The 62,126-nt window shown below is 33.7% G+C and overlaps 6 protein-coding genes and 1 long non-coding RNA gene across 23 annotated transcripts; 4 read left to right on the top strand and 3 right to left on the bottom strand.

Annotated features, from left to right (window-relative positions):
• Window positions 1-7,736: 7,736 nt before the first annotated feature.
• On the top strand, window positions 7,737-20,463 carry LOC102582884 (MADS-box transcription factor 23-like). 6 transcript variants are annotated; one of them, XM_006351643.2, is made up of 9 exons: window positions 7,737-7,832; window positions 8,352-8,550; window positions 9,989-10,064; window positions 17,411-17,472; window positions 19,312-19,411; window positions 19,542-19,583; window positions 19,660-19,740; window positions 19,876-20,030; window positions 20,163-20,463. In XM_006351643.2, exons 2-9 carry the CDS (start codon window positions 8,369-8,371, stop codon window positions 20,188-20,190), a joined length of 726 nt encoding a protein of 241 aa, XP_006351705.1. In that variant the 5' UTR covers window positions 7,737-7,832; window positions 8,352-8,368; the 3' UTR covers window positions 20,191-20,463. The 6 variants fall into 6 exon arrangements, with proteins under 6 accessions (XP_006351705.1, XP_015166107.1, XP_006351706.1 ...); XM_015310621.1 differs by having other exon boundaries at window positions 8,349-8,550; window positions 19,548-19,583; XM_006351644.2 differs by having other exon boundaries at window positions 8,349-8,550; window positions 19,660-19,701.
• Window positions 12,035-24,626, bottom strand: LOC102583868 (uncharacterized). Of its 9 annotated transcripts, none has more exons than XR_001473958.1 (7): window positions 22,136-24,471; window positions 21,313-21,370; window positions 20,467-20,746; window positions 19,294-19,363; window positions 19,029-19,095; window positions 16,389-16,494; window positions 12,035-12,965 (listed from the first exon to the last, which is right to left on the bottom strand). It is a non-coding gene; the product is annotated as an uncharacterized lncRNA (long non-coding RNA). The 9 variants fall into 9 exon arrangements; XR_001473963.1 differs by having other exon boundaries at window positions 20,467-20,739; XR_001473956.1 differs by lacking the exons at window positions 21,313-21,370; window positions 22,136-24,471 and adding an exon at window positions 24,478-24,626 and having other exon boundaries at window positions 19,029-19,105.
• A 939-nt stretch (window positions 24,627-25,565) lies between these two features.
• On the top strand, window positions 25,566-31,439 carry LOC102582536 (uncharacterized). 4 transcript variants are annotated; one of them, XM_015310619.1, is made up of 9 exons: window positions 25,566-25,902; window positions 26,198-26,299; window positions 26,432-26,591; window positions 26,698-26,877; window positions 27,123-27,257; window positions 27,559-27,641; window positions 27,859-27,952; window positions 28,152-28,246; window positions 31,413-31,439. In XM_015310619.1, exons 1-8 carry the CDS (start codon window positions 25,661-25,663, stop codon window positions 28,239-28,241), a joined length of 1,086 nt encoding a protein of 361 aa, XP_015166105.1. In that variant the 5' UTR covers window positions 25,566-25,660; the 3' UTR covers window positions 28,242-28,246; window positions 31,413-31,439. The 4 variants fall into 4 exon arrangements, with proteins under 4 accessions (XP_015166105.1, XP_015166104.1, XP_015166106.1 ...); XM_015310618.1 differs by lacking the exon at window positions 31,413-31,439 and adding an exon at window positions 30,965-31,050; XM_015310620.1 differs by lacking the exons at window positions 28,152-28,246; window positions 31,413-31,439 and adding an exon at window positions 30,965-31,050.
• Window positions 28,842-36,626, bottom strand: LOC102599719 (oligopeptide transporter 4). The gene is made up of 6 exons (XM_006351776.2): window positions 36,080-36,626; window positions 35,276-35,373; window positions 32,081-32,644; window positions 31,501-31,753; window positions 30,985-31,167; window positions 28,842-30,291 (listed from the first exon to the last, which is right to left on the bottom strand). The coding sequence occupies exons 1-6, from the start codon at window positions 36,581-36,583 to the stop codon at window positions 29,677-29,679; spliced, it is 2,217 nt and encodes a 738-aa protein (XP_006351838.1). The 5' UTR covers window positions 36,584-36,626; the 3' UTR covers window positions 28,842-29,676.
• Window positions 36,627-39,142: 2,516 nt separating this feature from the next.
• LOC102582209 (heat shock 70 kDa protein, mitochondrial) lies at window positions 39,143-42,908 on the top strand. Its single transcript, NM_001318560.1, is given in 10 exon segments — window positions 39,143-39,309; window positions 39,975-40,051; window positions 40,134-40,212; window positions 40,332-40,898; window positions 40,985-41,605; window positions 42,001-42,123; window positions 42,126-42,134; window positions 42,136-42,299; window positions 42,301-42,345; window positions 42,348-42,908. Coding segments are annotated over 10 exon segments (2,028 nt in total). The 5' UTR covers window positions 39,143-39,234; the 3' UTR covers window positions 42,616-42,908.
• A 2,693-nt stretch (window positions 42,909-45,601) lies between these two features.
• On the top strand, window positions 45,602-55,669 carry LOC102581880 (DNA polymerase V). The gene is made up of 9 exons (XM_006351639.2): window positions 45,602-45,755; window positions 46,671-47,204; window positions 47,715-47,840; window positions 47,988-48,185; window positions 48,646-48,873; window positions 48,948-50,072; window positions 50,447-50,734; window positions 52,608-53,052; window positions 54,589-55,669. The coding sequence occupies exons 2-9, from the start codon at window positions 46,686-46,688 to the stop codon at window positions 55,416-55,418; spliced, it is 3,759 nt and encodes a 1,252-aa protein (XP_006351701.1). The 5' UTR covers window positions 45,602-45,755; window positions 46,671-46,685; the 3' UTR covers window positions 55,419-55,669.
• A 153-nt stretch (window positions 55,670-55,822) lies between these two features.
• Window positions 55,823-58,020, bottom strand: LOC102599396 (B3 domain-containing protein At5g60140-like). The gene is made up of 4 exons (XM_006351775.2): window positions 57,721-58,020; window positions 56,963-57,560; window positions 56,438-56,565; window positions 55,823-56,347 (listed from the first exon to the last, which is right to left on the bottom strand). Exons 1-4 carry the CDS (start codon window positions 57,772-57,774, stop codon window positions 56,075-56,077), a joined length of 1,053 nt encoding a protein of 350 aa, XP_006351837.1. The 5' UTR covers window positions 57,775-58,020; the 3' UTR covers window positions 55,823-56,074.
• Between the last annotated feature and the right edge of the window lie 4,106 nt (window positions 58,021-62,126).

Genomic DNA, 62,126 nt, shown 5'->3' with positions numbered 1-62,126 from the left:
TCGGAGAAGGGCCTAAAATGCCCCTCAAGTATTTGAATTGGTACAAAAATACCCTCCATCCACCTATCGGTCCTAAAATACCCCTGACGTCCACCTTTTGGTTCAAAAATACCCTCAATTTTAATCCCTTGACTCGTATTTACCCTTATTTTTAATATCTCCCTTAAAGTAAAATTATTAAATATTTATTTATTATATTGCTTAATGTGATTGGTCCAAATTTAAACCCTTGTCAAATAAATAATAAAATGATATTTTAAAAATTCTATTTTCTATAAAACCACTTATGATTCATATTTTGACCCGATGCACTTGAAAATAATATTGAAAAAAAATAAGCTCATGATATCTTCCTATTGACTTATTTTAAATCAACCCCAATTCATTATAACGTATTATTTTTAATTTTGGGTACACATAAAAAAATGTAATATTTCTACATATTTTCTTGATTAAGTCATCTTTTATTGAACTAATTATTTCTATATGAATGCATCATTATTTTCCTCCCTTTTTTCTCTCTTGTTTGTCATAAATTTTAAAAAAAATTGTGGACAAGATCCAAATAGAAAAAAAAAAAAAAGAAAAAAGGAAGAGATAGGATGTGAAGGGTCGGGGAGAGAGTAGTTTAGAGAGTAGATGCCTAACCTTTTTATAATTTTAAATTTACTATGAAATTCAAAATCAAGTCGATCATGTGAGCTTATATATTAAGTAATTTCAAATTATTTTAACGTAAAAGGGCCTAAAATGCCCTTAAACTATGAGATTCGGTACAATATTACCCTCCATCCACCTAATGAGAGTGATCCGTTAGACATAAGGGTATTTTTGAGCCGAAAAGTGGCGTCAGGGGTATTTTAGGGCCGATAGGTGGATGGAGGGTGGGTAATTTTGTACCAATTCAAATACTTAAGGGGCATTTTAGGGCCTTCTCCGTTTTATCATTTATCCTATTGCCTTCGTCTTATTCAAACGTTATTGGCAGAATTCCTTCAATCTAGTCTTGAAGCAAGGAACCAATCGTCATGCTTAACATACACGTTTTGTAGAACTTATGCCCCTCCTCTCTTTAAACTTAGAAAGAAGAAAGAAGATGGTTTCAATAGGTTCTTTGAATAGAGAGGTTGCTTCTAGTATCCGATCAAACACCAGGTGAAAAATCAAGAAAAAAAATATAAATATGAATCTGATCTAACTCTAGGTCTTGCGCGCATTTGAGCTTTGGCAATAGAATTTTTTATTTTCTTGGTAGAAGTTATTTCTCTTTAATGATCATTTTATGTACGCAATACAAAATATAAATTAATTGTGGCCCAAAAATAAATAGAGAACATCGTATGAGAAAAAAAACAAGTAGATACAACTATATTCCAAACAGTGTTAGGGACAAAACAAAAACCTTTAAATTTTAAAATACAACAGACAGAAAAAGAAAGATAATTAAGTGGTGTGAACATTAACTATAAACCTAGGACTATGATTGCAATGTAATATAGTAAAAAATAGACAAGTTGCTCCTCAGGGTGATTGGTTCTTTAATTAATTAGCTTATCTTTTGAGCAATTAAGGAAAACCATAAATATAAAGAAATCTTTTGAAGATTTTTTTATTTTATTTAGGTTAAAGATAATGGAGTTTAGCCAAACATTAACATGAATTATGAATATTAAACCTAGGACTGCAATTATAGGGCAATACCATAAATCTTGAGCCGGTCAACGAGAGAGTAACATGAATAATGAATATACTCTTTTAACTGTCGTTTTAACTTTAAAAAATTGTATTTAAATAAATATTATTTTAAAATTTTAAGATCAAAATTATCAAAGTTTCAACTATATTTACTTTAACATTGAAGAGGCAATTTATTTTAATATTGTTTAATTTTCAGTAATTATCTAATAAATAAAAGTAATTCAATAAACTATATTTATACTCCCTCTGTTCACTTTTACTTATCACAGTTTGACTTAGCGCACCCATTAAAAAAACAATTAATGATATAGATATTTTACCAAACTATCCCCTATTAAATGATGTCTTAGAAAATGATTTGGAAAGAAGTATTTAATGTTGGGGGTAAAACATGAAAAAAAATTGTTGTCTTTTTTTCATATTGGGTGTAAAACATAAAAATCTATTTTAGAAATAAGTGGCAAGTAAAAGTGAATAGATAGAGTTTATTATTATTTTTTCTTATAATGAATGTGAAAAGAGTTAAATGTGACATTAAAATAAAATAATAGAGTAATTAATTAGGAAAATGTCATTGGTGCTTAGCTTTGACCAACCATTTGGGGTAAGGCGCATGTTATCGTACCTATCTATGTATAATTTTTCATTCAGTGTCTGGAGCTATTGTATTAAAGCCTTGATTAAATTTGAATTGCGTATTGCAAGGCATATTTGAAGGTGACACTCTCAATATGATTTTCTCCATATCTAAGGTTTAAATCTGAAACTTCTGATTAAATATGAAACAGTTCCACCACTGCACCATAATCTATGTCAGTGACCAATGTATATTATAGTCTCAAATATTGTTCTTTTTATCTTTCCGAAAAAGAATCATTTTGTTAAAGTACTGGGTGAGGTTAGCTAGTGGATAAGGTTTGTGAAAGGTGAGGGCGATATTATTTTTTACCCCCTTAAATTTAATTAACATGGAATATTCGATGCATAATTAAAATGTTTGTAATCTTATTTATCCTTTTAAATTTTATTATTTGACAGTTTTTATACCCTTGGACGATCTCACTCTAAAGGGAGTGACACTTGTCCGTAGTTTTATATATATATATATATATATATATATCAATTTGAATTCATTAATTTTCAAATCATCTTTTTCGGTCAATTTTTAAAAAAACTTTAGATATATATATATATATATATATATATATATATCAATTTGAATTCATTAATTTTCAAATCATCTTTTTCGGTCAATTTTTAAAAAAAAAAATTAGCTAGAATTTCCACTAATTTTTATTTGGTTAAAAATATGAAGTTTACAAACTTTTTAAATAAATTTGGTTAAAAAGGAAATACAGAATTAAAACAGATCATCATTGCATCTACAGAAGATATAATTACATGATTGGAATTTCAATTCGTATATTCTTGCTATTTTTTTTTATTTAATTGACAATAATGAAACTCTAACCAAAGTATTATTTTCCTCAGCTTGTGTTGAAAAAACAATTAAACAATTGGAACAAATAATTGTATCTAATAAAGAAAATAAGTATACAGTTACAGCTTCATTGTTTGGCAAAAAAAATAATATAGCGCTATAGCCAAATTTCTTTAGTCATTACATTTAAAAAAGTAATAAGAAAATACATCGTTAGTACTCCATTATTTGACTAATACTAATTTTATTTGACAAAAAAATTAGAGTTCCAACTTAATTTTTAAAACAAAAATGGCCTGAAAAAAATTAGGGACTGTTTGGTTGATGGGATGAGATGCGATATTGTAGAATTAAGTTTAATTTGAAAATTTATACTTTGTCAGATTAAAAATATAAATTCATAAGTTATGGTTGTCTATATTATCGTATTCCCTCTGATTCATTTTATTTGTCATATTTTTTATGCGCCCTAAATAAATATTAACTAAAACAATCTCTATTTATACTCATATGTATACTGTCTCTTTTACCACATTAATTACTCTTCGTACTTATTAAATAGTGGAAAATGTGAAATAATTTTTTCGGCCCAATAATTAGAACTAAATCAATCTCATTCACCATTTTTAGCTCATAGACCTATATGAAGTCAGCTTGTTCACAACATATGAACTCAGAATCTCAAATCACAGATCTAAATAATGATTAGAAATCATCATTTCAAATTATGTCTAAATTTATATTAATCAGATTTCATATAATGTCCAAATTTCTAAAATGCTTAATTCTTTACTCAAAAAGGATAACTGGTCATGGATTAATTGCAAAGAACACTGTTGGTATTTTACAGTTTAATTACAAAGAACAATTGATCATGGATTAATTGCAAAGAATATTGTTGGCAAATTATAGTTTATAAGTTGAATTCGAAAAAGAAGAAGAAGATGGCTATGTTGTTTTCTATCGATGCATATCTTGACTATTATATAGTTTTTTTTATTAATAACTAGTAAAATTATCTGTGCTTCGCACGAGAAATTAATATCACAAAATTTATAAAATAATACTTAAAGTCTATCAGGCATTAAAACTAAAACTCTATATTATCTTACATACAAGATTACGTAGTAACAAACATTAATAATGTAAAGGAAAATGAATTTTTTTACGTCTTTTCATTTATCCTTAATAACATAAGCATAAATTAATGATTGTTAAAATATATACCAGGATTTGTAACATAAGCAATGGTGTCAGTGAACCACTCAACAGGGGCAAAGTACACAAATATTTAATGGTGAAGAAGAAGAAGAGGTTCAGAATTTTCGTTGTTTGAACAAATGTTTATTGTGCCTTATCAGAAAGGCTACAACTATTTGAAAACGTTGCAACCCATCGAAAAGTTTACAACCTTTCATAAAAGTCACAACTTTTCATAAAAGTCTCAACATTTCATAAAAATCGCAACTTTTCATAAAAGTCGCAACTCTTCATTAAAATCACAATTTTTCATGAAAGAGGAAGACTAGTTTTGAAAATAAATAAATTAACAGGGAATTCTAGTTTGTGGTGGCGCCACGGAGATGGCCCTAAGTTTCTTTATATATATATATATATCACGTCCATAACTAAAATATTTACTCCAATCCGTGTCAATTCCGTGTCTGGGCTTTTCCTTCATTCCAACAACTTTTCGTCAGACTTGTAATATAATAATTAAAATAATAATTATAAAGGCTAAAATTAAACAGAAATTGAAAACTTAATTATTTATTAAGCATTATTGGATAGATAAATACAAGACCACATGTGGTTTGTACTAAGTCTTATTCACTCCGTCTCAAATTATCTGTCGTATTTCTCTTTTACACGTCTCTTAAGAAAATCTTAATTATAATGAGTTTTGACTATATATCTAATCTTTATTTATGTCTTGAGTTATAATCTTTATGCACGTGTCATAATTGAGATGACTATTTATAAAATCTACGTCAGATAATTTAAGAAGGAGAAAGTAATATAAAAGACCAATTAGAAATAAGTTCGGTTAACAACGATAGATTTCCATGGTTCACTTATGCCTATCAACCTTAGCTAATTCAGAGTTCACCTCAACAAGTTACAATATATATATATAAAAGTTGTCATTCTAAATGTATTTTTACCCTTTCAAATTTGATCCAAAATAAGTTGTAGAAAATCAAGAAAGCACTAATAACTACCCTCTAAAAAAAGTATCATTACTCTAATAAATAACCTAAAATTTCTTAGATAATAATAATTAACTGTACGAAAATCTTAAAAGACAAATAATATAAACGGGAGAAAGTGATGTTTGTTGGGACCGAATTGTAACAGTAGATTTTTGTCTTCTCTACTTGGATTTTTTTTTCCTAAAAGAGAGATGGAAAAAGGTTAAAGAAGTTACTAATCAAGAAAAGATACCAAATGGTTAGTCAATTTTAAAAAAGATTTGGGTATCAATAAAGTTTGGACATACTACAGCAAAGTAGTATTAAAAGGCACTTCCTTCATGTGTGCTCAGTAAGTAATGATTTAATTGTTATTTTATAAATATAAGATATAATTAATTATTACTACTTTCTTTTTTTTTGCATTTTTCCATTTATTTAATAAACATGGAGATAAATTAATATGGTAACAAGAAATAATAATAAGGATAATTTAGAGGAAATAAAATCTCTTAATTATTTATAAAATAATTTTTTTAATCACTTATATGTAAAAATAAAAATGTATTGTGTATAAAATTAAAGATCCTTATATGCAAAAATCAAAATCACTCTAAAAATGACATAAACGCAAAAAAGAAAAGAAAAAAAGAATTACAGTGGCCTAAGAAGTCAAGTCTCCTTATACTCCTTCTGCCTTTTCCTCGTCAAATTTCAACTTGACATACCTAAAAAAACATTGATTAGTATAGTAAATTTATCATTTTACCACTATTACTTGATAGGATCCCAAATATATTTACTTACTTACTATATTTTTCAAAACTATTAACTCAATGTTAATAATTCAGTATATAATAGAAAAAAATAAACTATACTTTCTTAATTTGTCAAATATGACAAGTAAAAAGAGACATCTAATTAGAAAATATTTGACAAGGAAATAGAAACTGAGAGAGTACTTTAGTATAGTTAATATTTCCTCTATTCCAAGTTACATGATTTTGTTCTTTTTTAGTCAATTTTTAAAAGAATAAAATATTTTTATATCTATTAATAATTTATTTGACAAATACTTGTTTTATCCACGATTATATTAGGGAAAATTGTATATAATAGCAAACTATTAATTCAAATTAAATGCTATAAATATAGTTTGATTTAATTATACCCCATAGCAAACTGTTGCTATTTCGCCTCTCCTGGTGAATCTCGCTCGCCACTCTTGTTCTCTCCCTCGCCTCTCTCGCCTTTTATACAAACGCAAATGTATAAAATGCGTTTGTGTTTGTATAAAGCGAGAGAAAATTGTATATATACATATATTTTCGTTCCCCTCTCTCCCCTCTCCCAGATCTCGCTCGCCACTCTCCCAGATCTCGCTCGCTCACTCGCCTCTCTCACTTTATACAAACACAAATGTATACATTGTGTTTGTGTTTGTATAAAGCGAGAGAAAATTGTATATATACATATATTTTCGTTCCCCTCTCCCAGATCTCGCTCGCCACTCTCCCAGATCTCGCTCGCTCACTCGCCTCTCTCACTTTATACAAACACAAATGTATACATTGTGTTTGTGTTTGTATAAAGCGAGAGAAAATTGTATATACAAATACAAATACATATATTTTCGTCCTATACACTTATGATTATACAAATACGATCTTCCCCTGCCCAATTTTCTTTTGTCTTTCTCGCTTTATATAAACACAGATTATACAATTGATCTTTTGTATATGTATACCAAAGCAGTTTTGTATATGTATAGCTAAATTATATAACTGTTTTTTTTTGTATATGTATAGCGAAAAATACATATTTATGTTTGCTATGAAGCGCAATTATGCAAACTATAGTTATAACATACAAATATGATTTTTATGTTTGTTACATGTGAAAGTTGCTCATTATATTATGACTTATTTTAGACCATAAAAATTTCTCTAAAAAGTGTCACAAAAAATTAAAAAATGACAAATAAAGTCCCCACTAAATTGGCGAAAAGCCATTGACAGATCGAAACGTGTCAGTCAGCTATTTGTTGAACGATCTCAAAATTTTGAAAAAAAACATTTTCTTCAATGAAAAACCGCTTCTGAAAGTCCGAGGATATTCTCAAAAACCCACTTTCTCAATTACGGAACTTAGCATACTCGCCCTGCTGTTGTCCCAACATCTGTCCCTAAATGGCAAATCCGTAAATACAGCGAATCTTAAACCCGTACTATTAGTCGTTAACGCAGTTGTATTGATATTTCTAGACAGGTGTCAGCGAGTGAGGCTATTTATTCAGTACTCGCGCGAGTAGGGGAGGTAAAATATCTGGTAAGTGGTTTAGTGAACAAAACAAGCTGCTGGTTTCTCTCTAAATACCACCATAGCTTAAGCTTTCCATTTTAAAGCTTTAATTAACAGATTATTTTTTTCACTAAACCAGTATTTTCTCTTCTCTTCTCTCTCTCTGTAGAATCAGTCTACTATCAAAATCTCTCAAATTAGTAAGTTTTTCTTTTAATTTTTGTCTTTTTTTTCTCAAATTCATATGTATTATTTCCATTTTTGTGGTTATTGATTGTTCATAAAACTTTCTAATTTTAATTATTGATGATTAGTACTAGTACTACTCTAATTTGTTCATATTCAAGAATTATTTTCAAGTTCTTGATTCATTTTAATTTTAGCTCTTTGTAATCCCTTTTGATTTGATCTAGCAAAGGAGAGAAGCAAAGTCAAAAACCCTAAACATAATTATTATTATTTTTTTAATGGAAACTCCACCAAATCTTATTAATTTTTGCTCAAAATTAATAAGCTATATATTATTCTTTGCTTTGATATATTCATTCTCCTTTTCTTTTATCAATTTTCTATTTTAATTGGATTTGTAAAATCAACTATGGATGTATTTTAATCTTGTATTTGGCTTGATAGTTCATAATGTTTACTAATTTTCGCACGAGATTATTTTCTTGTGATGGTTTTCATTAATGAAAATTATACTGTTATTGTTATAGTAGCATTTAATCAAGAAGAGATGGGTCGAGGAAAAATAGTGATACAAAGAATTGATAATACAACAAGCAGGCAAGTTACTTTCTCGAAGAGAAGAAATGGACTTCTCAAAAAGGCTAAAGAGCTTGCAATTCTTTGCGATGCTCAAGTTGGACTCATTGTTTTCTCAAGCACCGGAAAACTCTATGAATTTGCCAACAACAGGTTTACTTATTCATTTCCAACATACTTCCTCTTTTGAGTATTTCATTTTAAATTTTATTACTATTATTTTTGGTTAAAATATTGCCAACTTGGTACCTTTCCATTTAAAATTATACCAAAGTTTGATTTGTACTTTGTACCGTGGTCCTGCATCAAGGATTCCACGTGCATATTTGTAAGTGCATCCTACGATAATCGATCTAAAACTCAAATATTACATCCAACTTAATTTATTGTTTGCCAGCAGTATATATTTTGATTGATTATCATACATATATGCACGAAACTGGTGTTGAAAATTAGACGGGAGGAACAACATGCATGTAGTATTAATCGAATAAGAAAATTTACGAGCTATAATAAGTTGTGAAAATTCTACCTTGTATAAGTATAATTGTAGATACAGTAGCGAATATATACTGAGGCACGTAAATTCATGATCTCTTTTTGAAAGTAGATATTGATATATATATTTTTAAAAATTAGTCTAATATAATATTATCAGTCGATACTCATACTATAAAAAAGCTAAGTGGTGCACTTGGTTAGATGTTATGCTCTTTACCTAGGACTAAATTTTTATTTTTATTTTAAAAAAATGTGGGTAGGGAAGGAGCAAGGGATTACGATATGAGGAATAGAACTCTCACCAATAAGGTGGGAGTTCAGGTAATCAATATGAGCTACTAAGATTCCCCTAGGACTAAGAATCAATTCCCGCTTAATACAAAAAAAAAATTCCGTTTTAAGTGGTGCACTCATGATCTAGAAATCTTATATTCGCCTCTGCATAGATATATACATCAATGAATATATACTTACTACAAACAAAAGTTTTTTCTAACGCAAATCAATATGAAATTTGTGTTATAAAACATAATTTTCACTTAAGACTGGAAAAGCATGATAGGAAACAAATTCCATACTTCATATTTTTTCTGTGTGAAAACACTATTATTTTTTCTTTTTTTCACTGATTGTATCAAAATATCGTTGAGAATATCCACTTAATGTTTCACTGAAATTTTTTAATGGAAAAATAGTGATATACAAACATGTTATATAAAGAGATTTCCATAGATAATACTTTTACGACAGTACCTTTCTACATAACCCAGCTTCTTTAGACGCATGCATGATCAAATATCTTATTTTTTGTGCGTGACTTTGTTTATGTGTATATTTTGCTTCAATTTGCCCAAATAGAATTCTGTTTGATGGAACAATACGAAATACAACTGACTATATGCGCGAATTGCGATGCATTTTAGCTAGTGAAACACTTTTATTTTTCAAGTTATTAATCTTACTTATATTAAAGACAATAGGCACCGATAATTATCTTTTGAGTGACTGAATAGTGTAACTTTTTAATTGATAATGTTAATGTATAGAATTTTAGATGTTGACACAGTTATATTTTTCGTATTGTTATCAGCATGAGGTCTACAATTGATAGATACAACAAGATAAAGGAGGAGAATAATAACATGAATCCCATGTCAGAGGTCAAGGTAACCTGATTTTTGTTTCCACAAAGTGTATGTTAATACCTTTTGGATGTCCTTGTATATATATATGGATAATATGTTCTTTTTATTTATGCTATTCTAAAACCCTTTTAATTACATGAACTTGTATATCCAATGTGGGATATGTATTTTTTCTTATAATCTATGATATCTTATCAATTTATGTACATCACAACTAATAAGTGTACGGAGTTATAACTCATTAATATAATGTTCGAGTAGATATTTATCTCAAACTAAGTAGGTGTTTGGATATGAATTAAATGATATTTTGATGAAACATAGTTTTGAAATTAAGCTTAAAAAAGGGTTATTTGAAAGTTGATGTTATATTTGAACATGAAAGCATATTAGTAATTCTGTTAGGAGTCAAAACTTGAAAAACTCCTAACATCTATTTTTCAAATTTTTATAATTAATTAATGGTGAAATATTGAGCTAATTTGATAAACAAATGCTCATTTGAAATAATTTCCAAAAAAGTATTGCAAATTTTAAAACTAAAATCTATGGCTAAAGTCGACTGATCATATTTTTATGTAATCTTGAAAAAATGGGGGACTGCATGCTCTCATGTAACTTTACAGTACTTTTACTCGATAAGTGTATTGATTATACTGTAGTTGATTGGTTCTTAATTCTTATATTCATGTCAAAAGATTGAGTGTTACTTGATTTTATTAAGATTAAAATGTTTGAAATAAAATGAATATCTGAATAATTAAGATATCGGTAGATTTTAATACCAAATCACAATATATAACTGTTTATTTTTCTTATGCATAAATTATTTATTGGTAAGCATAATAAATGTACAATTCAACAGAATAAGTAATTAACTATAAAATGCTATAAATTTAATAAAAAAAGATTGTTACATTTATGTTCCTGGTAATGATGTAAATGGTTTGTAGTCGTTGCGGATATTAGTGACTAGTAATGATGACAATGGTTGATGTTATAGTTTTCATTATGATCTTTATCATCATAATTTTTCCAGACAATTTTTCTATTCTATTTGGGTTTATAAATTTCTCTATCAATTCCTTACCAATAAGTTTCCAACATTTTATCCTTAATTGACTTAGGAGTTGTTCTCGAATTGTTGACATGATGGTAACAGTTCATGGTGATAGTTGTGATTGTTAGTAGTTGGTGGTGTTGATAGTGATGGCTAAAGAATATGTGGTGGTTGACAATATATTGGTGGTTAGCTAACAGTGGTGTAGCTGGTGCTAGTTATGGTAGTGGAGGTGGTTAGTAATAAAAATTGGTCGCAATAGTGGCATGTTGATAGTAGTAGTGGTGGCGGCAACAATAACGGTGATAGGGGCAGTGAATATAATTATAATGATACATGTGGTAAGTGTGGTAGCAACTGACAATAATAATAGTGGTTACCAGTAGTTGTGATGACAGAGACGGTTAGTGATTGACAACGACATTGATAGTTAACAATGATGATGATGACAAAGGTGGTTACTAGTGATTGAGGATAGAGTAATGGTGCAAAGTATCCACACAAAAATGTCTCATAGTGATATTTAAACTTTACTATTAAACATCTTAATGATTAAAATATATTTCCACCAAGTGTTAAAATTTCAATATAGACAAGCGCACTTAACAACCTAAGCTCTGAAGGCTTCAAATTGAGACGAAGTGAAAACAAATGAGAGCTTACTCACACAGCGTGTATATTTTTCTTTATACAATTTTTTGTCATGTAACTTACTACTTGGTAATTTTTATCACTTAACTTACCATTATGTATTCTCACATCAATTTGTCACCAAATGCTCCCCCAACCCCAGTTAATTGACTTCCATATTTATGCTAACACCAAGAGCAAGTATCTTTTCCTCAAAGGCAGCCACTATATTGCTTCTAATAATAAGAAATGGACTTTAGAATTGAATGCGCTCACTGGGAAAGGCCCTGTCAACCAAGTATCAAAAAGAAAGAAGAGAACTTCATATTTTGGTAACTCTCTAGGAGTCATCTTTATTTGACAGGGACGAAAACTACCACTCAGTCAATGACAAGAAAAAAGTAGCAATTGTGTTTAAAATGGTTGAGTTTGTAAGCAACCTGCTATCTATCGACTGCTTCACCTAGCTATTCTATTATGGCCAGCTTGGAGACATCAGAGTAAGACCACCATCTCTATCCAGGTACGATCTCATTGTATGTTCCTTTCAAGGTAGGACTTAAAAAAAGGGTTTGGAATTGAGAAAATACAAAGACAAAAATCTAAATACAAATGGAGAATCAATTTATCCCACACTTGGACCATGGAAGAAGAGAAGTGAATAATCGCTCTTGGTCTTCACACATGTCCATATAGCTTTCCTCAAGAACAACATAAGGTTTTTTAAGCAGGTTTTTCCAGCAAAGCCCCAATTAAAGGCTTTCATTGGGATTTAGGGATGGTCAGGAAAGTTCTCATGATGATCAAGGTTATTCTTGGCCCAAACTACTCGTGTATTATGCTATCAGCTTCTTTTCATTCCTTTGATCTCTAGTTCACCCATCTTTATCATGGCTCACGGCAGTCTTGCAGCAACAAGTCTCAAACGAACAGGATACATGTAATGTCAATTTCATACATGCAAGTAAAGAGTGCAATCGCAGTAGCATTCATCTAAAGTAGCTGCTCTTTTTGGAACCATCCTTAGCCCCATCAAATCCTTTAGCTAACCTTACCCTACTTCATTGTGTTCTTCCTTTTGTGCCAAGAGTGGACAGGAAATATCAACGGAACACCTGCCATTGGACAATGCCCTACACCGGGTTTTAGTTTGTATACACCAGATTTGTCAATTCCTCGAAACTTACGGTTGGTATATATCTCCTTGACATGAATATGAGAGTGATTAATTCCTAGAAGAAACAAACACAACACTAGAGTTGTTAGAAACGTTAATAATATATAGCTTTTGAAAAGATACACTAAATGTAAATAAGGAAGTTAATTGAGAAAGGATAAAGAGAACATTGGCTTGTGTGTCTTTGTGATCTTTCCTGACTAGGCGAGGAGGGGAAATTTCCTACACTTTGTTGATGTGATGGATGTTATTGCTGCCTTATCTGCTGCATTTTTCCTCTCTACTTGCTTGGGAATTTAATAAAAAGCTACCCTTGATAAGACGTTCACATGCTTATGGTGGTGTGCAGTGCTACCCTGTAATGGGAGCTTCATGTGTTGGTTGATACTCTTTTCTCTTCTACTTACTTCCCTACTTTTGTTCTCATACTGCCTCTCATGTATCTCCTTCCTCCCATGGTTCTGCTATCTTCAGGTTATTTTCCTTTGCTGTTTTATTCATGCTTATTTACTGTTAGTTGTTTCCTGGTGTCTTTATATCCCTAACTCACCGCCTATCTTGTTGTCCCATTTTTTCCTGTCCCCCTTACTACTCATTGTCAGGTTCTTAAACTTGGTCAAGGCGATAGCCTTATTCTTCCAAGTTGGTCGCTTAGAGCGGTCATCTATAGTTATCATAGACTGTTAACCTTCTACTGAAACATATCTCACACACTCATTACAAATTAGAAAACATGTTTTATGAAGTTTTTCCAATCCCTCATTGTCAATCAGTAGTACAGAGCTATACATGTCAACTCTTCCGCCTGATAGAATACTAATCCATCTGCTTAATGTACCACTTAACTTATCAGATATTTGATTCAGGTCATCATCTCCAGAGAGTTACAGATGCTGGTTGATGGAGCCTCTGTTGTTTCAACAAACTATACATAAGAAATACCCCCCCCCCCCAATCAAACAGATGCACACTGGAAAACTGATATTCTAAGAATCTTAAGGACAAGAACTGGTACGGGTACTCAATCTAGTTTTTTCCGCAGTTCATACTACACTAGCTTTGAGAACAAAAGTTCTGGTGCCGTCATTCAGTCATGATGGCTGAAATGAAGTTATTGGAAAATAAGGTGGTTATAAAAACCAGTAATGCTCACCTTTACAATTTAATTGTACTCCACCACATGCATCGACTAGAGAATATAACCTAATGGAATCTGCCTGCAAGGTGAGATAATTTGGTGGGCAAGCAGAAAAAGTAATACCATCATTTTGCCATGATAAGCCTGAGTTTAGAATCTGATTATCTCACATAAGCTAAATCCATAATCTAGTTGACCAACAAAGCCTTAATTTCAAATCAGTTGACTTCTGCTATCAGAATCCTATATATCCATTGCGCTCAGAGTCTGAGACCAGGATCTAATGTCTCTTTTAAATTGCATTTATAGAAGAATGAAATGACAATAGACATCTGCAATGCTGGGGAGAAGGTCCGGATGAGAATATTTTAGCAAAAATCCATCAAAGGATAGTTTGTTAGTCTATCAAAGAATGCCTTGAGTGGATTGAAGGATGTCTCAACCCCAGCTAACTCGATATAGGATCTACTATCAGAGGTGTAAGTAATACATACTATCATAGGGGTAAGATTAAAATCTAAGAGATCCAAAATTACAAAAAAAAACCCCCCCCCCCCCAATCAAACAGATGCACACTGGAAAACTGATATTCTAAGAATCTTAAGGACAAGAACTGGTACGGGTACTCAATCTAGTTTTTTCCGCAGTTCATACTACACTAGCTTTGAGAACAAAAGTTCTGGTGCCGTCATTCAGTCATGATGGCTGAAATGAAGTTATTGGAAAATAAGGTGGTTATAAAAACCAGTAATGCTCACCTTTACAATTTAATTGTACTCCACCACATGCATCGACTAGAGAATATAACCTAATGGAATCTGCCTGCAAGGTGAGATAATTTGGTGGGCAAGCAGAAAAAGTAATACCATCATTTTGCCATGATAAGCCTGAGTTTAGAATCTGATTATCTCACATAAGCTAAATCCATAATCTAGTTGACCAACAAAGCCTTAATTTCAAATCAGTTGACTTCTGCTATCAGAATCCTATATATCCATTGCGCTCAGAGTCTGAGACCAGGATCTAATGTCTCTTTTAAATTGCATTTATAGAAGAATGAAATGACAATAGACATCTGCAATGCTGGGGAGAAGGTCCGGATGAGAATATTTTAGCAAAAATCCATCAAAGGATAGTTTGTTAGTCTATCAAAGAATGCCTTGAGTGGATTGAAGGATGTCTCAACCCCAGCTAACTCGATATAGGATCTACTATCAGAGGTGTAAGTAATACATACTATCATAGGGGTAAGATTAAAATCTAAGAGATCCAAAATGTCTACAGTCCTGACATACAACGATGCAGAGAAAGTTGCGGGATAAGAGATTATTTCTACAACCAGGCTAGCAATCGTACAACAAAGGCTTCTTTCTCCCTGAAGACTAGGGTCCACTTGGTACAAAGATTGTGCAGATGATATTCTAGACTAGATTAGATAACCCAATCCAGGAAGGAGAAGACTATTCATTAGGCCAGTAGTCACATGGGACAAGTGGAAAGTACTCCTAGTATGCAAATATAAGAAGGGAAAATCCCCTCACATTATATATGCTCCATTGCTCACTTTCCACATTGTTATTCCTAGGGCGTCAATACTCCTAATTTCCAGTAATAGTCACAGATCCCCAAAATAGGTTGCCTGTTGAAACTACAAAGATCCCAAATGTCTAAGGTACTGAGAGAACAAGGATTCAAATGTAAATTTTGTAAGAAGCTAGTTTTTAATCCATGTTAAGCAATTGTAAGTTGTAACAAAGGTTCCTTTCTTGCTTCTTGAAGATTAGAAGCCATTTCTTACAGACAGTTCACCTTATAAGATTTATCTCCCCTGGAACACTCCAACTTCTAAGCCTCTTCTCTGTACACTTGTACTATAGTTGATGTCTTCTAAAATTGGAATGAGTTACTTGAAGACGTGCACCTGACTGCATTTCCAAAACACACTCTTATCTCATTCAACTTTAAAGTTGATAGGTACATGAAAATCACCCCACACTTTCATTAGTTTCTTCACGATAGGACATCATAATTTCGTTCGTTTCAAATTGAGATTACTGATCAAGATCCGATTTTTTAAAATGTGTTTGCTTATAAACATCCAAAGTTACACAAGTGTGAATCATAGATGGGTTTGAATAAATCAAAACAGGTATAATAAAGGATTTATATACTTGACCTCAACTATTAAAGTGGTGCTCGTCATTTCAAAGTACTTTTTTATGATAACCGTGATATACGGATCAACTTGCACGCACCTCAACTAATTTCATGGGGTACCTGCTAGCACAAGTACAAATAACTCTATTCACCAAAACTTGAACAAATGAAAAAAAAAATCACCTGGTGTTTTTGCCTCCGCTTCCCACTACATTGACCAGTAGGTTTCACCCTTTGATGATTTTCTTGAATAGTTGAATTTATCATGGGCTGTAATAATCACCAAGCACTATTCATGGAAAATAGTTGAATTAATAAGCATTCTATTTATTTCATCCTATCATCCTATAATCTAGCACTCACAAAGAAAGGGACAGAGGCATTGTGCTGGGAGATTCGGAGCACGTGAGTCGCAACTTGGGGTATTGTAGGTGCATAAATTTGGAGGAGGTTAAGAGTGCTATTCGTAGGATGCACAAGGGGAAGAGCAATCGGGCCAGATGAGATCTCTGTGGAATTTTGGAAGAGTGCGGGCAAGGCAAGTTTGGAGTGACTAACTAGGTTGTTTAATGTCATTCTTAAGACAGCCAAAATGACCGAAGAATGGAGGTGGAGTACAATGATTCAAGAGAGGTAGAGGTAGGTCGAAGAAACATTGGGGAGATGTGATTAGACAAGACATGGCACAACTTCATTTACTAGAGGACATGGCCTTAGATAGGAGGCAATGGAGGACACGGATTATGGTAGAAAGCGAGTAGGTATTTGAGCGTTGTCTCACTTATTATTCCATACTAGTAGTCGTAGTATTACTCTTATAGTTTTTTGTTCTTCGATTTCTGTTCCGATATGTTGTTTCTTGTACTTCGATTATAGTATTATTATATTGTAGTTATTGTTCCTTTTTCCCGGAATGTTGTCATGCTATTTTTAGTATTTTGTCGTGGGTTCTTCACTTGTATTATTTCTTTTCCTGAACTGCTTGCTTATCCTTGAAATGAGGGTCTATCAAAAACACCCTCTCTACCTCCAAACTCCAAAGGTAGGGGGTTAAGGTCTGCGTATATACTGCCTTCCCCAAACCCCACTTGTGGATTACACTGGGTATGTTGTTTTGGTTGTTGTATTATCCTAATCTAGCACTCGTCAACTTAAATTAGTAATAACAAACTTCGTTCTACTTTTTCTCTTGTTTTTTTGGCTAGTTTTGGCAAAGGGAAGTAGCAAGTCTGAGGCAGCAGCTGCATTACTTGCAAGAAAATCACAGGTATATCTTCTACATGCCTTGATGCCATAGGATCTTTTGTTGTATAAGCTACAGATTAAGCAGTATGATGCCTTTACACACTACAGGGTGAGCATTTGATACCTTTTAATTTTTTGAATTATGTGAATCACCTTATCTAAAGGGTAAACTATTTTAGTGGAGATATTTTTTAATTATCTTTTAGCACGAGCCTCTCCCACTGTCAAGAATGACCCTTCCCTACTTTGCTCCTCTTGATGATTCAAACCCTGACCTCAATTTTGGAGGTTGATAAGCTGCTTAACTTAGATCCCAAGGACAACTTTGTGAATCATTACACATTTTTGCAAAGACAAAACTTTAGCTACACTCATAATTGAGGAAGTAACTATTGCCACACAAAAAGTATGTAAGTTGGAAATATTTTGTGATCTAGCAGGCATCTCTATAAGGTGTAAAGTTCCTTGGACACTTGGAGAGGTTGGAGTAGTACAATTATTTAGAATATTTTACTTGGTAGTTGGAATTTTATTTTATTTTTATGACAAGGGAAACCCGCAGCCGCTACCCTTTGGGTGCGCACGGGGTAAAAACCCCGCTCCTATGCAATAGCTCGCAAACCACATAGGAGAGGTAACCCGCACTAGGCAAGCCCGGTGCGACGAGCTCGACCCAGAAGGCAAACCCCTTGCTTTCGCTGGCAGGGGGTTTCGAACTTGAGACCTCCAACATGGAAGTCCCAACCCCAAACCACTGGGCCACCCTGAAGGGTACTTGGTAGTTGGAAATACAAAATGTATTCTACTGTACAACTCTACTGGCAAATGTGGAAGAAACAGAAAAAGAAAAAAAAAAGATTTGAGTATGATAAAAGCCAAAATATATAGCATTGTTGATTCCATTTGACCTATTATCTATCCTTTGAAAATGCAAGACATCCCATTTAATCACCTCTTTCACTTTCACTTTTTTTCCTTGACTTACCTCAAACAAATAAAAGCCATCTTGAGGTACTAACTGTAATCCGAGGCACACATATGAGAAGACAAAAGGCATTTAAGGGGGTTCTTCTTTACTGTTGAAACAGTTCCTTGTGGTTTCTCAAAGTTTCTTTTGTTAGTTTTTATGGTTCGGGGAAAATAAACAATTGGAAAACAGAACCCCAACAAAGATGCTCCAAATTCATGTTGTTCTAAGGTTCAATCTTCTCAAGCATAATTGTAATTCAGGGTTTCTGGTAAAAGACTTATGGTGCAAGGCAATAAAGGCTGTGAAAACAGAACAACATAAAGATGCCATGATTATTGATTTTGGAGGACATAAGATGCACTCCTATATAGCAATTTATGGACATACAAAATTTATAAGTGCACAAAAGAATTCTGAACAGAGAAATAATTTTCTACTGCTTGGTTGCTAGTGATTGATTGTTAGTAATAAGAACCACTGCACCAATAAATTATAAATGTAGATGCAAAAAGATTAAATAAAAAGGCAAAGACTAGTCAAACTCAAATATCATATAAATTAATTCAATTAAGAAAGAACTTGGAAAAATTCTGAATATAAAAACTTACAAATCCAAGAATTACTTAGGAAATGACACCCAAGATTTGAAATTGCAATGTTTTCTTCCATGTGTTACTGTGAATAACTCCAAGAAAAGAGAAGAATAATTATTGAAAATATGAAGATGAACATCTCCTTTTACTTTGCTACAGGGCATGATTCGAAGTTGTAAGCATGCTTAACATGCAATTATAAAGTCACTATAAATCGTGTAAATTTCATTGTCATAGATCAAGCTTAGTAAACTGAAGGGAGAAATAATTTAACTAACACCTTTTTTATGAACCACAGGCAGCTTTTGGGTCAAGAACTTTCTGGACTCAACACCAAAGATCTAACAAATCTGGAAAACCAAATTGAAATGAGTTTGAAAGGCGTTCGAAAGCAAAAGGTAAAATCTACACATTTAAATTCTTCTGTGTTCATGAAACTTATGCTAATATCAAGTCAACGATCTCTCCCAAAAGTATTACTCCTTTTTTTATTATAAGGATCCTAAATGTATTACTCTTTTCTTGCAGGAGCAGATTCTGACGGATGAAATCAGAGAACTAAATCAGAAGGTCTTACCAGAAAAACTATAACAACTTCCATATGTCTTTAATCTTTGCACCAAGATGATTAATATTGCTTCTACAGGGCAATCTTATTCATCAAGAAAATATAGAACTCTATAAAAAGGTAAACCTTATTCGACAAGAGTACACAGAATTGCAGAAGGTACTAATTTAGAGAGTATTCTCCAACTGTTGTTTGAGTATGCAGTATGCACCACAAAAATGTGATTTTACATTAAACTTTTACCACACGCATAGATGTCCTTGACCTTGATCTAAGGAAAACTTATCTATTCAGATTTCTGAGCAAGGATATGAAAGTGCACCAAATGGGGGTGTGCAGGCCACACATACAATCAGCAATGGATATGACCTACATGCACCAATCAATCTCCAGCTAAGCCAGCCACAAACACAAAAGAATGGAACATCAACAAGTGTCATGCAACTTGGGTAAATTCCTATCAGAATAATTAGTCATGCTTCAAACTCTCGCTTCTCCCCCACTCCCATAATTTGATCCCTCCCTCAGAGGGCAATAGAGAAAACGTGACATTAACTCCACCACTATTACTTTTTAAACAGGCTACAACTGCACTACACAGAAGACTGATAGCTCTCTGTTTTCTCAACTAGACCTACATCTAAAAGACACTTCTATGAATCCCATTCTTGATCAAGCTAGAAGGAAAAAGTTCATCAAGCCTGAGGAGACTATGCTCTGCTGATATGTTGGAGAGTTTTATGATTGATGTGAACATGCAGAAGTTATCTATGTAAAGTAATTTAACTTAAACTAAGAATAAAAACATGAGGATTATCACTTGTGACTTGTCAAGGTTTGCTTCAGTATTATATGTGTTGAATGAAAATGGTTGTACATTAATACCTGTGATTGGTGCCCATCCAGGATGACTCAAATAAGACTTGGTTTCATGGAACTGTACAAGGCTGCATCAAACTCGGAAGAAATTTTATTTGAGTTCCATGGCTTAATTTCCCGTTTCTGCTCAAGAGCCCCTTTAAAAGAATGACTCCAGAAATTTGAACTCAATATTGTAAGATTCTCAGGTTTTTTGTGAGAATGCTCATCTTATAGACTAAGAAGGCTTCCATACACTCTCTTTTTCTGAATGCTTCAAGATACTAGTAATGCACTATCCTGCAAACTATAACATAAAGGTTACACAACTACAACATATTGCCAAAATTCGATCAGTGAACCAAACGATGCTGTCAAACCAATCGAAATAGGAAAAAATAAATGCTGAAAATGCAAAATCTGACCGGATAAAGTTTAACATTAGGATCATTTTATAAGTATTCATGAGCATGTTTCTATTGTTATAAGGACCGACAACTCCTACATGCAATGCATCAAAATCACCCACAATTAAGCACGTGAAACATTAAGAGCCGCCGAAACCCTGTGAAAACGGGAAGTTGGACAAGATATACTAATTCATCAGACACCTCTTTTTGTCAGCCAATTCAAACTAAGAAGAACATTGACTTTTAGCTCCAGACATGAGACTACAATAGGGTCAACTTTCAAAGACCAGAAATTAACTACTCTTAGACAAGTTTACTTTAGTTAACTCAACCTTAAGCCAGGAGGGAAAATTGACTAATCACTACACGGCTATACAAGCAAGTTGCTACATTTGGCTAACTGAATCCTAGGCTGGGAGTTGAGTGCAATTACAGGGAAATTTTTTCAAAGTTTTCAGCTCACCTATGAGGAAGAAAAATAGAAGGAAAAGAAGTCCAGCTGATGTAGTTAGGAAATTCATCTGCAAAGCAAAAGGTAAATCTAAAATGATCAGACAGATCAAATAGATAGCAAAGGATCACCAGCAAATGAGGTTTTGCCTTTTGGGACATCTATACTATATCAGAAGGACCAATAGCAAGAAGGACATCCATACACTAAGGTTGCATATGCTCACAGTACATAATAAAAGCATTGCACGCAACTTATGATAAGAACATATACATGCTCAATGCAATGCATCCAAAAGTATAAAAAGTGGATGTATACGCTTGGAAGCCCAAGTGAGAAGAATTAAGGCACATAAAAATCGGCATCATCCATCACATAAATGAAGTCACCAAAAAGAAAAGCATAACACTCTGAATGTTTCAAAGTTTCAAGATCTAGTGGAATTTCATTCAACGTACTGTGAGCATTTGCAACCTTAAAGTGACAAGTAAAATTTATTATGTACTCAAAAAGTGCTACTTTATCTATAAAAGTATGTTTAACAGCAACCAGCAGCGGTGGTTACATTTGAGGAATAAGGAAAATTGATTTCAGTATAAAACTCTGCATTACTTACAGCATTTTTTTACGTTATAGAACTTTTCTTTACTAATATAATCTCAACATTACTAATGCAGCATTTTAGTTACCTTTTTATCAAAGGTTATGCAAGAGTTTAGTATCACGTGTTTTATAACTAATATTGGCACAACTTTTTCTGAAATTTATATGGAATAAAATAAAATGTGAAACAATAAGAAAACATCACTTCCATTAAAATAAAGGCAAGAAGAACCTTCATTTGAGCATGGGGATTCTATCTCGATGATAGAAGGAACTACTTGAGCACTTGACAAGAAGAAACTTCATTTGCCGGAGCTGGGAATGTTGTGTGTACTTTCAAGTTAACGTTGAAAGATTCACTAGAACGAGTATGCATGGGATATTATGATATGTGATCTGTTTGGTAAATGGGAGATAGTGTTACTAATTCGAGCATTAGGGAAACCAGCAGGGAATCAAAAGCGACAATGCCTTGAGATGGGAGTAATAAAAAAAATCAATGGAAATAAGATAGAAGGATAAAGGAGTCGCGAGCAAGAGAAGTTAGGTTTTCTACCCAACACAGTCTTTTTCAACCCAACATAGCTTTTCAATAAAACCAGTGTATTCCTCGTGATTATACGTTGGATGAACCAAAAATCTCTGCCATTCACTGGACACAAACTACCAGCTGTCATCCTTCCACTGCTCATCCTTTCAATGCTCAGGCAGAGAACCAGTCACGAAGCCCCAACATGATGATGCCCTCGAGATTCATGTTCAAAAAGAGCACACAACAGTGATACAGTGACCTTTTAGTGGACCAACACTCCACTTAAACCACCCAATCTAATCCACATGAAAGAAATCTGGGAACCCATTCAAATTTGAACTTGACAAATATCCACCACTCCAAGAGGCTCAAACTCACAATTATAGGGTTATTTGAAGTACATTTTTAGCCAATTGGTTTTGTTCTTCTCCGCCATAATTACAAAACAAACTTGTTGCACTTTATAGTTGCGTGATATGTTAACCACCTAACTACATCGAGAAAAACTAGCAAAATTTTATCATCGGCCTCCTGACCAACACAATAATCAAGTTTATGAAGGAACCAGATAAATCAAGCAATATCCGCAAGTACTTGCTTCAACATTTGTGGCAGCTTAAAGGTTATCCACTAGTTTTAGACTTTTAGTTGCTTGATATGGTAAAAAATTAAATCACATCAGTAACTATGCAAAGACATGCCCATGATTACAAAAACAACAAAACTATCCCAACTTTCCCCTAGATATAGAATGTGCCTAAACTCATTTGCTTCTAACACTTCTCCTATAAAGAGCATAAAAATTGACAATCCTGAGACTTAGTCGAAGTTCAAGATTGTAGAAGGTTATTTAAAGAAAAGGTGGGATGTTTCAGCTTCTTTAAGTTTCTTTTGGTTCAACATGAATTAGCAAGAGAATCAATAGCCACCGCAGTATCAAGCACGAGAATGCAATGTATTGAAACCACAGCCTAAAATATCTCCTAAGTACATTAAATTTCAAAATCAACAACAACAAAACACAACGTATAATCCCACAAGTGGGGGCTCGGCCTTATCCCTACCTTGTAAAGGTAGAGAGGCTATTCTGGATAGACCCTCGACTCAAGTAAAGCATATCAAGAAAACAAGCATGTGATAAATTTAATAATCAGATTATCTAATAACCTATGTAGTCATACGGAAAGAAAAGAAAAAGCACAACTAATAAAGCTCCATAGCAATTAAGAATCATTAAAAAGCTATTCAAGATAAAGCAGTGAATTTCATGTTAAAAAAAATGGACAAGTAGCTATAAGAACAAAAGAATCAAAACCAATTACTACTTTCTTGATCTATTGAAAAACAACTTGCATCACCAAAAAAATCCCAAGACAGCCCATAAAGAATAAGATTGTTAACATGACATGAATCAAGAAATTCATAAAATCAAGAAAACTGAATGTTCAAGAAAATTCAGAGTTCAAGATTGTAGAAGGTTATTAAAGAAAAGGCGGGATGTTTCAGCTTCTTTAAGTTTCTTTTAGTTCAACATGAATTAGCAAGAGAATCAATAACCACCACAGTATCAAACACAAGAATGCAGTGTATTAAACCACTGCCTAAAATTACAACAAAAAACACCGGATAATCCCACAGGTGGAGTCTCAGCCTTAGCCTTACCCCGCTCAGCTCAAGTAAAACATATCAAGAAAACAAGGGTGCAGTAAATTTCATAATCAGATGATCTAATTACCTATGTAGTCATACGAGAAAAAAAACACAACTAATAAAGCTCCATAGCAATTAAGAATCATTAGAAAACTATTAAAATAAAGCAGTGAGTTTCATATTAAGGAAAACGGACAAGTAGCTATAAGAACAAAAGAATCAATTACTACTACTTTCTTGATCTATTGAAAAACAACTTGCATCACCAAAAAAGATTCCAAGACAGCCCAGAAAGAAGAAGAATTGTTAACATGAAACAAGAAATTGAGAAAACTGAATCAAGAAGAATAAATCAATGGTACGTTAAGAATGCATGTAATTTAGAAGCGTACCTGTCGTCAATGTAGAGGGGAAGAGGAGAGATAGTTGAAGAAAACAGACAGACAAACAAAGAATGTATCCACCATTACACACAGTGATTTGGTAGAACAGAGGGAGGAGGAGAGAGAAGAAAATATCTGGAGGTTCATTGGATTTAAAATATTAATGAAAAGAAGGCTTCCGTATCAAGAAAAAAGACAAGTTTTTATAAGCATATCAACACAGGGGCACTTTTGTCATTGCAACATATTTTTATAGACCCGGCCTCTAGTCATCCGTTCAGATTCTCTTGAAATGCCGATGGCGATGACCGGTTTTTATATTCCTCGCTCATTTTTTCTAATAAAATATTATTATAATCTATTTTTAAATTTTTTGAATGTAATTAAAATACCTCAAATCATAAAATTGAGATAAACAATTAAAATATCACCAAAGCTACAAATATACATTTTCAACACAAGTTGTGTATTTTAATTTCCACATGGCAAATTAGAGCCGTTTGAATTGACTTTAAAAAATTAGTTTTTAAATTAAAAATAAAAGGTCAAACTAAAATAATTTTTAAGTCAAAAAATAAAAAATAAAGGGAGACCTACTTTTGGTTTCTGACTTATTTTTAAGTCATTTTTTACCTTGTCAAACATTTCGTAACTTATTTTAAGCCAATCAAAACACCCTCTTAGTGTACTTAAAATATTATTGTCCCCAAAAAACTGCATTTTCTTGTTAAATTCAATTAAAAAAATTATTAAATATTTGACAAAAATAAGAATCTTTCAAACTGCCTCAATGTTAAAGTTTGCTTATGTTTTATGCTTCTTAGATCTCGCTTGTGAATTTCAGATATTTTTGCAATTGACAAAAATAAAGAATAGTAAAAGAAAATTTGTATCTTATATTTACATCAAATTTATAGAATTCTATATATGTGTATATATATAAAAATATAAACACTTAATCATAATTAATTAACATGTAATCTGAATTTATTAAATTATTTATTATACTAATAATTTACATATTTGATAAAATATTTATCAATAAACTATTCACGGGGAATATTTTAAACCTACTTTAAAACATACAGACCATTTTGATAATTTTCTCATCCCGGCTTCACTTGTGTTCGTGTCGTCGCTGAAAAACAACGCAGGCCGGTCAGTCCAAGTTCGCCGCACTTATGACGGCGTAATGCCGTTGTCAATTTTCCGGTATGGGAGTTATGCTTTAGCATCGCTGTTAATCCGGTGCTTCAGGTCACAAGCAGCATTGAAAGCATTGGCTAAAGCATCGGAAGACAAAATCCCAAATCTCATCCTCTACAATTATCCTTCATTTTCCGGGGCTTTTGCCGCGCTTTTCACTCACCTCTATCACTCTCGTCTCAACATACCTTACCTCGTCTTGCCTTTCTCTTCCGTCGAACCCTTCAGGTACGTTTTTCTTAATTCTTCACAGTAGAAAAATGCAATAAAGAAGGAGGCTTCACATAATATAGTATGAATCCAAATACTACCTGAACAGAGACAAACAGAGGATTCATGTAATAGACTCTTAACTATTTTGGATGGACTATTAGTTGATTGATTAAGCAAAGCTGTTAGGTTACATATTCAAAGAAGAAAAGAATTCGTAATATTTATCCTATAGTTTTTTATATTCTCTATTCAGCTCGTGTCTGGCATTGAACATGGATTATTCTTTTTCCCTTTGTAATTTTCTTGATAGAGTTGAAGACTTGTGTATTGACGGGCTGCAAAATTGCTACTTCCTTGATTTTGTTGGTCCAAAAGGATATGCAGAGGAGCTTGCTCAGCGGACGTCATGCCAGTAAGTTTTTCTTTTTTTTGTTTATTAATAAGCATAAATTTCTTCAGATGCTGGTTGTTCTCTTGATTTTTACTTTGATAATGATTCTGGAAGTTGGAGACGGGACATGAATTGATTTTTAAATCAAATTAGGATAGTTGGGTTTGATCACCGGAAGTCTGCTCTATCCAAGATCCCTTTGAATCAAAGCTCTTGTGGGAGTCTCACATTTCATGTCAATCTCGAGAAAACTAGTTCAGTTGCTGTTTATGAACATTTCTCTTCTAAACTTTCAGAGGTTGGATCCAATAAGGTGCATTCTATTGTGTTTGTCATTGGCAATACTTGTTTTTTAGCTAGATTGTTTTTCAAAGCGACTGGCCCTAAAGTGGTGATGTATGTGTGTTTTTAAAGCACAGGGGGATGCTATCAGCTTGCTAAATTCTACTTTTCAAGATCAAGTTGAAAATGTTCTAAAATATATAGAAGATGGAGATCTTCACAGGTGGAGTTTGCCTGATATTAGGGCCTTTGGAATTGGAATTAACCAGTGGCGTTCAAAATTGAACTGCATCACTAATCCACATATGTATAAACAGGTTCGCAGTTATTTTTTGCTTTTCTCTTAGGGGTGGGATGTGGTGGTTATGGGGTGGGGGGGGAGGTCACTTGGTTGTCTAGGATAAAAGACTGAAGATAATAAAGTATGCATTTGATTCTATGTAGTTTTTCCATTTTATTGTGCTCATATGGAGTTGATCTAAATAAGTTCATGTTGCATTCCCTTTTACATAAAATGTTTTCCCTCAGTAGAGTATATCTAATATTTTCCCCCTTAAAACAGCTAATGGGGATCCGCACTGGTGATTTAATTGCTACTGGGAACTCCCATATTTCAAATAAACTGGCTGCGGCACACAAGTTGCTGGATAAGTTTTTCAAAATTCGGCTGGGGAGAGGACTTTATGGTGAATGCTTGGTAAAGAAGAAGAATCTTTTATGACGTTTTCTTTTGAATTGACAACTTACTTCATAATACTCAAAAATACTTTGAAGAGCACAGCTGAATGTATGTCAGTATTTAAAGAATTTAGTTTCAGATGTTTGATAACATGTTATACAACTGTCTGCTTGACTTGTTTTCAATCTTCTATAGGTTTTCCATATGCCAGGTTATTCATGCTTAGCCAACATTACTCTATTTCAGTTATAATTGTAAATTTTGTTTCCCATTCTCAAGATAATTAAATGAAGTATTTAAATTCTGTTTTATCTTTTAGGGGGTTAGAGCTGATGGCAATCCAGACCTGAGTGATGAAATTGGCAAGGAACTAAGCAAGAAAAGCGCTTCAGTTGGACTCAGGTTTTTATGCTTATTTATCTTCTTTTTTTCTCTAACGTGTTCATGGGCATTGAGACATTTTTATTACTTCACTTTCGAACTAGAAAGATCATAAGCTTCATGATCCATATTCATGACTAGTTTTATGCTAAAAGAGCACACCTTAGGTTATTTGTTGCTTTTACCACAATTTAGTACTTGTAACTGCTGCTTTTACTTTGAATCTATTATACCCCAGGCCTATAGGAGCAGTCATATACCTTCAGCGGAAGAATCTCAAGATGTGTCTGAGGACTTTCGATGCTGCTACTGATACTTCAGAAGTTGCCAAGGTCTGCTTCATGATTCACTTGTCTCTGTGATTATTTACTTATTTATTTATGTCTCTTCATCTTGAAGATATTCCTCACCACTAAGCTCTTTGAAATTATGCTGCCAGCTATGCTTGTCCCGTTCACCCTCCCACAAACAAACAGACTCATGCTCTTAACTTTTCGTGCCAACAAATACTTTGCTTCTTTAAACATGCAGGCATATGGTGGAGGTGGTTCTCCTAGTTCTAGCTCATTTATAATTCGGATGGATGAGTATAACCAGTGGCGCTCAGTGCATTCATCCTAAATGGGGTACAATATGAATTTCCATCCTCTTCATAGTTAAGCCAACTCATATATGAATCATTGAATTCGTTTTAAATGTTTATGTGAGATAGATGCGTTCTCGAAGTAATCATTTAGCTTAGGCAGATTAGAGGTAGTATATACTTAAAATGGCATCAAGGGAATGCAGAAGTGCAAAAAGACAAAATGTACATCAAGAAAGGAGCAAGAAGAGGGATGAGATCTTGGAGGGACCATCAGCTAGTTGAAAGGACATCTTTCTCTCTTTTTTTTCCAATTGGAAGTTGACTAGGAAAGTTTGAATAGTCTGTAATTTAGTGAAATTGAATTGTGATGCAGAGACCTATAATGAATTGTTAGTGCATCCTCCATTTAAATTACATTGTCTTATTTTCCTTTTTAATCCGTTTCAAAAAGAATGCCTCTTACCTTTTTTGGCAACTCTTTAATTTTAACTTTTCACATGACATGTTTAAAATCACAAGATTAAAAGACATTTTGATACATTCTGCAGTTTAAGACACAAGATTCAAAAGTCCTCTTTACTTTCTTTAATGCCGTGTCAAGTCAAAAGCATGCAAACAAATGAAAACAGAGGGAGTATTTGCCAATTTATGTGGCACAATTGGAATTTCAAACTTTTAAACTTTTACCATGAATTCAGACATGGAAACTTTAAGTGTTGTGAATAAAATTTATATATTTGAAAAGTACGTAAAATATACTATAAATCACAGAAATTAACAACGTAAAATATTTTAAAGGCATATAATGAATTTTCGGTCAAAAAAAAACTTGGTTGACTCTCGAAATTCCAACTATGCCACATAAATTGGGGCGGATGGAGTACATATGTATCCCTTAAATTAGTGAAATCCATCTTTCTTATCTTACAACAACTTCTAAATTAAATTAATATTACTACTTAGCAAAGAAAATATTAAAGTAAGGCAGTGACAATTGTAGGGATAGAAAACTGTGCAGGGTGGTGCAGGTTTATGCAGGACGGGGTGGGTTGAAGTGTTTGCCGGTTTTCCCTGCTACCGCCCCGCCCTTCCCCGTTTGCCATCCCTACCGCACATACTAGTATTCCTGTGTTTGTGCACGTTTCAGACTGATGGATGCATAATGGCTTTCAGTCTCAGAGAACATCTTCTCAGATTGTAACTGCATGACCTTTTTTTACTATAACCAAGATTGGGGAAGATAGAGGCAAATGTGATTGCAGTTGAATACACAGTAGAACTGTAGAAGATGTTAACAATCTTTTTTTACAAGAATGTTTGTCATTACTTACAAGAGAGAATTTAGGTGGGAGCAATATGCAGTAATATGATTTTTCAAATCTAGGTGTGTAACTTCTGAATACTACTTGAGAGAATATAGAGATTATTTTGGTCCCTTAAATACATATAGTTTATACTGAATATATCCACTTATCTAGTTGGACACCCATCAACAGCTATGCCTTTGGCTGTTGGACAAGTTGCTAATTTACAGTGTTCCCCGTTGGTTCCCCACCAAGTCACTCCTTTATTCTCCATTCCCAACGAGAAATATAGTAGGACTGCCATGAAAGCTACTCCTGCATCCAATGCTGCGGATAGAATGTAGTTGTATCTCTGCCACCATTGCTTTCGGTATCGGAAGATGAAGAAGTTGAAAATTGTGCCGACAATGACCCATGCATTATAGTTTAATGGTGTTGCTGGTGGCATGGCACCTGTTGCTCCCAGAAGAACTGGAAGGTTGATCAGGGGAATCCATGATTGTGTTGGAAACATTTTATGCAAGAGCCACACTATTACAGGTCCTATTGCTCCTCCAAGGAAGAACCAGTTCATGGAGCTGTAATTCCCAAGGGTTCCAAAAATCCTTTTAGGTCCGACTAAACCCCAGATAACTGATGCATCGAAAAAAACACGATCTCCTGGGCATGTCCATGGACTGTTTGGTGGAAGGAGATCATCTTGACATATGTTCTCGATGGAGTTTAGCAGCCACCATGCCACAGATATGTTGATAGTTCCGGAAATTATTGTTCCTAAAAACTGGAATTTAACCAAACAAGAATGAAAAATATTCTTCTATGCTGGAATTTACTGTTGTTTGGAACATTGATAAATTCTAGTTGCTGGAAAAAATTGACTAAGTTAAATAACGTGTCTCAGTACATCCTGATGAAAGGTAAATTGCTAAATTCTTGTGTATGTTGATAGATTATGAAATCCTTACTCTCCATATTTACTTGTTTTTCTTGTATGCTCAATTTTATTCTACCCTATATAGCTGCTTTTAATAAGCATTGCACTCATAATTTAGCATTTATCTGATTGTGGACAACTATCTACATACATATTGAGGTAAATGCCTTTTGGTGCTTTCCGTGATTTATTTTTTTTATACAAAAATGGGGTGGGAGGAGATTGGGCTTTTAGTGATGGGTTTGGAAATGCAAACTCAGTTCATTGAATTGATGCTCAATTCTATACATCTATGCAGTGATCTAATGTCTGCATTTAATGTCATTTATATCTCGGCACATAAAACATGTTTTCTCTCTGAATTAAGACACTGGTGACTATTCTGGATGTCTTAAAGACATGGAGAAGCTTCTTCATTGTGGACTTGTGGTCTCTCTACCTAGGAAATTGTTACTGCTAATATTTGCTGTATACTAGAACCGCCAAGTTCATCACTGCTTTATTTCCAACTTTTTGGCAGAAATGATAAAGTGAATATACCTGAACCAAGAACATTGATCGAGGGGGGATCTTCATGTAGTGGCCCAGTTTGAAGTCACTGAGGAAAGAGACAGCCTGTGACATACTCATGTATCCATAGACTTTGAAGCACACATTGGCTATTGGTCGTCCTGGTAGTATTATTCCCATGACATATTCAGTGATTATGTTCAAACCTGGGGTCTGCAAATTAGCATCATAAATAAGAAGCTTGGAAAGAACTCTATTGAAATAACAAGGGTGATGATCTTGGATCTATTATTTCTATAAATCCAACTAGTTTAAGGTATCAGACATTGATCGGCACTTGCATATTGGTATGTTAAACAAAGAGTGAATGATGGTCGTTTAGTAATACTTAGAGCTTCCAACAATAGTACATTAAGATTTCGTTTGAAGCTCGATGCTAATAGCCTATATTTTGGCAGGATAAACAGTTCAAGCATGCTAATTAATCTGATAGGCAAGACATGCTTGTGGTGCTAAATGTAAGTGTAAATGTGTGTGCTTTATCACCTGGTTTGTTGTGGCTGTTATTATGCTGATTGGAAGCGTGAAGATAAAAGCAATAGCACTTGCAAATAGAAGCCCCCACCATGGCATCTGGACTTGGTTATTCAAGAAAATGCAGAGGATTAGGGAGACTGCTAGTGTCACCAGAAGCAATGCATTGAACCACCATGAAGGTATGTCTTTGTATTTCCTCATTAGTCTTGTATGAATATCCTCCTTTCCCTTATATGAAGCTCGGAATCTTTCATATATTTCCCTACACATTGCAAGTGGACGATAAATACAATCCTTAACCGCCATTGTTGTAGCTTATTAATAAGCAATTCTTAAACTTATTCATAGTTCTACTAAATTGTAGAAACTTTGCTGCTAAACAGCTCTATATATGTAGCAATTGAGTCGTCAAAATTTTGAAGAAATGTAAAATTAATCCACACATTATTAATTTTGGGATGATAAGACAGACATGTAGTTCTATTTTTTAAAAAGCATAGTTTTTCTCAACTTCGACTCAAGATTGTAAAACACTAGGAGCAATTTGACAAAATAGTAGTACTGTGGCTTGACAGTTAGTGTGTTTTACCTTCCATAGAACAGTGCCACGTGTGTAAGAGTAGATGCTATAGTAGCAAAACCAAAACCGTAAGTGAGAGCAAAGAACATGCTTATATGTATCCGCCCTTGCTCCTCATACTTGCCAATATCTAGCTCAAACTTGTCATTCACAATGGCTGATATATCGTACTTCTGACCTTGTGATGTGAATAAGTGCGATGAGAAAATGGGAAATTTGGAAGCACCATACAAGTCAAATCCCCAATATGCTATTGGGATCACCATGTATATTATCAACATGTACCCTGCAAAGATGTTGACAATGGCAAAGAAAGGGCAGATGAGGGGGCTGAACAAGAAGGATGCCACAGCAGACCAATCTAGGGTTATAGCTCCAACTCCAAGGCCCCTCATGCCTGATCCAATTTGTTGAGCTGTCACTGATTTGGAGAATGCCCAGCAGATCCATGAGATGCTCGTGAGTGTTGAGAATAGATATCCTGGTACCAAATACCAGCAAAAGCTGCATATCAATGCAATGAGGAAAAATTTTGCTCTTGACATGCGCCGGTCATCTTTCTCATGCAAGGCCCTACAAAGATCAATGACCCGTTTGAATAAGAAAATTACTGTGAAACAGTTTACTTGTTCTATACAAGCGCAGCTGGAGGGAGGGAAAAGCCTTTCAACAATGAGAAAATTTGAAACAAAGAAATTTACGGTGAGGATTCATATAGTTCGCTGCAACTTTTTTTGATTGAGGTATCGTTGTTGTTGAATAGAACCTTACAAAACTATTTTGGGTTAAATTGGATTTGTGACGCTTTAGACTGTAAATGTCTGGTCCAGGACCTCCTAGGAAGAGGATGAAAGGAAGACATAATACTATGTCACAATAAATAGTATTCCTTTATTTTAATTTATGTGTCTTACTTTTCTTTTCAGTATGTTTCAAAGGAATGTCACCTTCAGCAAGTTTTAAATTTCAGCATTCACTTATATTATACCCCTGAACTATTAATATAACTGTATAAACGTGTTTATGAGACCTCAGTTTGCCATTTTACAAGAAGAAAGACTGTATTCTTGTTTCTTTGCATGATATTTATCAGGAAAATGAATTAAGCTGTGATCGACTAGTATTTCATTATTGAGGTATGATCTTGATGACACCATAATCGGTAATCAGCACAGCAGTCGTAAGCGGTGAAGTTTAAGGGAGGATTACAAATTAGGCCGGGCTATGTTGAGCACAAGCCCAACATTTTTATTTTCGACTTGCAATTAATTTTAAGATGTTAGGCATAGTTATATTTTGATGAAGGATAGTTGTGAATAGGGGTGTACATGGCCGGGTTGGTTCGGGTTTTTCTAATATCAAACCAAACTATTTGTGTCGGATTTTTAAATTTATTTTATAAACCAAACCAATAAAACTCGGGTTTTTCAACGTCGGGTTTTTTCGGATTTTCGAGTTGTTTTGGGTTTTTCCGGTAAAGTTTCATACAAATATATAATTTACTTGTACTTCAATATTTCTTTAGTCCTATCAAAATACAACTATCTTAGGTGTTTTTTAATAAATAACACAAATATAATATGATTAATGACACTAAAATATCCAAACAAAAAATAATAATAATGAAATCGTGTAAAACAAATATTGCAAATTAACAAGTCATAATGAAAATGATCATAATTTAAAAAGTACTAAAATTCATAGCTAAAAATAAGTTTAATAAGTATTAGTTACATGACTAAATATTAAAGGAAATTAAATTAGATTATGTAGTTTAATTGTTTAAATCAATGTAAAACTAAAGAACAAATATTCAATATTATTGTCATTCTTAGTGTTGCATTGATTTTCTTTTTGCATTAGTATTAATTTGATTTTGATTTAAGCTTTAATTACCAACATTTGTGGACTATAATCTTTATGGACCATTCAAAAATTCTAAGTTTCAAAACTTGAAATAATATATTAAAAGATAAAAACTATGAAAAAAGTATAAGAAATATTTAAAAATTATATCAAAGTAAATATTTTTATGTATAAAATAAATTTAAAATTATATATATAATGTCGGGTTGGTTTTTTTAGTTAAAACTAAACCAACCCAAATATAATCAGGTTTTTTTTTTTCAATACCAAACCACTAGTTAGATTTTTTTTTCCAATTTAACTCGATTTGTGCTTTAATTCGGTTTTTGATTCGATTTGTACACCCTAATTGCAAATTGTCATTATGCATACGTAGTTTGTAAACCAAACACATTGCAAAAGAGGTTAGTCTACTAACGAGTAACGATCAACTGCTAAATGTGAATTCTCTTTGACGTGCCTCACCCCTTTTATTGAGTAGCACGAGTTCTCATATCTTATACTTACTACGCTACTTGTGTCAAAGAATTAAAGTTATAGCAGACCCAGAAGAACTTGATTCAATTATTCTTTCTTTTTTTTTAAATGAAGAAGACTTTTGGGCTTCCCAATCTCGGATCAGGCTCTTGGTTGTAGTATTTTTAAATATGAAGTATTTTTCTAAATTATATCTAAATACTTTTGAAACAATATTTTATCATTATTAACTCAAGGAGATATTTTATCATTATAAAGCTGGTTGGCAGCTGTCAAAGAATCGATTTAACATTTTAACTTGCGTGTGACCAGACCCATCTCATCTCCCCAACTCCCAAGTAAATAAAATATATATATACAATGATCAATTTGTTTTTCCTTGATAGTTGCATTATTTTTATTAACAACAAATATGGACTGAACGTGGTCGAATATAGGTAGCACATGGTATACCAAAACCTAGAATGTGGGAAGTTTTCAATCTATTTTGTATTTATAGCATTTTTGAAATATGGCCAAATGGTAAGACAAAGGACTGCAAATCTAAATTTTTTTTCTATTATGAGTATTAGATAAACCATTTAAATTAGGACAGATCTAAGAAATTTTGAATTGAGTTATTAGTTCATAGAGAATTATTTATTACTCCTATAAAATATTGTGCACGAGATATTTTGGACAAGGAGAGGATTGTATAGTTTGGGACGGGAAATAAAATAAAAACTTATCAGTATATATATATATATATATATATAATTCGGTCAATCAGTTCACAAAATTTGTACAAAAATAATTGAGGTATACACAATATATAGAATAATGGTAAAAATGAAACGAATTATAAGAAATTTGACGGATTACCGGAAAAGTGAGACCTGAACCAAAGTACCAGGCCACCACATATGGGCGGGCTCCACTACGTACTTCCTTAAAAGCCCAGCCCATCCATATCCCAAAACCTGTATTACATACAAAAATAATTACTGTATAAATTATATTCAAATTAGTCAAATATAAACACATACAGTATTTTGTATAAAAGAGATGTATGTCTACCATATATTATTATAATATAAAATATATGTTTATTGACTGTTTCTTTACTCTGCAGTTATATATGTCAATTTCATTCACTCTTAAGTTATATCCACTAAATTAGTGCATTTAAATGGCTCCACTTCCTATTCGATATGTGTTTTTTTAATAGAAAAAAATTATATAAATACACAACTTAAGATATCATAATTTCTAAAATTTATCATTTAAAAAAATTACAATTTTTTCTCTCGAATACATTCCTATCCCGCTTCGAGGTACATCCATCCCTCTCGGATACATCCCTATCCCCCTTCGAGTACTTCCATCCCTCTTGGATACATCCCTATCGTTAAGTAATGTATCATTTGCAATGTATCAGACAACCAATAAATGTATCCGAGAGCAATTAAAAAATTGAAATTTTTGTAATTGTAAAATCTTTGGAGATAGGATGTAATTAATTCCAAATGTATGAGATTTCAAGACGGTATACTTTTTAATATAGAAAATAAATAGTAACATTTTGAAAATTGTTTAAGGAAGCATTTAAATTATTTTTAGTAGTATAATTTTTTATGCGCTTTACGTAACAATATAGAGAGGATGAAGATGAAACTTTGTTTTTACCTGAGTGGTAATAATAAGAATCCAACCAGCCAAAAATGAAATATTTCTGCGGTAAAAAGCTTTGATAATAGTCACTATTCCAACGGCATAAGCTGAACCATTCCCAAAGGCACTTCCAGCATTAGCAAATATAGAAATGAGAACATGTTCCTTCATATTAAACGGGCCTGGATTCAGCGAAAACAATCTCGGCCCGAAGCCCGGTAACCGGAACTTCGTCTTCGGGAGAATCGTAGCTAAGAAGTGACCGATTGGAAGAGTAGCCACTTGGACTGTGATTTGTGTTATAACTAATGGCTCCGTTCGATAAGAGAAAAATTGGTTGAGAAAAGAGAGTAAACAACAAGAGAAAAGGCCTAAAAACCACATTCTAAATGTCCATACGGGTAGGGTCGGGTCATCGGTGTTGGTCACCGTTAACCGGACTTCTTCAATAGGTGAGATGTCATCGTCGTTATCGGAGTTGATAGCTCCGGCGAGAGAATCTGGCTGGTAAGTTCCCATTATGAAAAAAAATGTGAGTTAAGAGTACAAAGGCTAACGCAAGGATTATGGGTCCTATTTAATGCATGGGGTTTCAATATGGTCCTATTTGTACAATATGGGCTGCAGCAAGTTGACTTACCATATTCAACGCTAAAATTCAGGGCAACTTGGTGGAGTGAGGACAAGTAGAGTGTGAATCAATAACACAAAATTACGTCATTTTTACTTGTCCAATATTATTGACTTGACATACACTTATAATCAAAAGTCAAAATTCAAATTTCAAAGTAATTATTTTGCTTAGTCGAATTTAAATAGATAGTGTTATTACTAGATATTGATATTAGTGAAAAGTAATAAGTATAGAAAGAAATGATAAAGATGCATACAAAACGAAAGAGAAAGAAAAGAGAACAGTTTTTTCTGTTTATAGAATGAGCATTAGATAAACTGCTAAAGAGATAGACAATGACATTTTTTGGTAAATGGTCTCTATACAATGGTTGCTATCGCTAGATTAGCAGGACAACAATATATATATACTAGACTCTAGTTACTTTTAGTTGTTAATCGAGAAAATAGGGGTTTCAAACTTGAGATCGTCTTTTGAGAGATCATCTGTTCAACCAACTCGGTCAATATTAGTTAACGGTACTTTTAATCAAAGTTATTATCATGATTTTATATATATATAAAAGTAATTTGATTGTATAAATATTATTGTTATTGCACATAGAACTTAATATAAACTCAAAACATAATGACATGAAATTTGAGAAAGCTAATTCAACTCAAAACACTTATATAGGAAGCATCCTTAACCTTGCAGGTTGGAGAGTTATTCTAATAATATTACTAGCTATTGGCATGATTTGTTTCTATATTTTTACTTAATGATAGCATGTTTTAAGGGATCTGTTATGATTAATTATATGTCAGTCTCCTTGATTATGCATAGTTTATCTGCTAATTGAGGAAACCTCAAGCCTCGTATTTCCCAAATGAGTTGTACAATCTTAAGGATGCAAGTTCCATTTGACTTGGTCATTTCATTATTTTTCTTTTAGCAACTCTGCCTGGTAATTAAATCCATGTATCAAGCCCATTGTTAACATTTGTTTATAGATCTGAATAATAATTACTTATGAATCGTGTTGAATATTCCCTTGCCTCTACGTACCTTTTGAAATAGGGGGTAAAACCTACATACACACTATTCTTTTCAAACTCCACTTGTGTAAATACACTAGCTAAATACATTTTTGTTGTGTATTTCCTTCTTTGCCCTTTCTTCTCCCGCATTTTTTCTATGTATGTATCGTCTACTCTACATCAGAGATACCAAGATTCAGAATGTGGGAGATTCTAATTAATTAGTCAACTGTTTGGCACACCACTAATCCTACTTAATTAACTGTTCCAGCTAGTTCATTAATATTTAAGTCATATAATAATTTTTTACACTTCGAATGTAGCTAGTTTATAACTTTAACCTTTGGCAGATTACTAGTTACTACACCAAAAGTTTGTAGAGCATTATTTTTATTTTTATTTTTCACTTGTCTTTTATGAGTGGGTAGTTAATTAATGGTTAATTTACAAACCGAAACATTTAATGAGTGCCTTAAATAACATTCATAATTATTACATGACTGTTTTTGTTTATACTTGTAACTAGCCCTAATTTTACTTCTCCTTGGTATACCTTAAGGATCATTTGGTTCATGGGATGAAGAGAAAATTAAACTTGTAATACAATGTGAAATTATTTAATTTATTGTTAAGTTAGATTATGTTTTTAAGCGTAAATAACAATTTCAAAATTAATCACATTATATCATAATTTTGATATTGTTTTTACACCACATTCAATACAAGATGACAATCCTTAGATTATGCTAATTCCTTGATAAAACAATCAAAATTAATGACATTTAATACCTTCTCCATAGCTCTTCCCCAACATGACCACTTTTAACATTTTCAATAACAAAAATAATAGATGAATAACTTTTATACAACATTTGAAAAGCTGTCAATCAAATATTGTATAAAATTAATGTACGAATAACTTTTATCTTATTTGCAAACCAAACATGGTATAAAATTAATACACGAATAACCAAGTTATTTATGTATTAGCTTTGATCTTATCCAGCTATCAAACAATCTCTAACCGTTTCTAAAAGGCTTATATATGTAACCATTACACAAAAGTTAATTTAATAGCTTTAATGTTGAGGAAATTTCATTGCATAATTGAAAGAATAAGGTAGATTTGAAGAAAACATAATATTACATAACCTTTTTTTTTCGTAAAAAAATTTATTATAAAGCAAATGCAGTTTGTCTAAAATAACTAAGGCGTATTCAGAATCTAGTTTATCATACTGATAATAAATAAAAACTATAGTATAAAAAAAATGAGGTTGAAATGCAGCCAGCAACAGTGTCAAAGGAACTATGTCGTTTCAAGCAGGCATTTAGAACTTTCTGGTCTACCTAGTTATGATACCATACACCGCCACGCAGCCAATAATAACTCTATCCCCTTCTACAAGCATCTGTTCCCCCTATTTCTTCGCCTCCTTCCCTAAAACCCTCCAAAACCCTAACACTCAACAACTCCCTCAACAATTACGAATTAGTTTTCTTCCTTTGTTTCTCCGATGGCGACCGCCGCCTTGCTCAGATCTCTCCGTCGACGTGAATTCGCTACTTCTTCTATCTCTGCGTACAGAACTGTGAGTTCATTTTGTTCATTTCCAGCCTGTTATCTTTTCCGTCTGTTAGATCTTTGCTATTCTAATGTCTATAGCTGGTGATTTCATATCATACTGTGAGTGATTTAAGCTTTATCACTTTCCTTGAAATGAAAATGAAATATAATTTCACATTCTGGTTATATTAGACCCACCTTTTCGGTTTCTCTGAGTTTATGATTTGATTATGGGACAGAGAATATGTTCTATTGTTTATTGGAGCTCAGCTATACACACGAAAGGCTAGGTTGCGTAATATGTTGCAATTGTGATAAAAAAATTCTAATATATAGGCTGCTTAATATGTCTTAGCTGCCATAGCGTTCGTCTTGATTTAGGAAAAGTTTTCGAGTTAAGATGTTAAAAGGAAAATAAAGGAATGTTGAATATCGACTACTGTTGCTGGTTGTCTCGGCTAATAGCGGGTTATCTCTTGTTATTATACTTCTGCTGTCGTGCCACAATTTTGTCAATATGGAACTGGTTTGAATATAGGAGAATGTAAATGTAAGATTCTATGTAACTGACGTAGTTAGTTAGGAATTAAGGTGTAGTTGATTGGTTTGAAAGATCTCGCTAGTAGTTCCTCATCTCCAAGCTTTTGGTTCAACCTTTTTCTATTGTTGGCTGTTTGTTGGCTTGTGCAGCTTGCTTCCAACACCAAGCCTTCGTGGTGTCCATCACTTGTTGGTGCTAAATGGGCTGGTCTGGCTAGACCATTTAGGTATATGGATTGGAGCATCGCTTTCCCCTATGTATCTTTGAATGTTCTGTTTCTGTGGAATCTTATTTGCCTTCCATTGCAGCTCCAAACCTGCTGGAAACGAAATTATTGGGATAGACTTGGGAACCACCAACTCTTGTGTTGCAGTGATGGAGGGGAAGGTAAGGATTAGAATTTTTGAAATGCCAAACTTTTGTTCATTTCATGGTTGAGACACTGCATACTTTACAGGCTTCAGTGGATTATCTAACCTTCCCTGATGCTGCTTTTGTTAATGCAGAATCCCAAGGTCATTGAGAATTCTGAAGGGGCCAGAACAACTCCTTCTGTGGTTGCATTTAACCAGAAGGGAGAACTTCTTGTTGGTACTCCAGCCAAACGTCAGGCAGTTACCAATCCTACAAACACTCTTTCTGGGACCAAGCGTCTAATTGGCAGACGCTTTGATGATCCTCAAACACAAAAGGAGATGAAGATGGTTCCTTACAAGATTGTGAGAGGCTCAAATGGAGATGCTTGGGTTGAAGCAAATGGCCAGCAATATTCTCCAAGCCAAATTGGAGCATTTATTCTAACAAAGATGAAGGAAACCGCAGAGGCCTACCTTGGGAAATCTATTAATAAAGCTGTGATCACTGTTCCAGCTTATTTCAATGATGCTCAGAGGCAGGCAACAAAGGACGCTGGGCGAATTGCAGGTCTTGATGTGCAAAGGATTATTAATGAACCTACTGCAGCTGCGCTGTCTTATGGTATGAATAGCAAAGAAGGCCTTGTCGCTGTTTTTGATCTTGGCGGTGGAACATTTGATGTTTCAATCCTGGAGATATCAAATGGTGTTTTTGAGGTAAGAGAAATCTGTGGCTTTCTTTAAAGCTGTGCATCTTTCTGATTTTCCTGTCTTAACTCATCTCTCTACGTACTTCCACTCAGGTCAAGGCAACTAATGGTGACACCTTTTTAGGAGGAGAGGATTTTGACAATGCGTTGTTAGAATTTTTAGTGAGCGAGTTTAAGAGGACTGAGGGAATTGACCTATCAAAAGACAAGCTTGCCCTACAAAGACTGCGAGAGGCAGCTGAGAAAGCTAAGATAGAGCTTTCATCAACATCTCAAACTGATATTAACTTGCCGTTCATCACAGCTGATGCATCAGGGGCTAAACATCTTAATATCACACTGACAAGATCAAAATTTGAGACATTGGTGAACCACTTAATTGAGAGGACAAGGAATCCTTGCAAGAATTGTTTGAAGGATGCTGGAGTATCTTTAAAAGATGTGGATGAAGTCCTCCTTGTTGGAGGTATGACACGGGTTCCTAAGGTGCAGGAAATAGTTTCTGAGATATTTGGTAAAAGCCCCAGCAAAGGTGTCAATCCAGATGAGGCAGTTGCCATGGGAGCTGCTCTTCAAGGTGGTATTCTCCGTGGTGATGTCAAAGAGTTGCTTCTTTTGGATGTAACTCCACTATCTCTCGGTATTGAGACATTGGGAGGTATCTTCACTAGGTTAATAAACAGGAATACTACCATTCCCACAAAGAAAAGCCAGGTGAGTTGTTGGATCTTAATGCAGTCTCCTGTTTATTTTTATTAATGCCTAGTTTTGCCAGAATGGTACTCCTTTCGTCCAAGATCCATATAATTTTTTTCCATGTTGGGAGATTTATGACCGTTCCATGTTTATACAAATATCACAATTTTCAAGAACCCTAAGTCACTGAAGTTAAATTTTAAAATTTGATGTGATTTTTCTTTGTCGGAACTTTTTGTTTCTATTCCATCATCCCTAATGTGACTTTGCAAATTAGCATCTTAAATCTTGTCTGCTGTCAAATATGGATCTGGAGAAGGATGACACATGATTGTCGAGGTCTTAATTTTCCAGTGTGAAGTATGCTTGTTTTTTGTAGTGCTTACAGTGTGTTGTTGCCTCATGTATTTCAGGTGTTTTCTACTGCTGCAGACAACCAAACACAAGTTGGCATCAAGGTATTACAAGGTGAACGTGAAATGGCATCTGATAATAAGCTTCTGGGTGAATTTGATCTTGTAGGTATTCCTCCGGCGCCAAGGGGTATGCCTCAGATTGAGGTCACCTTTGACATAGATGCAAATGGAATGGTCACCGTGTCTGCCAAAGACAAGGCTACTAGCAAAGAGCAGCAGATTACCATTCGGTCATCTGGTGGTCTATCAGAAGATGAGATAGACAAAATGGTCAGGGAAGCAGAGATGCATGCCCAGAAGGATCAAGAACGCAAGGCACTTATTGATATCAGGAATAGTGCAGACACTACCATATATAGTATCGAGAAGAGCTTGAGTGAGTACAAGGAGAAGGTCCCCAAGGAAGTGGTTACAGAAATCGAGACGGCTATTTCTGATTTGAGAGCAGCAATGGGGACTGAGAACATTGATGATATCAAGGCGAAACTTGATGCAGCAAACAAAGCTGTCTCAAAGATTGGAGAGCACATGGCTGGTGGCAGTTCTGGTGGTGGTGGTGCACAAGGAGGAGATCAACCACCAGAGGCAGAATACGAGGAAGTAAAGAAATAGATGATTATTCTAGGCATAATTGAATAGTGCATGAGAAAAACAGAGAGAGAGATGTTATAGATGTACTTTCCTTCTAAAAATGAGTTTATTTTTTCCATCACCTTCCCCCCCCCTCCCCCCCCCCTCCCCCCCCTCCCCTGGAAGTATTTTATGCTCAAGCTCAAAACTGGTTGTATCAATGGTCTTGAGTTGTGAATTTCTTAGCGTCTAGACTATGTTCAGTAGAACAGGTGAGTATGATTTTTGACAGCCCTTCAATGTTGAAACAATCCTTTGTTTCCACAATAATATGATACTGTGCTCTTAATTTACAACTTTTTGCCTGCTTTATCTTTCCATATGTATGATGTATCTGTTTCAACTTAGCAAATTCTTTGGCAACCTGTAAAACTGATACCAATATACTCCCTCCGTCCACTTCAATTGTCATGGTTTTCTATTTTAGAATCAAATGATAAGAACTTTGACTAACATTTTACGATGTATATTTTTATTATATTGATATGCAAAACATTGTAATTTATAATACTTTTTGAACATTTAAATTTTTTGTTCAAAATATCAAATTATTGTAAACTAATTTAACTTTGAAAATTAGTCAAATTAATTTTGAAAATCTCAAATAAAAGTGGTTGGAGAGAGTATAATTCAACTCTTTTCTCAATATTTTGTTATTGACATTGCTTTTCATTTTGGAACAGTTTCAGTTGGAAGAATAATAAAATTTACACCTATTTTGATTGAATAAAATAGCACTTAATATTCTCATTCAGACAAAGCATGAGCATTTGTTTCAAAACCAAACCTTTTTTTGTTTTGTTTTGTTTTTTTGTATGAATTCAATTATATTCAACAAAAAATAAATTAAGATGAAGATTTGTTTGATATTTTTTATTTTTTTTTGGATGCAACCCTTCAAGAAGCATTGAACGTAACTTCTGAACCCATTAATTTAAAAAGAATTATCACTTCTTCTCAATATTTACTGTGAATGCATTGAACATAACTTTTGAGATTTATTTGCTTAGTGCTTAAAGAAAGCGAAACTTTTCGATAAGAAGCATCGTATATCATTAATGATCTTAGTTGAATTTAGAAAATTCAAATATCAATAGGGAACATTCGCACATTTATTATTAAATATAGGAGGCTCGAATTCATATTAATCAAGCTAGTAGATTTGAATATCCAATGCTTAAAGCAAAATTTAAGGGTGTGTTTGGTATGAAGGAATTTCCAATTTTCTCATGTTTGGTTGGGTTAAATGTTTTGGAAAATGTTTTCCAAATCAACTCATTTTCCTCAAATTTAAGGAAAATGACTTCCCTTCAAAACTTAAGGAAAACATTTTCCAAAACTTTCTTCCAACTTCAAAATTTAAGTTTGTTTTTAAAAAATATTTTCAACTTCAAAATTTCATTTTTTCAATTTTCAATTTCAAAATTTCATTTTTTCACCCCTACCCTTGACCCCCCTTGACTCGAGACCAAGACTCCTTACAACTCGCACCAATCGCGGCACTGAGCGGCCGGAGATTGATTGAAAAGGCAGGCCCAGCCGACCCTCTCCCCCCCCTAACCGCCTATCTACTCGTGTTCGTAGCTCTATCGGAGGTCAAGACTGTGGTCCGGCAGAAAAACTGAAGTCGTCCGCCCCCTCACCCACCCCCCAAAAAAATTAAATTTGTTTTTAAAAAAATATTTTCAAATTCAAAAATTATTTTTTACTCTAGTAAAAATAAAAGATATTTCTCAAAAACATTTTTTATTCATAAATCAAACAGTAAAAATTTTTTTCGGAAAATATTTTCTACTCACCAACCAAACATGAGAAAATAAGTCAAAATCAACTTATTTCCAGGAAACATTTTCCTTCATACCAAACACACCCTAAATTACAACTTCAAATCCTTTTCAACCAGAGAATTTCAAGTGGAAAATTATTAAAAGAACAAAGAATATTATAAGGGCTTTTTAAAAATCCTTTAAAATTAAATAAAACAAGAACTTTTAAAAATATTTAGTCGGTAATATATGGGACATACTTCAACTAAACACAATTTTTCCAATTTTTCAAATCTTGAATATATAAAAATAATCACAGCTGACTAAATTACTATTAATATTTTGTTTGTTAAAATTGAATCAAACAATAAAACGTGTGCATATAAGTTGAAGGGATAAGGGTCTGAAAAATATCTTAACTTTGGCCGAAATTGTTGTTACGGATGCCAAACTTTAATGAAGACCTATTACCCCCAGACTATTTAATAACGTATTTTAAACATATATATTTGCCCACGTGGACATAAAAAATAATGCAAAATTATAAATAGTAATGTGTCCACGTGGGCACATATATACCTTTAAAATACACTATTAAATAATTCAGGCAGTGACGGACCCAGGATTTCCGTTTAGGGGGTTCGAAAAATAAAAGTATAAACGTGTAAATAAGCCAACAAAATAAAATTTTAAGGAAGTAGTAGTATATAGTTTTAGTGGCCGACCCTTAATTTTTTTTGGGTTTAAAACCACACTTTTAGCATATTTTATAAAATAAGAAACTAAAAAAAAAAACGCAAAAAACAGAACTGATACTAAAAAAAGAAGAAGAATGAGACTTAAAAGAAAAAAATAAAACGTTCACAAGGGATTCAAACCCTGGACGAGAAGCTTAATTTCCAGGGGTCGTGCCACTGGGCCATCAGTTTCTCCTTATCATTGAGGGGGTTCAAAATATATATATCCACATAAATACAGAAAATTAGCCTTATATATCGCGTAATTTTTTGCCGAGGGGGTTCGGGTGAACCCCTGGAACCCACGTGGGTCCGACCCTGGTTCGGGGATAAAAAATACACTATTAAATAGTTCAGGAGTAATAGATCCTCCATAAAATGTGATATCGAAACATCAATTTCGATCAAAATTGGATATTTTTCAGACCCTTATGTCTGAGTTGAATCACAGCTACTTCTAATCTATTTCCTCTTTTTCTTTGCCTCTCGCTAAAACCCTAAACCCTAACACTGAACTTCCCCTTTACAGTTATAAAGTAGCGTTGGCCGCACAGCCGCCGCCTTGCTCAATCTCTCCTCGCCGTGAACTACCTCTTCTCTGTCCGCCGCCTATAAAACTGTGAGTTATTTTTTCAGCCTGTTATGTTTGTGTTCTGTTATTGTGGTTGATTTATATCATTGATGGTTTAGCTGAGTTTATGGTTGATTGTGGAACAGAGAATTTGTTCAATTGTTATAGAGATTGAAGTTGGATTACATTGAATGAAAGTATGTGTGAACAACTAATAGGTTTTATTAAGCCGGTTATATTTCTACCGGCTGAAGTTTATTACTACTATTCTTTTATTTATAAAATATTAAAAAAATTATGTAACTATCTGTGTCACAGTTCCACAAAATAAAATCTGCAATTCTTTTTTGACTATCCTGTGAAATACTTCCCTGTGAGCATGGAATTCAAGATATTTGGGAAAACTTTGTTATGTTTGCCAAATTGCCGTTATTAAAGTCACTTTAATGCTTACTTTTACTTTTAGTTGATTTTTCTTCGCAATCACCCTAAGGGTAAAATGGGGTGCTGCCAAACAAGGAAAAGTGACATTCTTTTTGGGACAGGGCTAAAAATGTAAGGGTGCCACATAAATTGGGACGGAAGGAGTACTATAGAAGTTTTGCTTTGGAAGATGTAGGTTGGGTTAAGTGAAATTTTGGCTTTGACAAGTTTAGATGCTGAATAAACTGCGTATAATAGTGTTTATGCATTAACATGTGTCTGTATCTGAATTAATGAAATAATTCTAGAACTTTGCAATTTTGTTTTCTCTCAGAATATAGATTAATTTTGAGGAATTTAAGCTTAATGTCGTTCTATTTTCATCAAGAAAACATTCTCTATAAGTTTTCAAAATTTTATGTATTTTAGGAACTACCAAAATTGAACTTAGGATCTTTGCAATTTTTTATATTTATTTTCATCTTAGAAAATATTGTACTATTTTTTAGTACCTCACAACTTGGACATTTGACATGATAGACAAATATTGGAATTATGAGCATGGAGACGGTTGGGTCTGAGCAGTCAAGAGATAAAATGAAGAAAGACAAGAAAAAAAGGAAGGCCGAAACAGAGGGACCTGATACCCCATCAACCTCTCACATTTCTAGCAATCCTATGGAGAAGAAGAAGCAAAAAAGAGCTGTAGACAAAGAGAGGCGCAGAGTGGAGTCCGAGAAAAAAACTGAAGCCAAGCAAGTAGTGGTGTCTTCTGAATTGAAAAGTAATAAGAGCGCGGCGATTTCTCCCACTACTAGTGGATTGCCTGAGTTCCACATTGCTGTATTTAAGGACCTTGCAGCTGCCGAGGCTTCCATTAGAGAAGCAGCTGCTAATTCTTTAGTTGCTGAGTTGCTTGAAGTTCAGAAGGCTTACGATATTCTAGAGAACAAGGAAGTGGTTGAGGGACAGCTCAAATTGGAAGCTGAAAAGGATGATGGGTTGAACAACTGTGCCCCTTCGTTGAGATATGCAGTTCGGAGGCTAATTCGGGGCGTTTCTTCATCAAGAGAGGTGGGTTAGGTTAACTTTTAGCACAATGTTCTGTGGGTTTGTTTAAAATTAGTGCCTTATTATATTGACGATTTAATTTGAATGCTTCAATAAGGGCTATATGCCTTCCCATTTTCATTTTATTGTTGAATAATTTTTAGGGAGACTTATATCTCTATGGGTTCTTGTTGACATACCCATCTGATGAAAGCACATTCATGCTGGAAAGGTTGTATTGCACAATATGATGCTTAGGCTGTCTTTCCTGTCTTGACCTTTTAAATGTTATTTTATTTTATAATAGAACCATAAAAGGTTACCTTATGATCACACTTGCAGGTAGATACTCACAGCTTGTATCATTGAATTTTTTTAGTAGTCCTATGCTCTACAGTTTTGAATTAAAGGTTAAATGAAATAATGTAGGCTTAGAGACAGGTGTCTCTTCTGCTTATAGTTCCATGTGCCATGGTTGTCTCGATGAACTGAACGTTCCCATATAAAGCCTTATCTGTTTCCTTGTTTGTGCAGTGTGCAAGGCAAGGGTTTGCATTAAGCATGACAGTTTTGGTTGGTGCTGTTCCATGCATAAAAGTGGATGCCCTGTTGAAGCTTATTGTTGAATTATTGGAAATCTCTTCTTCCATGAAGGGTCAGGTGGGAAGGATCTCCTTTTGTGAACTAATAGTTTTCTTTTTTTTTTTGATGACAATGGAAACCCGCAGCCGCTACCCTTTGGGTGCGCACAGGGTGAACTAATAGTTTTCTTATGGTCTGTCTGAAAAGTTTAACTTGGTTTTGTAGGACATGAAAGATTGCCTATTGGGACGCTTATTTGCTTACGGAGCTATTGCAAGATCAGGGAGATTAACTTTAGAGTGGACTGCTGATAAGAACACTCCTTATATTAAAGAATTTGTTGGTTCTCTTGTCTGGCTGGCAAAAAAGAAGCTCTACTTACAAGAGCCTGCTGTCTCAATTATTTTGGAATTGGTTGACAAGGTCTTTCACTTTTACAAGCCCATGAATTGCAAATTTATTCTTAGTACATTCACTTTAGTTATCTATTGAAAATGACTTCACTGATTGGCTTTTCTTGCGTCATTATAAACTCGTATGAGCTCATACATCCCCTTATTAAACTTTCAGGATCTTTTTCACTTGCCTATAAAACATCATCTCTTCCTACTCTTCCCGTTACATCTTACTTATTTTTGGGCAAGAAAATGTTATACGCTTATCCAAATAATATCACCTCTTCCTACTACTAAGATGTGGTTTTGTTATGCTGCCGATTTAACTTTCTTCAGTTAGTGTATTTTTGCTTCAGCATGTTGTCCATTTAACTTTCTTCATTTAGTGTATTTTTGCTTCAGCATGTTGTCCTTGTCCTCTATTTGTGGTCTTTGCTTAGGCAGCATTCGGTTTAGCCGTCTCACCATCCATATTTTTGCCATGCCAGTTACCTGTCGAAGTTTCATTGAACCATGTACTTGAAGCTCCTGGTCTTAAAGAGTGGTTTGAAAGTGCAATGGAAGTTGGAAGTCCTGATGCTTTGCTTCTTGCCCTTGCCATACGTGAAAAAACTGGTGTTGATAACAAAGATTTTGGCAAGCTTCTGCCTTTTCCTTATAGCCCCAGCCGGCTTTTCAGTGTGGAACATTTGTCCTTGCTTTCCAATTGCTTGAAGGTGCTACTGAACTTCTTCATTTTCTTTCCTTGAAACAGATTGTTCATAGTTTGATTTGTCGACTTTATGTGCAGGAATCCCACTTCTGCTTGCCACGAACTCATAGTGTATGGTATTCCTTGGTAAATATTCTTTTACCTGAAAATGTTCAACAAGATTTTGATCCCTCAGCAGCTTTAAATTCCACAAGGAAGCACAAAAAAGGCCGCAAGGGTAGCTCAGCAGAAGAAGATATTGAGAAAAATCTTAAAAACTTTTGTGAAGTTATCATTGAAGGATCACTTCTTCCATCATCTCATAATTGCAAGAATTTGGCGTTCAATGTTTTGCTGCTTCTCCTTCCAAAACTGCCCACATCGTGTATCTACAACGTTCTGTCTTACAAAGTTGTACAGTGCTTAAAGGATGTACTTTCCGCAAAAGACACTAATCTATTCAAAGCCAGTCAATACTTTTTAAGAGAATTTTCTGAGTGGGTCAAGCATGATGATGTTAGAAGAATGGCAGTTATTATGGCTTTACAGAAACATAGTAATGGGAAGTTTGATTGCTTCACCAGGTCAAAAACAGTTAAAGAGTTGATGGCTGAGTTCAAAACTGAGTCTGGATGCATGCTTCTCATTCAGAACTTAGTTGACATGTTCCTGGATGAAGCTCGTGCTTCAGAGGAGACTTCAGATCAGAGTCAAACTACAGATGACAACTCAGAAATTGGTTCCTTAGAAGATAAGGATTCTATTGGAGCAGTAGGAACGTCAGATTTTTTGAAAGGATGGGTTGTAGAATCACTTCTCAATAGCTTGAAGCATTTATCTCTGGATACAAATGCAAAGTTCAGGGTCCAAAGAGAAATTCTAAAATTTTTGGCAGTGCAGGGTCTATTTTCTTCGACGCTTGGAACTGAGGTGACATCTTTTGAATTGGAAGAAAAATTTAGGTGGCCAAAGTCTGCCATTTCAAGTGCTCTTTGTAGGATGTGCATTGAGCAGCTGCAATTACTGCTATCAAATGCTCAAAAAGGCGAAGGACCTCAAGTTGTGCCTAGTGGTCTTGAAGCTAATGATCTTGGAGCTTATTTCATGAGATTTCTTACCACATTGCGAAACATTCCTTCTGTTTCGCTGTTTAGGTCCTTGGGCGACGATGATGAAAAAGCTATCAAGAAATTGCAGGCTATGGAGTCTCAGCTCTCAAGACAGGTGTTATTTTGTGTTGCCTCATTTTGTAGAATCATAATAATGTTACTGACCTCAACACTAGTCAAAGTTTTGTTTCTGTGTGAAACCAAAGCCGCTTGCTTTAGGCCTTTTAATTCTCTCTTTTATTGTTTGATAAGAACATACTCCAACTTTGGTGTGAGGTATCTCAGTAAGCTCTAATCTGAAACAGCCATAACTTGTTATTACTCATCTTATATTAATTATTTCCATCAACAACTTGTATTCTATTTATGCATATTAACCACTATTCACCGTGTACAGGAAAGTGAAAACTTATCAATATTATCTGTGAAGAAGTTTGATTGCTAATCCTTTTCTTCTCTGACCTTAATCTTTTCTCCAAACAATGGCAGGAGAGAAACTTGGGTCCAGGTATTGCCAAAAATAAGTTACGTTCCATGAGGTACCTTCTGATACAATTGTTGCTTCAAGTCCTACTTCGCCCTCAAGAATTTTCTGAAGCCGCCTCTGAATTGGTTATTTGCTGTACCAAAGCTTTTCGATCTTCTGATCTTCTTGCTTCCTCTGGAGATGATGAAGCAGAGGGAGATGACAGTCCTGAATTCATGGATGTTCTAGTGGACACTATGCTTTCGTTGCTGCCACAGTCATCAGCGCCGATGCGGACCGCCATTGAGCAGGTAAACAACAGAAAAAAAGCATAATATCCCATCAGTTCTTATGGTGATTTAATATTCCCCAAAACCCTGGCCTTGTGACATGCTAGTCATTATTCCTAATGCATTATTGCACCTACTGTATTTTGATGTGAACTTCATTCTGAATCTTTTTGACCAAATTAATAAGAGAAACCTAAAAGGAAGTGAAGTTTTTACTTGCATGGATGTTTTGTCTTAGAAGACTGAGTTCTCAATCTCAAGCTGTTAGGTGGTGTAGGTTATATGAATTTTCACTGTTCATGTTGCTCCATTTAAACCCATCTCAATATTTTTTAGCACTAGAAGTTCTCTACATATTTTACTGGCAAACTAACCTCTTGAGAAAAAATTGTCAAATAAAAAAAAGCCTCTTGAGAAAAAACTAGAAGACTCCTAGTCAACATTGGACTCAAAGTAAGCGTACCAACATGACTATAATTTAGTCGCAACTAATTGGTATCACCAATGTTGATTTTTCCTCATTATACCTTGGCCCTCTCTAATTAGTGACCATGATTTATGTAATCTGTTAGGTTCGCTCTTTGGTTTTTAAAGTTTTTTCACCAATTGTGAACACCCCTAGGTAGCGCAATATTTCTCCTGGGAAACAAAATTCATGATGATATTCCATTGTTACTTATGGTGGATGGTTGGGTCTATTTAGTTGTCTGATAGATAGATATCTTTTCTTTTTCCTTTTAACTTATTAATTGTTGAAAGGTAATATTCAAATTTTAAGCACAAAATTCACCTTTAGCACTGCAAACTTTATCTAAAGGAAGATGTGGTTTTTATAACCAGGACATCTCTCATGTCCAATGACGCAAAGTTTGAAACTCGGTGGATAATTGGTTCGGCCTTCTACCCTTCTGCGCTTAAACATTAGGCTTTTTTGTACGGCAAGATTCACACTTGTGATGTGCTCCTAACTTGCACATTCTGAATACAGGACTCCGTTCATCCTTTTTCCGTAGTTTTGCACATGGATTTACCGTTAATTATTTGATGAGAATGAAAATAGTGAATGCAGTGCTTCATTTAATTCCTTTGTTGGGATACACCTGTTGTGGTTTTATATCAATGGTACTCCATCTTGTTTTTCTATGTTTCCTCTTCGGTTAGTTTTAAACAAATTGAACTCTTTAGTCTTTTCTCAAATTGTTAAAATTTATGATCTTCACTTTGGAAAAACTATCATATTTCAAATTAACTTGACATGGTCAAATATAAGAATTTATTAGAACATGTTTTTGCTGATCTCTTCGTTATAGAGTTTGCTTATCATGCAAAAAAAATATTTTCATGTTCTTTCGATGCTCCTCCCCTCTATCTTTCTAGAGGTGAAAGAGGATGAGATGTCAATAGCTCTCCACCATCTTTCCTTGTCCATTGATACTCAACATTAAAAGCACGTAGTAGACGCATAGTATGAGTCCATGGAAATTGATTGGAACTTTTTTTTTTTGCAAAAATGCTCATGTTTGTATTCTTTTTGGATAACCTTGGAGTCTGGGCTAGTTTGCGCGCACTTTAATTAACTCCATAGGTACTGCACCTCCCACCTTCACAAGTACCGCGTAATCCATCCACTAAGTCTTAGGTAAAGGGGAAGAAATCATTGGAGTGTTTTTGACTCCATTGGGATTTGAATGAAGACCTCACGACTCGAACCACCTCATTGACTACTAGGCAATACCTTTGTGTGCATGTATGAATACTTGAAAATTGATTGTTTGTGTTCTTTTTAATTATGTTTCTCTTTTTGAAGTACTTGACGAGTTTGTGTGGATCTCCGCAACAGCTGCTGTTGCTCAGGCTCTTCTTCACCTACTTAAAAACATTGTTTTCTTTATAGGTTTTCAAATGTTTTTGTGAAGATGTCACGGATGATGGGTTACATCGAATGTTGCGGGTTATAAAGAAAGATCTCAAACCAGCCAGACACCAAGAAACTGACAGTGAGAATGAAGATGACGATGATGATGACGTTCTTGACATTGAAGAAGCTGAGGAATCTGATGAAGCAGAGATGGATGAAACTGCGGAGAGGTATGAACATGCAGATGACTCAGAGACAGTAGTTGGTGTTGAGGGTGTTAGCTCAGAACTTCCTGTAGCTTCTGATGATGATTCTGATGAGGGATTAGATGATGATGCAATGTTCCGCCTGGACACCCATCTTGCTAAAATGTACAATGCTAAGAAGAACCAGGCTGGTAGTGAAACTGCTCATTCACAGCTTGCCCTCTTCAAACTTCGTGTCCTCTCGTTGCTGGAGATTTACCTACACGAAAATCCAGGCAAGTCTTTCTTCATTCACTGGGATTGCTGTTTCCTGGCTAGGATGGGGATGATTCATGTATTTAAAGTGGCATACTTTTATCATCTTTGGTAGTTCTTTAGTTGCTTTGTTTAGAACTCAGCAAACCAAGTACAGTGGTTGGTTATTATTTTGCAATCCCACATATATTACAGGTTTGAGTTATGAGTTAAAATATGTATTATTTTATGTGGAGTAGAAAATGGAATAATTAATAAAAGGATTGGTAATACATGGATTAAAGTACTACAATGATAAATTTATCCTCTATTACTCCACAGTTAAATTTTTGGCTTTGGTTATGGTGCTTTCATGTCCCAGTTTTGTACCTTGCTTCATTTTTATAGATCTAACGTTTTATCATGCATTGTTAATAAGTTTTTTATTTTAAGAATTATATAATGTATATTAGTTTCTAATACAACAAAACAAATATTAACAACCACATATATTGTGTAATCCCACAAGTGGGGGGGATAACCGGAAAAACAAATATTTGAAGAAATAATTCATGCATTGTGATCCCTACGTAACCAAGCTCTACATATCTGACCCCCACATTACTTATTCCTTCATAACTAAACTCAAACATTACTCATACCAACCTGCATAACTGATAACTCTCCCAGCAACCATTGTCTAACTTGATTTCAAAGCATGATCTCATTTTTTCATGATTAGCTTTGTGGCATGATCATCATGATGAAACTAGGGTAGACATACAAGCTTTAACCAAAATAAAAGCTTCTTTGATAGAGCTTTTGATCAGTGTAAATGTATCAACAACAACAGCTAACACCTTCTTTCTAACTGGTTGGTATCGCCTATGTGGATTCTTTGCTCCTTTTCTTAACTAAGTTCTCATTGGTTAAGTCCTTTTCAACTCTTCCCAATTTGTGATTCATGTCTGCTTTATCTTTTTTATTACTTTCAATCATAATTTTGTGCACCTACATATTGATGCATTTTGAGGCTAAATCAATTTAGACTAACTTTTCTCATTTTATTTTACATGTACTAATTGCTCCTCTGGTGCGTCATCATTTCTCATTTTGTTCAATTTAATTCACCGTACTTCCACTTTAGCTTTCACATTTCAACCGTATTTGTCTTGTATACATGTTGACCCGTATATGCCTAACGTCTCCTTAAAATGTTGTTGGACTCACTATTCTTATATATCAATCACTTTGGGCATCTTTCTATGATATGGCATTCCTATCAAACTCCTCTTTTCAGCCTTTCTATTTTAGTTCTGCATGTATGGCTTTGTTTCTGTCGATTCTCCTTGAAAATATTACCTATGCTGAATACCATGAATAAAAGATTCTCCGGCATACACTTTGATCTTATGGCTGAATATCATGATCTGAGGCTTTTGTTCCTCTTGTATTAAGCACTGCAGCTACCTTTTGTGTTTCAATTGTTAGTGTTATCATGAACCCAACGGCACTATTTGTTTGATCTTATTGATTCATTAAGGTGTTAATTGTTATTTAAATTTTCCATTTTGCAGAGAAGCCAAAAGTAGTGAAAATATTCTCAAGCCTAGCTCATGCATTTGTAAACCCTCATACTACGGAAGGTAACGAACAACTTGGTCAGCGAATTTGGGGAATTTTACAGAAGAAAATCTTCAAGGCAAAGGACCATCCAAAAGGTGAAGTCATCGAGTTCCCAGTTCTTAAGTCTCTCTTGGAAAGGAACTTGGTGCTGGCAGCAAAACCTTTCAAGAAAAAGAAATCTGCTTCTAGTTTGTCAAAGAAAAAGCTGTCTGCTGCCTTGAATAGATACAAAATGATCAATTCTCTTGCCCAGAGTTCAACATTTTGGATTTTGAAGATGATTGATCTGAAAAAACGTCCAGAATCTGAACTTGAGGAGGTTTCTTGTATATTCAGAGAAAAACTGGAGGGCTACTTAGATAGTAAAAGTACTCGAATGAAGTGCGAGTTTCTAAAAGAAATCTTTAAAAGGCGACCACGGATTGGATATCCTCTATTTGGGTTCCTTTTGGAGAAATGTGCTAGTGCGAAGCTACAGTTTCGACAAATTGAAGCTCTTGAACTGGTCTTCGAGATGTTAAAATCGTTTGTTTCTTCAAACCCTGATGACAACAGCCATTTTGCCAAGTTAGGCAGCCATCTTGCCAAGTTAGGCTGTCTTGTTAATGTGTTGTTGAAAAATATGCCCGATAAGGCATCACGACGAGCTGATGTTCGTAAGTTTTTTGGCAAAGTGATTCAGGTCTTAACAGATCTTGAACAGAGGGCCTTGTTTCTTGAGGCTCTGGAACCTGATTGTGAAGCTCAACTGAGGGACATGTTTCCTGCTTTGAATCAGTGAATGGTAGGGCAAGGGTATATGACAGTATTTATTGCGCATGTTGGAGTGACCAGTTCGGCATTGTTTCCTGGCGTTTAATCAGACCATAAGTTATTTGTTTACTATTAGAATTTACTGTTTTCGCCAATATTTTTCTTGGGTTGTTGAAAAACTTGTAGCAGCAGCAGTTTTGGTTATATGTAATACTTCATAGTAACTGTACTATTCCAAAATTTTGGCATACGGAGCGCGAATTTACATCTTACCAATGATTCTTCACCCCTTACATTTCATGTCATTATTTATAACTAACATCACGTAACTTAGCATTGCCATGACTCTTAAATTGATAAATTCATCTCAGTGAAATATGTGGACAATGAAACATGAGTAATGTCCATATTTGATAAGTAAAAAGTACCAATAGACAACAGACTAATTGTTCCATAAATTCTTGCCAACCATCATGAAGCCAAATGAATTTATCTACACACCAGAAAACACCAGTGGGGAAAATAAGCTTTGACCATATGTGAAGGAGTTCATCTCCAGTATATCAATTAGAAAGATGCAACAGAAAACTCCAATCTTGGCTTTGGAAAAAAAGAAAAGGGGTAGAAGTACACAATTGAAAGTAGCTTAAGAAAGAGTGACAACTCTGATCTTATTTTTCTTGTCTAACATATAATAGAACTTGCTCCTTCATGGAGAACTTGAACTTGTAAGTGAAGGTCTTTGTTGCGCTTTCCTCTCACAAATTCACAAATACAATGGTCATTTTTCTCCACAAGGTTCCATCTACATAAACTGCGCCATCCACCAACTAGCCATATTCTACCGTCCTTCCACTTCTTGAGTTTCGTCACAAATTCTCTACCAACAGAGTCGCGAATGGTCATACTTGAAGGGAGTTCAAGTTTGTAGTCCTTTACCACATCGACCGGAACGTACTGAATTGGGAACAAAGACTTTGTAAAATAAAAATGATATAATGATTGAACTACAAATCATTCACGAAATAATTGAAGGATTATAATTACCAGTTGATCTCTCCTCTTTGATCGTATTTTCGCTACAAAGTAAGGATTTTTTGGCTGAGTTGCACGTCCACTTTTGAATATATCTACACCAAAATGGTCATGACGATTCCTCACCTTGCAAGCAAAGGCTGTTTTGCATCTAGTTTTAGTTGGTTTGGTTCATAAATAGAAATCTCATGAAACACAAATACTCTACCCGTGTAATTTTACATGGTGGTATTTTATTAACATGAATTTAAGAAAGAAAGAAAAATTTTAACATGTACCAAAAGTATTAAGAAATGAAATTTAACTTTATTCCAAAAACTAACAAAAAGCACCCTTAGGCTTGTTTTGTTAGCGAACAAAACAATTGAACCTTTATAAAATCCTTTAGAACTTGTTGTCTTAACCATTTATATGACTACAAGATGATCTCCAAATATACAACGATCTTTTTTATAAAAAAATACTGACAAGAAAAGAATTGAATGACACATAAAATAAAACAAAGAAGTAGATATAAAGTTATTAATTTGTGTTTACCTTTTGATCGTGACTCCTTTTTCTTAAGTGTGTTAGCTCTTTGATTCTCTCCCTCCTCACTTTCGTCCTCCTCCTCCTCCTCTTCTTCTTCTTCTTCATATTCCTCCTCTTCATCTTCATCGTCTTCTTGTTCTTCTTCTTCCTCTTCCGCGTGACATGGTACCTTTTTAGTCTCTTTATATTCCTCTTCTTCTTCTCCCATGTACTCCACATCATTATCATCATCAGAAGAACTATTGAAGTTATCACTAGCCCAATTCTTCCCTTTTGGGTCTGCACTCTTTTGATGTTCAACACTCATTTCTTCCACTTTCTCCTCTTTCACTGTCAATTTTAAACCCCCAACTCCTTTCTTTTCACATTTAGTTCTTCCAAGTAATTTAAAGTCAAATATTTTATTTCCATCATAGTCAAAAATAAGAAAGTCTCCAACCTCTACAGTATTGTCCTCAATAAACTTCTCCCATCCATATTGAAAATAAAATTTTTCTCCTATTTTGTTCACTCCAATAGGCCACATATTGCCAAATCGATCTCTAAGATAAATTTTCTTAGGTAATTTTTCATTCTTGTAATATGTAAAACATGTAGGAATTTTCTGTGAAAAACAAACAAACAAGTTAAACAACATCAATTTCTTCATAAATTGACCATATCATAGAAACAACTAATATCATATAGAAAAATATTTCAAAGTTAAAATTCAAGAATGTAACTATTTCAAATTACTATAAAATAAAGATGGATAAACAACTTACGAGCCGCTTTCCACTTTTTTCAGGGGAGAAAATCTTGACGAAGCCCTTTTCCATCTTCTCTTTTGTTGTCAAACTTTAAGAGAATAGAAGAAAATACTATAAGCGGAGGCGAAAAATATAACACTAAAAATTCTTGTAGATAGAGAGTATTTGCTTTTTTTTTCTTCTCAAGTAGTAAATGCAGAAATAGTAACTATGGTGAAATGCATGTGATGAGTTATTGTGGTTGAGCTAAGCTTTTTCCTCATTTGGAATTTAACAATTCAGTTGGTATTGTTCTGCACCATTGCATATTATGGAATACTATTAATTTCAATAATTCAGTCAAGATACACTTAATTTTCTCTGTTTACTTTCAATAATACAGTCAATATACAATGTTTTACTGTGACTCATGACAACATTCTTTAATTTGACAATTATTCTAAAAAAGACTAGTCACTCATTAATATGCTCTTGTCTATAAAAAGTATTGAGGAAAAAGAAAGGCACCAGTCCATATAAAGTGGTCCAATTGTTTGGTACAAAGAATAATATTAAAACAGGGATTAGTAACGAAGAAATTAGTAATGCAGAGTTTATTTTATATCAAGTGTTTGGTTCATTGCTTCTCACCTCATCTTGTGTTTGAATTTAAACTCTACAAAAAGTTTCTTTCCAATTATACCCTTGAATTATTATAGGATTTTTTATTTCATGTAATCGGACCAAGGTAGATAATTGTCGAACAATATTATTTTTTATGGTCCTCTAACTAGCTAGGAGAAGAACAATTTTATTTTCTCACTTGAATTATTTGAGGGCAAATAATTATTATCTTAATAAATTGATCACTCACAAAACGTCAATTTTCAATTTACAAAAGGTAGACTATCTAATTTTAAAACCTGAAAAGATGATAAACAATAGTAAAATCGAATAAACTATCTACATTTACACATAAAAATTGCAAGTTGTATTTTTAATATGTATGCAATTTCATAAATTATTCAAAATACAAATAATTAGAAAACCACATATAGATCAACATAATATATTTAATTGAGATCACAAACGTCATATATTTGCTTTTTCAATTAGTAAATGTTAAACAACTGACAATTCAAATATTTTATTGATTTATATTGAATTTATTTAGCAACAAACAACTCTCTTTAAATAGTAAAATTTTAAAGCTAATTTATTTAAATAAATTTACTAATATAAATATAAAACATAAAATCAAGAAAATAAACAAATTGATTAAAATGATTTGAAGAATATTTTTATCTTTACATGATTAATTACATGGTATTAAATCCTATGTATTATTAATACCACCAAATGAAAAGTATTAGTAATATATCCTCTAATGCTATGTAAGGATGGATTAGTTATACATAGACCCAAAATTTCTACCACACATAGTACTAAATATTATCATAAATAACACACAAACTACTTCTCCTAATACTTCCTACCAAATGATTCATTAAGCATTTATTCAACTACTTCGAAATAGCAATTTTGGCATTCTGATATTTTTTTTATAGGATATTGTAGTACCATGCAAAAGTTGAGATGGTAATAGAAGTTTGATGATATTCTCTTCTAATTTGGCATAGTTAAAATTTTAAGAGTTAATCTTTTAATTTTGATCATAAAAACAGATATGAAATTTTTAATTTTTTTAATTTTTTTTTTTTATATTTATAACAACGTAAAAAATAATATAAATCATAATAAATAACGATTTAAAATATTTAAAAGACATATTATAAATTATGATAAAAAAGACTCAATTTGAATATCAAAACAAAAAATGTGTCACATAAATTAGGAGAGAGAAAGTGACAATAACTGCTAAGACACTCTTGTAAAAGAATCAACGGAAAAGGGTCAAAATTGCCCCTGAACTATGCGAAATAGACCACTTATACCCTCCATTACATTTTGGGATCAAAAATACCCCCGTCGTTATCCCAGGAGACCACAAATTCCCTCAAGAGTTAACACCCCAAATTTTTAATGACGTGACAAGCCACATGGGACTAATCCCTCCACCTAAGCATTGCCAACTAAGGTTCACTACAAAAGAACTTGACCTTTAGTGGCGACAAAGTCGCCACAAATTCCCAAAATATTGCCACCAAAGGTTATGAGTGATTTTTAGTGGCGATTAAGGCTCCAACAACCATTCGCTAGTAAGACCTATTTTTTCAACAAAAAAATATGATAATTAATTTTTGATTGCAACCTAATTTCTAAATAAATAACTTGCAATATCAATATTAAAAACATACAATATTATTACGAAAAATCATCAAAATTACTTCTCGATTCAAATCTCCTACTATATAATGCATCATTGTACATTTTATACATTTACATATGACATAAAAATAAAACATACAGTGTCTTCAAACTCCTACTTAATCGATATTATTTTTATTTTTTAAAACAATGAAGAAAAACACAAAATTAGAATTTAATGTTAACAACTTTTAGTGACGATTTTCTGGGCTTTTGTGGCGATTGTTGTTGCCGCTAAAGGTCTAGTTCTTTTGTAGTGAATCCTAGTTGGCAACGCTAGGTGGAAGGATTAGTCCCACGTGGCTTGCCACGTCAATAAAAATTTGGGGGTGTTAACTCTTGAGGGTATTTGTGGTCTCTTAGGATAACAACATGAGCATTTTTTTATCCCAAAATGTAACGAAGGGTATAAGTGATCTATTTCACATAGTTCAGGACAATTTTGACCTTTTTCCGAAGAATCAAAGAAATTAAAAATTAATGTTGTCATTATTGTCGAATGTCGAGAAACCAACAAATAAAATAAAGTTGTACAGTATAAATTTTTTTGAAGTAAGTGTATTGATATTATGCTTCCAAGCAAAAAAAAAAAGATAATGGTGCCCAGTGCCAACTGCCAACAGAGTAACTAAACTGATTTGGCAACTTATTAAAGTAGTAGAAAAAATAATAATTCTAGTAAAAAATAGATCAAACTTGAAATTTCGAAATTAAAAAGTGAAAATGTTCCATGACACATGATGAAGTATTTAAAATAGCAAATAATTAACAAAGAGGTCCCTTGATTTCTAACTTTTAGATGATAAGAGGGTATATATTTTGTTCGGTGAGAATTAAAGTTTTTAATCATTTCTTCGAAAGAACTTTTCACTAAGATGACAAAATTAGTCAAAATGAAAAAATTGATTCAAATTTTTCATATTTGTACGGAGGTAAAAAGTCAATTTCAGAATCCATAAGTTAGCTATCAAATGGTTGACTACGAAACCCATCAAGGCTTCAAAATTGTATACTATTACGATGCCCTCGATCAGCGATCGTTCAACGGACTACTTTTGCGATGTCTATCACATGAAGAAGCTCAACAAGTCTTGCAAGAAGTATGTTTTACTCATAGGGGCGTAGTAATAGTTGTTTGCTTGGTTGGTTTTGCTCTCTACCTTCTCACAGTGGAATGAAAACAAGAGAGGTCAACTAGAGTGGAAGCTAAAAAACGGGATTGAGAATCTGTGATCGATCCGAAGAACCACTCCCAATCCCAGATACGATTCTGCTCCCCCTTCGTACTGCTATGAGATTCTTGCCCGGCTTTCTTTCTTCTATAAAATGCATAATAAGTTATATGGTAATGGATAATTTAATTTCTATAGAATTTATGTTAAGCAAGACAAATGTTTAGTTTTAGATACCACAAGTTATGTTGAAAAAGGCATAACTTAATTCTTACAGCCGAACGAAGGCAAAAGTTCAATTTCATAACCACAAGTCATGTTGTAAAATGCATGACTTAATTTCTACCAAACTTATACCTAGTAAGGCAGGTGTTTAGTTTCAAAACCATCAAGTTAGGTCGTAAAATATATAACTTAATCCCCGCAATACTTACGCAGAGCCACACAAAAATTCTCTAAACTTATGTTAAGCAATTAGGTTATAGGAATACTAAACAACTTATGTCACATAACTTAAATGCTTATAGAACTTATTCCGAGCAAATTAGCTCATATATAAGAGTTACTTGGTCAACAAAATTTTCATTAAATGAGTAGTAAGGGAAGAAAAAATAATAAAGACCATTATATTTGGGGAAAAAAATTGAACACTACCCTGAAATAGAAAGAGGAAAGAGACCAACAAAATTCGATAAAGAGAAAAAAGGTAAGCGAAATTTGAGAGAAAGAGAGGAGAAATGTTAGAGAAAGTGAAATATAGTTGTAGACAGGGGCGGACCTACGTGGCGCTTAGGGGGTTCACCCGAACCCCCTCGGCGAAAAATTACACTGCATATATAAGGTAGACTTCTGATTTTAAGCGTATTGATAGTAAAATGAACCCTCTCAACAACCAAAAGAGGAGAGTGGCTCACTGGCAAGGGGGTTCATTGCTAAACTGCA

Source organism: Solanum tuberosum, unplaced genomic scaffold (assembly GCF_000226075.1).
Source record: "Solanum tuberosum cultivar DM 1-3 516 R44 unplaced genomic scaffold, SolTub_3.0 scf00136, whole genome shotgun sequence".
NCBI lineage: Eukaryota > Viridiplantae > Streptophyta > Magnoliopsida > Solanales > Solanaceae > Solanum > Solanum tuberosum.
Note: the sequence above shows the minus strand (reverse complement) of the source record. Positions and strands in the feature narration are given on the sequence as shown.

Coding starts and splice junctions, on each gene's coding strand:
- LOC102582884 (XM_006351643.2), top strand. CDS start 8,369: ATGGGTCGAGGAAAAATAGTGATACAAAGAATTGATAATACAACAAGC. Junction 8,551..9,988: donor TATGAATTTGCCAACAACAG/GTTTACTTATTC, acceptor TATTGTTATCAG/CATGAGGTCTACAATTGATA. Junction 19,584..19,659: donor TCAGAGAACTAAATCAGAAG/GTCTTACCAGAA, acceptor TTGCTTCTACAG/GGCAATCTTATTCATCAAGA.
- LOC102582536 (XM_015310619.1), top strand. CDS start 25,661: ATGCCGTTGTCAATTTTCCGGTATGGGAGTTATGCTTTAGCATCGCTG. Junction 25,903..26,197: donor TCTTCCGTCGAACCCTTCAG/GTACGTTTTTCT, acceptor TTTTCTTGATAG/AGTTGAAGACTTGTGTATTG. Junction 26,592..26,697: donor CAGAGGTTGGATCCAATAAG/GTGCATTCTATT, acceptor TTTAAAGCACAG/GGGGATGCTATCAGCTTGCT.
- LOC102599719 (XM_006351776.2), bottom strand. CDS start 36,583: ATGGGAACTTACCAGCCAGATTCTCTCGCCGGAGCTATCAACTCCGAT. Junction 35,374..36,079: donor TTCTTATTATTACCACTCAG/GTAAAAACAAAG, acceptor TATGTAATACAG/GTTTTGGGATATGGATGGGC. Junction 30,292..30,984: donor GATCAATGTTCTTGGTTCAG/GTATATTCACTT, acceptor GTTAAATTCCAG/TTTTTAGGAACAATAATTTC.
- LOC102581880 (XM_006351639.2), top strand. CDS start 46,686: ATGAGCATGGAGACGGTTGGGTCTGAGCAGTCAAGAGATAAAATGAAG. Junction 47,205..47,714: donor GCGTTTCTTCATCAAGAGAG/GTGGGTTAGGTT, acceptor TTGTTTGTGCAG/TGTGCAAGGCAAGGGTTTGC. Junction 50,073..50,446: donor AGTCTCAGCTCTCAAGACAG/GTGTTATTTTGT, acceptor AAACAATGGCAG/GAGAGAAACTTGGGTCCAGG.
- LOC102599396 (XM_006351775.2), bottom strand. CDS start 57,774: ATGGAAAAGGGCTTCGTCAAGATTTTCTCCCCTGAAAAAAGTGGAAAG. Junction 57,561..57,720: donor AAAAAAGTGGAAAGCGGCTC/GTAAGTTGTTTA, acceptor TGTTTTTCACAG/AAAATTCCTACATGTTTTAC. Junction 56,566..56,962: donor AAAGGAGTCACGATCAAAAG/GTAAACACAAAT, acceptor GATGCAAAACAG/CCTTTGCTTGCAAGGTGAGG.